Here is a 72,089-nt window from a genome sequence, read left to right as displayed (position 1 = left end):
ACACATTTTCTAAATTTTTTTGCCTCAACAAGATTAATCACCCTTAATGATAAAAACTAGTCCATTAAGAGAAATTAGTCAAATTCAAGGGTTTTTTAATGGTTTTAATAAATTTTTTGAAAGATTAAGCTACTCCTAATGCTTGCTAACACTCTAATCTAAATAATTTTAACAATAAACACACAATTAAACTAAAATTAATGATCTTAGTTCTATGTTTAACACTAAAGAGAGCGAACATTCACTAAAAATTGCATTGTTTGATGCAATGGATGCAAACTAAGCCTAATACAAACTATGTGCAAACCCTAAGAACATGAAAAACCACAATGACACAACAACAAAAACAATAAATTAAGCTAAACATTACGCAAAAGGCTTTCTTTTCAAAAATAAAAAAGAGAGCTATTTTACACCAAATCTCACACAAATCACCATCAAATCCACATTTTTTTCATGGGAAACCATTAATCAAGATAATGGGCAACGGGTTATGCATAGATTAGAGGAAAAACGATGAAAAAAGCCAAGCAATGGCTCCTCGGCAGCGGCACCAAAAATGTTAAGGCTCACCCTCCTAACCCTCCTTGAAACATATCCAAGAAGAGATTACTTGATGAACTGCAACTATCGTGAGTGAGGATCTTTCCAATGGCCGAGCTCATAACCATTGAGGTCTCCAAGATCTACAACTCCTTGAGAAGCAATTCCACCGCACCTCCCGCGAGCGTTGTTACACCGCCGCATTGCACTATGGGTACTCATCCCTCCTCTCACCTCACTTCACTTACACACACTCACTAGCATGCATTAGGGAGAGAGATTACCAAGAGGATTAGCAAGAGAAGGACTCAATTGCACAATGGGAGAGTATGTTGTATTATGAGAGAAATTCACTTATATACATGGCCATAAGTGTTCACACTCACTTAAACTGACCGACCGGGCACTTTAGGTGTATGAGTCCTAATGCTATTACAATGACTACTCTCATAATATATCCATGAAGTACATCACTCAGGACTTCATCCTATCTTGCTACCACACGCTCTTGAAGCAAGAATCACCATAAATACTCCTTCACACCATTATGGGTGCCCGTCCAAGTTATAACTTTGGACACTATTGCTTCATATCTTGAATGTATGACCCTTTGGTTATCTATCGTGCTTCTTGATGTAAGATAATGGCGATAGCTCTTGTTAACCCTATAATTGGGTTAACACCCTCTTACTTCTTCTGCATTAGTGCACTACCCCCCACTACTTTGCCTGAAGCATCTACATACACATGGAACATTTCATTCCAGTATGGGGTGGTTATTACTGGTGCAATTGACACCATGCTCTTTAGCCATTAGAATGCCTTTTGACACTTCGGACTCCATTCATTCTTTACATGTTTCTTGGTAAGTGCATACAATGGGTTAACCACATGTGCTAAATATTTTAAAAATCTAACATGCCACTTAACCTTACCAAGGAACCTCTCTAGTTGCTTAATATTCTAAGGACAAGACATCCTAGATATGGCCTCCGCTTTAGCAAGATCTATGGACAATCCTTGGGTTGACACAGTGTGTCCTAATAGTGTTCCTAATCTCACTGCTGCAAATGCACACTTGGCTGAATTTAGCTTAAGCCTTGTATCTCTGCATCTCCGTAGACACAACCTCAAATGATAGATGTGCTTTGCCTTATCTGCAGACACACTAAAGTCATCTACAAAAGCTTTCATGAATTATATCAGGTAATCATAGAAGATCTCTTGCACCATTCTTTGAAAAGTAGTAGGTGCATTTTTCAAGCCAAACATCATGATGACAGGCGCTAAGACACCCCATTTAGTGATGAATGCTATTTTCTCCCTGTCTTCTAGTGCCATTTTTACTTTGTTTTACCCACTAAATCCATCCAAAAATGAGTAAATTTCCTTTCCAGCTACCTCATCTAGAAAAGGGTCCATAAACATGAGTGGAAAGGAATCCGAGGTAGTTCCGACATTCAGCTTGCGCGGTAGTCCACAAAGATTTTGATCTTCATGCTCTTTTTGGGAACTACCACAATTGGAGATATCTAAGTAGCTTTCTCTACTGGCACAATGAAACCTACTCTTACTAGTCTATTGATTTCTTCTTTGACTTGTTTGGCATAGTTAGGGTTTATTCTGTACCTCTATTGTCTAACTACTATGGCTCCTTCTCTTAAATTGATGCTGTGTTGGAAGAATTCAGGGTCAATTCCCTCCATTTCCTCATATAACCAAGCGAAGACATCTTGGTATTCTTTTAGTAAGGACACCAACTCTTTCTTGAATTCTTCTTCCAGTTCTATACTAACCTTCACAGGCTTTTCTTCTTTTTCATCTCCTAGATTCATGTATTGTAGTCTGTCCGGGCTTACTTTTGCGACATTTTTCTTCTGGTTCTCTTTTTGCTTTTGCACCCAATCAACGGATCTCTTGAATCTCTTCCTCTTGCTCTAAATTTTGGGGCCCATTCAATATATTTTGAGGCTTTCTCTTGCATGGTTTTGCTTAGTTTTGTTCTCCTTGAGCCCTCTGGTTTTACAGAATTTGATTCTTTTTTCTTCATTTCTTTGGCTACTTCTTCCGTGTTTTCATCTTTTGCTTTTGCATAGTGCCCGATCACTTCATCCACATGTAACATGTATAAGAGCACCATATCAGGATGTTTACAAAGTATTCTATCTTCTTCATCATCATCAAAGCCTTCTGACATATTAAATGTCTCCGCATGAACTGGCCTTTGAGCAAGTGTTACTGATCACTTTACGTCGGAAAGATCAACATTTGTGAACTTTCCACTTCCCCTTTCTGATAGAGATTCTATTTCTGCTAAGTCCTGTATTACTTTGCCATGTCCTCAACCAGGGCCTTAATAATACTTGGAAAGGCCTTGTGTGGTTTTCAGTGGTTATGCCCACCAAGTTGACCTTGAAGTCTACTTGTTTGATTTTCATTTGGACATTCTTGATAATTCCTATAGGAACCACTATTCTATTATCTGCCATTCTTATGTTGAATGGAATGGGCTCCCATTTGAGACCCAATCCCACTACAGTTTCCTCTCAGTAATGACAGTTACTCTGGATCCACCATCTAGTACTGCATCATTGATGAGCACATTGTTCAGTTGGATAGTGACTTTGGCCACTTTATCATCTTTGGATGCTGGGAGTTCCTTAGCTTGCACTTTGCTGCATTCTGGGGTTTCTTCTTCTTATGATGAGTGCTTCAGTTCCTTGCTTAGTCCTTCAATGCCTGCCATCAAGATTTTAGCCTTGAATCTAGGACATAAGTCCAGCACTTGTCTCAGCAGAACGTGTCTATCCAATAGCATTGATACTACATTGGTTTATAACCAATCAACATCCTTCTTGCTTTCTTCTAAGCAGATTTCATTGTTATGCTCTGCACGCACCTTGTGTAGATTTCTGTCTGCTTTCGGGTGATATACAATGACTTTGCATGAGCCACCCTTCTTCTGCTTACCTTGCCTTCTTTCTATTTCCTTAGTGGTTTGGATCCTCACCTTCTCTTACTGTTCCCAGCCCATAGCTACCTTCTTGTGTGGGCTTTGGGTGAGTCCTGATTATCTAGCATAGTGATTATTACACCAAATTCATTTGCTTTTGCCCTTGTGATTGCCAAGATGTCTTGAACCTCCATCTTTATGTCATCCTCTTGCATCATGTTGGAACTTAGCAGATTTTCTTTGAGTTCCATTAATTTTGCATATCTTTCTTCATCATGTTTTTTCTTCATGGCACATTCTGCCTTTGGTGTGCCCAGGGTATTGATGACAATAGTAGCATGTGAAGGTTGCAGGAACCAGCAGCATGTCCTTGGCTTCTTTTTCTTTCTGAGTAATTTCTATGGCCTCTTCTCCCATACCTTCCCATCCATGGGGGTCTTCTTTCCGCTCCTTCCATATTGTCCACCATGGAATATCTATTTTTCAAGTTGTACGTGTAGTTCCATGAACTATGATTGTACATGTTATAAATGGTACACGTTGATAGCACTGTGCATTTCTCCTTGAGGTGGCCTTCTTATTTGCATTGAGAAAAGAACACATTTTCGCGGAATTATGAGCTTTTGCTCTTTTCTTTGAAGGTGTTCATGAAAGCATCTATGTGGATTTGACTCAGCTTTGGTTCTTCTACATCCCAAGGTCTGGCCACTTTTCAGTATTTCTCAAACCTCCTTACATGCAGATCTACATCTTTCCCTTTCTCTCTTGAGAACACCGAATTTTTTTTGGCTAATGATGCCATGCCTCTCTTGAACCTTTTTCGGGGGTTTTCTTGTTATGGTTGTTCTTCCTAGTTTTGTCACTCCACCGTTCTTGGTCTTTCTAGACCTCGACTATGCACAGCTTATAGCTCTCTCGGCACTCCTTTTCTTGGTCCAAATTATGTTTGAAATCTGACGCTCCCTCTTGCTCGTGTGGGGTTGTAGAAGTTTTTGCACTATCTTCTTGATTGGAACAGTGTGAGACACTCCCAATAACTGCAAACTTCCTAGAGGGTTTCTTGGAAGGCATTACTTTTCTCCATCCTCAAGTTCACAATCTTGTGGAAGGCATGCTTGAGTCCATTTTGTTGGTTGGGTTGTGTGGTGGAAGGTTCTCCATAAATGACTTGCCGAGAAAAGGCCCTCCATGCTATGGCTTCTCTGCAAACTTGCTTTAGGGATCTAATTCTAGCAAGATTAGTTTGAGCAAAACTAGAACTTTCTCTTTTAGATTCTCCTTTGCTTGAAGGTGCACAATGCTACTCACACTGGGAGACTTTTCTACTCTGCCGCAATATCCCAAAAAGGAAAGATTTTTGGCCTAGTTGTTGCGGTATACGTTTCCCTCAGTAGCAACAGCAGGAAGTTTTCCACAACAGAGTTACGGTAGAGTTTCCTAGCAGGATCGCCAGGTGTTTCGCTGATTTTCCTCTTGGTGGAATGGCAAGACAATGGTCTAAAGTAACAGACCAGTCAGGTAATGCCATGGGAAGCAAGTTGCCACCCACCACTAGAGCTTCTGGATTCAAACACCATCTAGAGTGGTCATGGGGACACTCAAAACACTGCTCCACTTTAGAACTCCACACACTCTCACTCTGTTCTCACTCTGCTACTACATAAACCTCTCACTCTCTCTCTCTCTCTCTCTCTCTCTCTCTCAATGCACAACATTTTTATTAAAACAGAGATATAACACTCTTATTCAACACATTCCACAGAGTAGCACAGAGACATAATGAATGGCAACATTGCTCTTTGTTTACTCGATTGCTTTCAGAATCATAATAGGATCATTATAGAGCAACTGCTCAACACATAGACTACTACTCCCTAAGGACTATGACCATGTTTTACTTCTCACTACTGGCTATCATCTATTAGTTGTGAGCTATTAGCAACATGAAACCTCCTTGCAGTAGTGATCAGCCACCCTTGTAAGCTTTATCTTCTTGATCTTGGAAACGGCTATTTCGGTGGTTATAGCCTGCCACCTTCACACATGCAGTATGGAGGTGGTGCTCTCATGACATGGGAAGTGATCTGATTGTGCACTCTGTTCACCACTGAGCCGCTAGGCACAATAGTCACTTATATGCAAACAACTAGCATATAGAGTGGGATGCTCGACAAGACTAAAAGGTGAAGAGTTTTACCAACTATCGGGCACACCATTTGTTGTTGCACAACACCTTACTGAAGGGCTACAAGGGATGTGAATCCCAATGCCTAATACAAGATTACCTATTTTGTTTCCTATCTTTAAAATCCACAAATAAATTTAGATGGATCTCTAGCCCTAAATAACTAGTCATCGGGACCTAAATTTAATCCGTCTTTACTCATCACTCTGATGAGGAAATAGGCCCATACTTGTGGGGCCTGCTGCCTCATTTTGAGTATGGTGCTTGGGTTGGGGTGGTTGCGTGCGCATGCACACACACACACACACACACTTACTCCATTTGTGCTCAAATGACACATGTAGTGGCATAAATGGAATAATAGCCTGCTTTGCTAGGGTTCTTTACTTCTGCAAACTCTTTCACATTGGACCTATTGGATGTTGCGACTCTGCCCCGCACCTCTGTGTTATTACAAGGGGTGGTGGGGGTGGGCAGTTACGTTTTTGTGGCACCGGCTGCATATAGGTTGTTGCACCTCTGTATACAATTGTCTATCATGATCTCGCAAAGGATGGTGGTGGGCTGTTACATTCTTGCAGCACTTGTTGCTATGATGAAGATGGAAGATTCCTCTCCTCTGCCTCAGTAGTAGCGACCCATATATTAGAATGGAGGTGGGTTCTTTTACTCACTTAGCCTCTTTATTTTTTTATTGAACATAAGACGATGTCTCTCACTCTTGCCTCTGCAGGGGGTCCTTCTGCCCAGGTACACAAGTACTTAAGAACAACACTGTTTTTTTTCATACTTGAATAAGCTGGGATTTTGCAAGAAATTAAACTAATCTATGGAATTGTATTCATGGGCATCATTATGTGTTTTAGCTCTGAGTATTGCTAGATCAAGCCTTGTTTTAACTATTTTGCATGGTAAAAATGAAAGAATGTTACTTAGAACTATCAATACATGTGATTATGAACATGGGTTCATTTTGGCCATAATCATCACTCTGTTTAGACTACATCTTCTATAGATGGTTATGAGTTGCCCAGCCCAGCACACGATAGATTTACAACTATCCTCTGAATCTTTGCTGATACAGTCTGACATCTTACCCTCTTCAACTTGAGTCAGCTGATCCTCTAAAAGGTCTTCTTAGGTCATATATGACTCTAAGCAACCTTGATCTTCAACCCTATCCCCTCAGTTGACCTTCTCTGACAACTTGCTAACTTAAACTAACCCCAGCACCATAGCTGACCACTATTGTAATTTGATTTAACTAACTACTGCGTTGACCTCTGTCAGATTCTTGTCTCTAGACCCTCAGATTTTCCTCCAGAGCCAACAATCTTCAATCTCCAAATCTCTAGTTCTAGGACCCTACTGAATATGTCAGTTGTCCTCTACTGACTCTTATTTGACTCAGGTCTGATTAAATTGTTTCAGCTGATTGAGCCAATTTAGGTCTCCTTACCTCTGTGTCCTTTGAAACTCATAGACCTTCGAACATTTCAAATCCTACAAAGACTGACACTATAGTCTCTTACCTCACCTTCAGCTATCCTTTGAATCTCTGCTAAGATAGTCTGACAACTTACCCTCCTCAACTTGGATCAGCTGATCCTTTAAAATGACTTCTTAGGTCACATATGAATCTGAACAACCTTTATATTCAGCCCTATCTCCTCAGCTAACCTTGTCTGATAACTTGCTGACCTAAACTGACCCCAGATGACCCTCAGCTAACCATTACCTAATTAAAATCTGATTTAGCTAACTCCTAAATCTGCTGACCTCTGTCAGTTGTCCTCTATTGACTCTTTTTTGACTTAATTTTGAATAAATTAATTCAAATCCCCTCACCTCTATGTCCTTTAACATTTATAGACCTTCAAATACTTTGGATCCTACAAAGATTGAACACTACAATCTCTTACCTCACTTTAGCTGACCTTTAGCTATCCTCTAAATCTTTGTTGATACAGTCCGACACCTTACCCTCCTCAACTTGAATCAAATGATCCTCTAAAATGTCTTCTCAAGTCAAGTATGACTCTTTGATAACCTACTAACCTAAACTAATCCCAGTTGAGTCTCAATTAATCACTACCTAACTGTAATCTAATTCAGCTAGCTACTACTGATCTCTGTCAGATTCTTCTCCTCTGGACCCTCATATTTTCCTCCAGAACCAACAATCGTCAATCCTCAAATCTCTAGATCTAGGACCCCTACTGAATATGTTAGTTGTCCTCTAGACCCTCATATTTTCCTCCAGAACCAACAATCGTCAATCCTCAAATCTCTAGATCTAATATGTTAGTTGTCCTCTACTGACTCTTATTTGACTGAGGTCTAACTAAACTGATCCAGTTGATTCAGTTGGTTCAGATCTCCTTACCTCTATGTCCTTTGACACTCACAGACCTTCAAGCACTTCAGATTATACAAAGATTGAACATTACATTTTCTTACCTCACTTTAGTTGACCTTCAACTATGATGAATGTCTAAGTCCTATCTTGTTCAACTAATTGATCTGACTCAGATCTTTCCACTTATAATATAAGTTATGTACACATAATAATTAAATATGGTAACTAGCTAGAACTTGATCTGATGCTACTTGGACTATTGGTTGAAGTACTGGTTATGGTGTTGATTACTTGGGGGATTGGGTGAAATACTGAGTATTCTGCTACGTGTTGATTACATAATTTTCTTAGCAAAACTGTAATACTTTAGCAGATGGGGCTATCGACCTTGGATTAAAATCTGCTAATAGGTTAAATAAAATCTCTATGGACTTGTTTTCAACTCTGTATACTATTCTTAAAAAATTATGCTGACTGTTGGACTAAATGAGCAGGGTTTCCATATGATAGTTGGTCTTAAAATAACTAATGTTGAAAGCATTCTGATGCTACTCTCTGCAACCATGAACATAACCTCTGAAGAAATTTAGAGTGGGCTATTTTGGCTTCTAATCTACAGCTAAACATTGGGTAATTATGGGTAATTACTGTATAGGGATGCATTGGTTGTTTTTCCTCTACATAAACACTAGAAGCTATTTGTGCATGGCACTATAATGAGGGGTTTTGGCTTGGTGATTGGACTAGTCCCATTTGCTATGTTCAGTACTATGACTTGTTTTATATTTAGAGCACATACATCTTTATGAACTATACAAGGTGTACTGATAAATAACTCATCAAAAATTGATTGTAGCTAAGATGGCTGAATATCTTGGTCTACCCTGACTGAGAGGGGCCACTCTCCCCTTGTACTAATGGATCTGGATATATTCAAATCTACCTTATATAATGTCAGTTGTTAAACATGATACACATAAAGTATTCAAAAAGATTTTGATAAATGTTTGTTCTTTTGGGTAAGTACATAACAACTTAATCTATACCAGAGGTCATAGTTACCTAGACTTACATAATCATGGTTGATTAGGTTATTTATTTAACTATAAGGATAGGGTGACATCTATAACATGTGGATAGGTCCATTAACACCTGTAATATGCATTCAAGCTAATAAAATGTTTTGTCTGTTTATATGGATGCATGTAACATGACCTACCTTATCTTCTCTTGTGGTTAATTTCAAATAAGCTTGCCTTGCTATTTTAATTGTATTTCCACTAGATACAAGTTGTCATCATTGACCGTAAAATGTACATGACTCATAGTTGAACTTATTTCATGTATAATATTTCTTTAAATCAAGATGGTATGGCTTCATGAATAGTTTTTTCATTTCATCTATGGATATTGTAAATGTTTTAAGCTAGCAACACACACATTAGAATTAGAGCTTGTTTTAAAAATGGGGTTTTTTAAAATCCTAAAACGACTAATTAATGCAGGTGTGTTGGTTTCAACTATCAAAATTTTATCTCTATATATTTTTGTGTATTAACATGCCTTTTCTTATTTGAATCAATGAGTAGAGTAGGAATTGTGATTTTTGAAAGAAAAAGGACAATTATATCCCTTTGAAAACATTAAGGACATGTTAAAGGAAAGCTTGACTATGCCTCTTAGACTTTAGCTCAGTAGAGTAGCACCCCTGGAAGTGGAGGTTGTGGGTTTTAATCTAACCTAGTGGCATGTATTTTAGTATTTACTCTCACTTTTTTTAAAAAGGATAGCTTGACATTCTTTTTTACTAAGGGTCATTTCTCATGGGGTAATTTAATAAGCTTGGTGACTATGATAAATGTGCATAGCTACATTTTGTTTGGAAAAATTGACCTCATCAACGGGCATGCATAATGATGTGGGGAGAGAAACTTCCTCTGAGATTTATTTTTTTAAAGCCTATTAACTAAGCCAATAGAAAACCACTTAGAGTCCTTATGGATGAGTACAACTAGCTATTAGTGTTTAAATAATTTTCTCTTAGTACAAAAAAAACATTATTGTCAAATACCAAATATTAAGAACTTTGAAACTTTCAAACATAATGAAAGCTAAATGTTTATTTGAGGGAAATTTCACCTCTCAAACGTAAACAATGTTAAATTTTTCTTTAAGGAAATTTGTTCACGCATTTGTTTTTGAATTATAATAAAGGGCATAGGATGCACTTTAACCAAAAATGAAAAAAAGTGAAATGTTTCTTTAAAGGAATCTTTTCACACATTTGTTTTGAATTTTAATAAAGGCCATAGGATGCACTTTAACCCATGAATATACATGTCTTTTGTTGCAACTTTCTTGAACAACTTCTTGCGTGCTCATTGATTTGGGGTACATTTTAACCCACAAAGGTACATATCTTTCATTGTAACCCATAAAGGTACATATCTTTCATTGTAACTTTCTTGAACCAGCTCTCAAAGCACTCATTAACTTGAACATTAGTGATTAAGTAGCCAAAAAAGGGTAATCATACAACCAAAACTTGGCTTGAACATTGATTGAGCAAAGAAAGAAAGGGTAATTATTTGACCAAAACTTGATTGGTAGCTTCTAAGTGTAGGATGAGACAAAGTCCCTTACAAACATGCTATCCCAAGCTAATTTGAAAAAAATATCATGTTGATTCATATATCTCAAATTAAAAAATCATTTTGTTTATTTATAAAGCTAAAAGGCAAGCAAAATCTCTCTCTCTCTCTCTCTCTCTCTCTCTCTCTCTCTCTCTCTCTCTCTCTATGTGTGTGTGTGTGTGTGTTTTATTTATTCCAATAACATATCCACAGTCGAACAAAAATTCGAGAACCCAAACAGTCTTGATAAATGAAGTGTTAAACATGATTACATAATAAAGGTATTGGATACAATAATCATGTCATCATTCATGGGAGATTGTGTCTCAAATAGTAAACCATGTATCTTAAAGCTTAAATTGCAGACATTTGAGAGGGTAGAACCTGTTACCTGCATCCATCCAACACATACAAACAAATAGTTAGCCCGCATGTGTATTATAGGTGTCATAGGACCTACCACATGCTATAAATGTCACTCAAAGACCCCAATGTTTAAGCTAAGGTTGGGTCAATTAGTCCCTTTGTAGTCAACAAGAGTCAATTCCCAAAATTCAGATAGATAACCTGTAAACCTATCTTGTAATCATCCACAAGAAATGTAATGCATAGTAATCCACACAGTGGATAGACAAACGGGCCTCATATGTCCATGTCCATACTACTCAAACTAGTCATCTATTCTATTGCTAGGTATTCACATGTCAACATATCAACATATCAAGCCAACATATCCAGCCAACTACCATCAACCATAGAAGTAAGAGATAAGTGAGTTATAGTATGCGGCCTTAGAATGCAAAGCCCGAATACTCAGTCAGAAAAAAGAAAAAGGGAAATGAACCATAAGCATCCAAATACCTAACAAGTATCCAAGCTCTAACGGTAGATACAAATGCACCACTAAGTAGACCCAAATGATGGTGCATCCAAACAGATAATTACAGAAAGCAAGATGATGTATATCCCACCAATAATGAATGTATGCTAAAAATAAAGAATAATTCAGAGTGCTTGGTCAGAAGTTTGCCTTGTTGTTGCCCTAAGCAACATCACCCTTATGTGTTTAATTGACAATACAATTTATGATTTATAAGTGATTTAGTCTATCAATCCAAGAGCAAGTTATCTCGTGTGTGTGTGTGAATCAAATGTATCCCATGCATTTTCATATGACCCACATCACACAACATCAAATGGATATATGTAGTGAACCATCATCTCACACCATCCATTGAATATACTCTCTTCCTTATAAAAAGGCATTGAGACAAATTTGCTTTTGCAATATACCTCGCAAACTGGGGGTAATTTCGCAAGATACACGAATATGAGACTGAGAGAAAATTTTTTAATTAAGATTAACCACCAAGAAAAGTCTCAAAGAGAGCAAGACTCAGAACAAGATTTCAACTTTATTCATTCTTGGAACATATACAGTAAGATAGAAGAACTTTTTACACTTCCATAAGCCCGTCCATCATATGGTCACAAAAGCAGCACTCACAAGCTGCGCACGTATAAGGTAACTCATCTATGGGAATAATTCGGCCGGTTATTGCAGCACCTATCTCACTGGTATGAGGTGACCTATTAAAAGGACCTCTGAGAGGCAAGCCAAAAATGGGATAAAGGCATATCTTCTAATGAGGAAGAAAACACGCCAATAAGAAGACCTGCTCAGAAAATCCACCATGCCTTGATCTCATTACGCAGTAGTATCGGGGACCCAAACCCAAAGCTTCAATAACCATAGCCAAGCGAACATTGTTACGGAAGTGCTGTCGCCCCACGGTGTTACCCTAGTTATATCTCGACAGGTCCGCCGAAAAAGTGAGCGCTCATACAGTTCTATAAAATCCTTCTTCACAGACTCACTTGTGTCTTGAAGGTGAGAAATCATCGTGGATAAAACCAATTCCTACTGCCAAGCCATGAAGGAGATTAAGAAAGAAAGGAGATCGATGGAAGTAAGATTACTGCGAGCGGTAAAGTTACGACTTATATAAAGAAAGGAGCTAGCGTAACTTAGAAGCCAACGGTATCTTGTCACTAAAGTTTTATCGTCTTTCCATGATTTGGGTTTGGCACAATTTCTATAGAAGGTTCACATGAAATACATTATGAACTTTGAGATGATGAGGTAGAAAAAGCTCGTAGGCTAAGTCACCTACTTTCATTGAAATCCGATATGGCCCACAATATCTGGGGGATAACTACTTATACTCCCCTAGAGATAAAGAAATTCTTTTGGTCCGTATTCAAATAAAGACCATAACTGCTTCTTTGAACTCTCTGACTGCCCTCTTTTTTTCTGCATACTGCTTCTGTCGATCCTGGGCAGCCTTTTAATTGATGACCAAAACCTTGGCATCCAAAACACCGGTTCTCACTTCTGAACTCATCGTTCATAATCCTTAAAACAGGTGGGACTTTTGAGAAGTATTCTAGGGAAGGGGTCTTCCTTTTTTAAACAGAATCTTTCTTTTATTTAGAGAGGGAATAATTATAAGATCAAAAAGGGAGGTTCTTACTCCTGCAACCTCGAAGGCTGGGGAGGAATCTTAGATTCTACCCCACTTAAAAAGTGCGAGGTGTCCTCATCTCGCAAGTAGAGGACAACTCTTTTGCTTAAGATCCAATTTTATTCTGGGGTTCCTTATATTCTGGTCAACCCAACAGAATATTGGGATAAATATCCCTTATATAAAACTCATCATTAAATAATAATTCATTTAGATCATATCATTCATACGATAATGGTCCATTAGACCGAAAAATTTCCTTCTGAACATTCCTCCACGGGAATTTCAGTTAAGTAAGTTATCAATTTGTCATCCCTTAACTTGATCTACCGTGACAAGTGTTAACAGTAGCAGTTTGACAGCACAATCCACTAATCTCATAGTGATTTGCTGAATTCATTATCATCATTCTAGTTATGAGTATCATCACAAGGACTCGTCCCATTCATCCTCATTGTGGTTTCGCTTAGGTTATTATATTTCAACTAAATTTCAAAAATCATCATTTTTCAATCAGAATCTAAATCAATTCATCAATTCTCAAACAGAATTAAAAATCATATCAACCACATTCGAAATCATCATCTGGATAGCATTAACGCTTATAATTTTAAGTCTTAGATTTACTCGTATATACTGTCAGTAAAGAGCTGCAATTATACTCTCGGTATATACGGGTAGTCATGATACTTGGAACTATAAGATAGATACCATCATGTCTAGGCCTCAAGCAAGTCAGGGTTCCATACAATTGCGGTACTTCCATCTGAAAACCCAATTACTAAATTATGAATTTTTCAGTTTGAATATCAATTTGTATGAATTATATCACACAATTACAACCTTTTTGTGATTCTAGATAGATTTTTGATATATTTGGCTTCTCGGTTGATCCTCATTAACCAAATGCTCTGATACCAACTGTGAGATCCCTGTCCCCACCATGCGATGGATTCGGGGTACTAGCAGCGGAAGTAGCACTTAATGCACCGGGCAGGGACCCACACTCAGAGCCTCGTCCCCACGGATATCCGGACAAGAGACTATCCGTCGGTTTTTCCAAAACCGAACCCCGAAAAACTTCCCTTACCCGGAAAGCACGGGCGATTCCACCAGGATAACTTTTTACTCTAACGTAGTCAAGATCATTACTGATCACGCTGATCCGACTACACCTATAAAGATACTCGGTCGGATCAAGGAAGAAACTTGCACTTGGACCATTGGGATCAACGCTTTTTTCCCCATCAAGAGGCACAGCCGTTGATTCCTATCCATAGAACAATTACTATCCAGGATTTACTTTATCTATCGTAATAACCGAAATTGAGTCTCGATTTACGGATCCATCAGTCTAGCCTAACCCCATCCAGTCCCATGGGTTAGCCAACCACCCAACCACTGTAGTGATGGGATCCAATTAAGAATTTGGTTAGGTTTTGTCCCAGGTACCAAGGAAAAGAGTTCCAAGGCCCCATAGCTGGAAGTTCATGCAAACATAAAACTAGTCACACCACTTACACACCCAATATGAAATTGCCTTTTTCTTAGCATCAACTAACTTTAAAACAATCCTTTAATGAAACCATTATCTCACTGATGACAATCCTCAAATTCTCTGGTTGAATCCTTATTTCCAGTCATTCATTCATCAGTATACTTATGGCATCATTAGCAACCAAAACGCTCACCACCTGTTCACTCAGGGGCCTTTTCCATAGTTCCTAGCTCATATAGTAATCGGCAATATATTCATATAATAGAATGGAATCTCCGTGGAAGATCAGTAAGATCAACCCACAGATCCATATAAAAGAGCCATGGACTCATCCGTTTTTGAGGACCAGCAAGGTCAATCAACCAGATCCCTGCCCGGTTTCAAAAAACAACTCTTAGTCCTTGTTCCAATATCTTCCATGACGCACGTGTGGGTATCTTTGGCGACCCAGAGCCCGAGCACCGTATGGTCAGCACCCTCTAGTCTCTTATCCGGACATTCATGGGTGAGGCCCCGAGTGTGGGAAGCTTTGCCCTACGTGCAAGGTTGCTACTTCCGCTATTGTGAGATTCCTCCCTCCAGCTTTTAAGGTGTGCAGGTGTAAGAACCTCCCCTTCTGATCTTATAATTATTCCCCTCTCTAAAATAAAAGAAAGATCCTATTTTACCCTGTTTTGGCCTGGAGAGAGAAAATGTCTAGAGGGAGGTAATTCAAAATTGAGATATTTTTGGATATAAAAATCCTCCTAGTGTCTATAATGGTTTCCCCTAAAACAGAAATTCAAAAAGAACTTTCCAATGTGCAATTGGAATTAATTGAAAATAGGTATTAAAAAGGACCTTAGCCTAAGGGTCCAGATTTTCAGAAATTTTTGGATTATGGTCCAATTAAGGTTCCTATGGGCCAATAAGATCAATCCAAGTGTAGGGAGGAGATAAATTGAAGAATAAAGAAAAAACCCCCCAAAAATGAGTAAATGCTCACATAAGATGAAGAGTGGACTAAGGACCAAAGAAAAGAATTAAAAAACTGAATTTTGACACCTTAGTGTGGGGATCTTCCCTTATGAAGTAGGCGCCTTTTTCTCATCATTACCCTCAATTTTTAATCAATAAAATGAGATATTTTCATCTCTCCTCTCTCATGTTTCAAAACTAGATGAACTGACCCAAAAATGGTCAAAAATTGACCAAACTGATTTGGAAAATTGACCAAACTGATCTAGAAAATTCTAGAATCAGTTTGCTTGGTTAGAGGCTCACTTTTTCCTATAAATAGAAGCCTCCCCCTTTGTAAAAGCTTAATGGTGTTTATGCACTTTTACTCTACTCCTATCCTGAGCCATCTACATTGAATTTTTTAATAATTTAATTATTTTTGGCCTAATCCTCTCCAAAGTGAATTTGTGGCCACTCTTGCTTCAAACAAGAGTAGAACCCTCAATCCCTCAAGCTAAAGGAGAGCTTACAAGCTCTATGTAAGATAATTTTCTTACTTTGTTTATACGAATTTTTAATAAAAAATCTATGGTTTTCTTTATTTTTATGTTTTACAAATGTTTGAATTAAATTCAAATGCTATGCCTTTGATAAAAAGGCCACCCCCTTCTCTTCTTTACATTCAACCCTTTCTCAATCCTAGAAAGATTAACTATGTGATTAATTAAACTCTTCTTATTGTTTACTCTCTTGAATTTATGACATCCAGAATCAATTCCAATGTAACCACCTGTCGCTTCATATGTTCCGTCGTCTCTCAGACCTTGGGTCTCCATATTTTTTGTCAAGCATGGTGAGATCTGTTTTACACTTCCCCTCAGATCATGTGATGTATAATTCTAAATTGGGTTAATTAAGTTAAATAAATAAAGATAAAAATGAGAAATGGTCAGCCATACAAAGAAGGTTATGGCAAAATTTTCCAAAATTTTGTGAAAAAGAAAGTTTGTTTTTATGTTATTCCAAAAGAGTAATTCCCACCATTTTTTCATCTAAAAGAAATATTCTAATTACTCCATGTACATATTCACCTATGAATATGCATGGATATCACTGATATAATTATTAAAATTTATTTCTATCCATAGAAAGATGCATAAAGGAATTTTTTATTACAAAAGTGTTATTCTTATTAAAATTGGTTTTTATGCATAGAAAGATGCATAAGGGAATATTTTTTTATTACAAAAGTATTATTCTTATTAAAAAGTGATTTTTATGCATAGAAAGATGCATAAAGGAATTTTTTTTTATTACAAGAGTGTTATTCTTATTAAAATTGATTTCTATGCATAGAAAGATGCATAAAGGAAAAAAAATTTATTACAAAAGTGTTATTCTTATTAAATTTGATTCTATGCATAGAAAGATGCATAAAGGAAATTTTTTTATTATAAAAGTGTTATTCCTATTAAATTTGATTTTATGCATGAATAGATGCATAAAAGGATTTCTTTTATATAAAAGTGTTATTCCCATTGAAGTTGATTTTTATGCATAAATAGATGCATAAAGAATTTTTATATCAAAATTAGAATTCTCTTAAATTAGAATTCTCTTAAATTCTATGTTTAAATTCTATGAGTATTTGATAAATGAATAATTAAATACTCTAACAAAGAAATTTCTATCATTTTATATTCACACGGATTGTAAAAAGAAAATTTAAAAAATCTATCGAGATCAAAATATTCAGACAAATGATTAATTTATTCCTCATTGAAATTTATAACTAATTTAGAAATCAGTTAAGTGAATATTCAAAGAAAGAAATTCAGTAAAATAGTAACTGAATTATCAAACCTTTTCGAGAAAGATAGTTCAGGAAAAATCTTATTCGACTCAAACCTTGAATCAGACTATGACCAAGACCAAAATTTTTCGTCAGTTTTGATGAGGAAAGAAGGTGTGACCAGTTTAGAAAAATACACTCAAAACTTCGCCAAATCTGAAACTAAGTTTGAGACCCTTCAAATTGATCTGTGGATCAAGGTTATAGAATTTGAGGAATTCTGGTATGAAATTCAAAATTTTGATGAAGAAGTTTTGGGGATACTGGTTCAAGAAATACTCCTTGTATTCAAAAGAAAATCAAACTGAAAACTTGCATAGAAACCCTATTTTCTTCAAGGACTATCTTACGCTAGAATGAATGGATGTGGATATGTATGTGAAAGAATGGATGTGAATGTGTATGTGAAGAATGGATGTGGATGTATGTGAAAGAATGGATGTGGATGTGTATGTGATGAAAATGGATGTGAATGTGTATGTGAAGAATGGATGTGGATGTGTATAAAGAATGGATGTGAATGTGTATGTGAAGAATGGATGTGAATGTGTATGTGAAGAATGGATGTGGATGTGTATATAAAGAATGGATGTGGATGTGTATATGTGGATGTGTATGTGAAGAATGGATGTGGATGTGTATGTAAAGAATGGATGTGGATGTGTATGTGAAGAATGGATGTGAATGTGTATGTGAAAGAATGGATGTGGATATGTATGTGAAAGAATGAATGTGGATGTGTATGTGAAGAATGGATGTGGATATGTATGTGAAAGAATGGATGTGAATGTGTATGTGAAGAATGGATGTGAATGTGTATGTGAAGAATGGATGTGGATATGTGAAGAATGGATGTGGATGTATGTGAAAGAATGGATGTGGATGTGTATGTGAAAGAATGGATGTGGATGTATGTGAAAGAATGGATGTGGATGTGGATGTGGATGTGAAAGAATGTGATGTGATGTAAAGAGATGTGATGTGACATGAATATATGTGGATGTGAAGTGATAGATATGAATGTATGAATAGATGTGGATAGTCGTACACGTGAACGATTGGATGGATGTGGATGAATGAGATAAGATGTGTATGAATGAGATATAATGTGGATAGATGTGATGCGATGTGGATGAATGAGATAAGATGTGTATGAATGAGATATAATGTGGATAGATGTGATGCGATGTTATAGAATGTATGTGATGGGATGGTGATGTGAATGAATGAGATGTGATGTCATGTGAATCGGGATGTGAATGAATGATATGGGATGTGAATGGATGAGATGTGATGTGATGTGAATCGGGATGTGAATGGATGAGATGTGATGTGAAATGGATGTGATGTAAATTGGGATAGATGTGAATGGATGATATGTGATGTGAATGAATGTGATGTGATGTGATGTGAAACGGGATAGATGTGAATGAATGAGATGTGATGTGAATGGATGAGATGTGAATGAATGTGATGTGATGAGATGTGGATATGGGTAGATGCAAGTGGATGAGATCTGATGAGGATAAATGAGAAAAGATGTGATGAGATGAAAATGATATGATTGAATGAGAATGGGAATACATATGAAATGGATGTGGATTAAATAATGTGGATTGGTGTGGAACAATGTGGAAAGACGAGAGTTCGTTATAGAAATTGTATTTATGACCTGTTTTTAAATGACTATTTTATGTCAAGAATGCTGGGGAAGCATTTTGACCGTCTTGTGAATGAGGTCGTGGTGGAGACCTAACTGATAAAGTTGCAACAACTGACGGAGAGTCAATGGAGGACGTCTCGCATAGCAAGGTCGGCCGAGGTCTTGACCAGCCTTGGTTTGATTTAAATGGTGAGCTTCCTGTACGGTGGATGAGGGACTAAGGAAGCGGCCTATGAGTGAAGCGCTAGATGACCTGCGAAGGATCCTAGAGGGTGCTGACCATATGGTGCTCAGGCTCTGGGTCACCGAAGATAACCACACGTGCGTTGGGGAAGATATTTGGATCAAGGAGTAAGAGTTGTTTTTTGAATTCGGGCATGGATCTGGTTGATTGACCTTGCTGGTCCTCAACAAATGAGTCCATGGCTCTTTTATACGGATTTGTTGGTTGATCTTGCTGATCTTCAATGGAGATTCCATTTTGATTTTTATAACTGAAAATATTGCCGGGTACTATGAGCTAGGAACTATCGAAAAGGCCCCTGGTGGATATGTGATGAGCGTTCTGGTTGCCAATGATGCCATAGGTACACGGATGAAGGAAAATTTGGAAATTAGGATTCAGCTGGATATTTTGGAGGATTATGATCAGTGATACTATAGTTTCATTATAAGATTGTTTTAAAGACATTTGAATCTGTGAAAAAGGCAATTTCATATTGGGTGTGTAAGTGGTGTGACTAGCTTTAAGTTTGCATGAATATCTGGCTAGGGGGCCTGGGAACTCTTTTCACTGGTACCCGGGAAAAAACCTAACCAAATTCTTAATTGGATCCCATCACTACAGTGGTTGGGTTGGCTAACCCTTGGGACTGGATGGGGTTAGGCTAGACTGATGGATCCCTAAAATGAGACTCAATTCTGTTTTTATGGTACGATAGATGAAGTAAATCCTAGATAAAAATTATTCTATGGAAAAGAATCAACGGTTGTGCCTCTCAATGAGGAAAAAAGCGTTGGTCTCTATGATCCAAGTGCAAGTCTTTTCCTTGATCTGACTATTGGGACTTACGGGCTCGGTTAGATCAATTCAGTTAGTTAAGGCTCTTGACAACGTTAGAGTAAAAATATCCTAGAGGAATCGCCCGTGCTTTTTAGGCGAGGGAAGTTTTTTCGGGTTCGGAAAAACCGAGGGATTAGTCTCTTGTCCGCAAGGCCCCGAGTGAGGGACCTTGCCCCACGCAAGAAGTGCTACTTCCACTGCTAGCACCCTAGAATTCGTTGTGCTGAGGGGATAGGGATCTTTGTGCTAAGGGGATAGGGATCTTTCAGCTGCCAGCACCCCAGAGTTTGATGTGCAGAGGGGGCAGGGATCTTTCAGCTAGTATTAGAGCAAATTGGCTAAAGTTGATAAACTAAGAAGCAAGAAATGTCAAAAATCTATGAGTTACCAGAAAAAGATTGTAATTGTGTGTTGAAATTCATACGAATTGACATTCAGAATTGGGATTCATAAATTGGGACTTGGGTTTTTAGATGGAAGTACCGTAATTGTGTGGAATCCCTTACTGCTTGAGGCCTAGATATGATGGCATTTACCTTATAACACCAAGGACCGTGACCACCTGTATATCCGTGAGTATAAGTGCAGCTCTGTATATACTGACAATATATACGAGTGAATCTAAGACCTTGAAGTTATAAGCAAAAAAGCTTTCCTAGATGATGATTTCAGATGCTAGTTGATATGATTTTAGAATTCTGGTTGAGAATTGATGAATTGATTTGGATTCTGATTGAAAGATGATGATTTCTGAATTTTGGTTGAAAGTAGATAAGTTGAATAAAGTCATGAGGAGGATGAATGGAGAGAATCCCATTGATGATGTTAGTAACCTGGAAGACAATTAAGACTTTTAGCAGATCACTATGAGATTAGTGGATTGGCTGACAGATTGTTCGCAGAGTTGACCTTTGTCCTAGTGGACCCTATTGAGGAATGACAAATTGAGAACCTGTATAACTGAAATTTCTGTGGGAAATGTTCAGTTATACAGGTTGAGGAATGACAAATTGAGAACCTGTATAATTGAAATTTCTATGGGAAATGTTCGCAAAGTTGACCTTTGTCCTAGTGGACCCTATTGAGGAATGACAAATTGAGAACCTGTATAACTGAAATTTCTGTGGGAAATGTTCAGATGGAATTACTAGTCTGATGAACCATTATTGTGTTAAGGATATGAATGAACTATTTTTTGATAATGAATTTTGTATGTTCTTCTTGTAGAAGGGATCTTTATCCCATGATTCTATGAGGATTGACTAAACTTTAAGGAACCCTAGAATCAGTTAGATCTAAAGTTGGAGTCAAATTATAAAGTGATCTTTTCACCAGAGTATCTTGGTTAAGCTGGAAAAAGGGACTTAATAAGAATTTTCGTATTGATAGGATCATGGATCAAGGTCGTTCGTGGTAGGAATATTAACCCCCAACTCGATGATGAAGAGCTCGACCCAAATGTTCGCAAAGCTCTTCATAGATCTCAGCTTGGACCTTTCAAAGGTGAAGGGGAACACTTGGGAGAAACAGTAGAGAAGTGGATCGAAGCGATGGAGGCGTACTTCGATGTCACAAGGTACAAAAAAAAGAGTAAGGTGGCTCTTGCTAGGCTGAAGATCGTAGAAACAGCCAGAGTAGCATGGAGAAACCATTATGAGACAAACCGTTTGGATCAAAACACCCAAACATGGAATGATCTCAAAGCTTACCTAAGGAAGAGATTCTGTCCTCCCGGCTTCTTGGAAACCAAGATGAATGAATTCCTGGAGCTAACCCAGGGAAGCCAAACCATGGAGGAATACCACCAGGCTTTTGCTCTCCTCCTCAAATACTTTGCCACCAGTGGATAAAGAACAGCTTCATTCGAGGAATGAACGAACCTATGGATACCCTGGTAAAGAATGCCAAGCAAGTTTCCATGGCTGAAGCAGGCGGATGGCGAAGGATTTCGCCAAGGCCTTTGTTGTCAAGGTCCCGCCGAAGCCAACACCATCATCTTTCAAAAGATTCCTAGCTCCGAAAGGTGATTCCAAATTTTCACCTCCTAAAGAGACAACAAGGGAAAACTCAGGATATATGAGAGGTTCCAGAATGAAAGAAAGGTCTTTTTTTTGGAACACAATCCCTTGGAATTCAACTTCAGCAATTCCACCTTTGAACAAAGAAGTTAAATGCTTTAATTGCTCCGGATACGGTCATCGTAATATGGATTTCACAACTTCTTTTGGATCAAGGTTTTCAGGACAAGGAAATCAGGGACCAAGATTCCAGCTCCTTCCTTCTCCAGAGTAATCAAGGTCCTTTCCGTCAAAATCAAGGAAACCCCAAAGGTAGACCCCCTAACCAACCCTTAGCTTCAATGCAAAGTAATGCAAGACCTCAGTCTAAGAATTGGGGAAATCAAAGAGAGAAGTTCCCAAACCAGCCGTCCACTTCCAAGGCAATAACGCTGGAAGTAATAGAAGAAAGAGATGAAACAGATTATCCTCTAGTTGGCAAGATGAGGACATCTCGTGTTTTTTAAGTGGGGTAGGATGTAAGACTCCTCCCTCCATCTTTGGAGATGTAAAGGTGTAAGAACCTCCCCTTCAGTCTCTGTAATCATCCCCAGAGAGAAAATATTCTAGAGAGAGGTAATACAAAATTGAGATATTTTGGAAACAAAGTTTCTCCTAATATCTAAGCCTGAAACAAAACCTCAAAAAGAATTTTCCAATGTGCATTAGAAATAAATTGAATATGTGTATAAGAGACCTTAGCCTAAGGATCCACATTTTCAAAAAAAATTTATTAAGGTCCAAATAAGGTTCCAAAGGGCCAATAGGATTAATCCAAGTGTTGGGATGATAAAAATACAAAGAATAAAATAAAATACTCAAAAATGAGTAAATGCTCACATAAGATGAAGAGTTCACCAAGTGCTGGGTTTATTAGTTAAAAATTAAGGTTTATTAGTTAAAAAACCAAATTTTGACACCTCAGTAAGGAGGAAAAGGGATTATGGAGGAGGCACCTTTTTTACATCATTGCCTTGCATTTTTAATTCAAAAAAATAAGATATTTTTATCTCTCCTCTCTCCTCCTGCAAACTGGATCAAAAAGGGAGCCAAACTGGTCCAAAACTTGTCCAAATTGAGTCAAACTGAAGCTAGAAGCCTCTAGAACCCAGTTGGACTTGGTTAGTGGCCTCCCTCACCTATAAATAGAACCTCATTCCTTTGTATTTTCATCTTTGAGTAATTACATGCCAGTATTATCTTCATTTTAGTGTAATTCTATTATCCCTCTATTTTGCCTCTACTTTTGGAAGCTTTGGAGCTTCACAATTCTCCATGCTCTCTTGGAGATTACCCTCCCCAACTTGGTGGCCAAATCTTGCTTTGTGGGCTTCACTTCTTTCTTTACAGAATCAAGCCAAAAATCAAAGGTAAGCCTTAATCCAATGGTTTTTCTATCTTTCTCAATGGTTATCTTCTTCCCAACCCCTCTAATGCTTGGGAAGCTTTCAATTAAATGGTTTTTTCTTGAAATCAAGCTTTCTAATGATTCATAATGTTTAAATGGTTTAATACTAATCTTTATGCTTTATTATAGTATTTTTATTAGTAAATCTCTCTTTTTTGAAAGCTTGATCATCTTTATGGTTAGATCCTTGTTAGAAGGATGGTTCTTAATGATAAACTCATTATCTTAAACAAAACTCTAGGCTTGACAAGCTAGAGAAAAAGATTAGGTATTTTTATGATTTTAATCTAGATAAAAATGATGATTAATTTCTTTAAGCTTGTTTATGATTAAGAAAAATCATATTAATTTATTTTAAGTTGAAAGAGGGTTATGCTAACATTTTTGGAAATGAGGAATGGATATTTAAGAATAGTCAAGAGCTTTAATCGTATGCTTATAATTATGATTATAATTATGTTATGTATGCATAAATAAATTTTAGTTTAAAAGAGGAGTTCTTATCATATTTCAATTATGAATATTTATTTAAAGTTAAAAAATTAAACATTCTTAGAAGTTGCAGCAAAGCTATGGCAAAATTTTTCAGAAAAAAGATAAATCTTATTTTTATGCATAAATTTAATAAAGCAAAAAGAGGAATTCTCATCATATTCTAGGCATAAACATTTTTACGCTAAAAGAATTATTTTTGTTATATTTATGAAAAATAATTTTATAGTATTTATGCATAATTGTTTAAATAGAGAAAAGAGAAATTTTTGTTATATTTATTTTTACATGCATAAAAATTTAGATGAAAAAAGAGGAATTTCCATGATATTCTAGGTACAAACATTTTGAATATTAAAAGAGAAATTTTTGGCATATTTCAAAATATGGGTATTTTTATTTATTTAAAAGTGGAATTTTAAGTATTATCATTTCTTAGAAAATATAGGGAAGCTATGGAAAAATTTATATCATTAGAGAATGAATTTATGCATAATAAATTTTATGCTAAAAGTGAAGTCTTGAGCATTATTCAATAGTCAGAAAAATAAAGAAGGTTATGCACAAATATTATAGAATCATTAAATTTATGAGAATTATGAAAACAATTCATTTAGATAAATGGATGCGAATGAATGTGAATGGATGTGAATGGATGTAGGAATGATGTGAATGGATGTGAGTGGATGTAAGAATGATGTTAATAAAAATTAGTGGATGTAGGAATGATGCGAATGAATGTGAGTGGATGTAGGAATGATGCGAATGAATGTGAATGGATGTAGGAATGATGTGAATAGATGTAGGAATGATGTGAATAGATATGAATGGATGTGAGTGGATGTAGGAATGATGTGAATGGATGAGAATGGATATAGGAATGATGTGAATGGATGTAGGAATTGTTAACAATCCAAAAATGGAATTGATCATGGTAAAGGACATAGATTAAGCAACATAATTAAGGTGGATTAAACCACACTAAGAACTCCATGAGAGAGAGAGAGAGAGAGAGAGAGAGAGAGAGGAGAGAGAGATTGCACACTCAACAGTTGATCTCTATTGCATATCACAAATGAAATGAACCATACAATGATATAGGCTTTCTAGCCTTATCCCACTTTACATGTCATCATCCATGTGGCAACTCCTTTTCCACTCTTTTGGTCAACACTCACACACCATTCAATATTACATGTGGCAGTCCTATCTTGCCACAATATCTTGCACCTCTAGGGTGCTTTCCCACATACACACATTACCGCGATTACATCTCTCAACACCCCCTCTTAATCGAGGTGTTCCACAACTCACCCATCACCCATATCAATGTAGCATTGCACAACCACAATCGCTACCTCTCAACACTCCCCTTCAATGATACATTGGAGTGTCCATCAAACAAACATGTGTGCGTGTGTCTACCATCTTAGACACCAAGTCCATTTTGAGCCAACTCGCTCACAGCGGAACCACACTGAGTCCGATTTGAACATAGAAGTTCGGGTAGGAACCAACCCATGCACATGCACCTCACACGTGCATCGCTCATGTACACATCACACAACAACCATTTCGAGCTTCTATGTGAGCTCGGGCAAGGCGACCCTCATACCAATGTGGGTGATTACAAAATATTCATGTTTTGAGCACGCATGCTCGGTATGGTTACCCATCATCAATTGTGTGAGAACAAAAAAATACATATCCATTTTATGCACCAAGGAAAGGGCAGGGAACCCACTTATGTGTGTGTGAAAAAACTCAAAATTCTTTTCAAAATTTGTCACAATGCTTTAAAAACATGTGAATGTGGGGCATAACAAAAAGACAATTGATTTGGTAGTGTGAATGTACCCTTATATGAATTAAGGGTCTTTAACCTTAAAAAATTTTTGAATTTTCTTGATTCAATTTTGCCCTTGGTATTTTCTGAACATGCCATTCTGCAAGTGGCGTTGAATGCCTTCTTTACTACACCTTGACAGATCTAGGACCTATGGGTTATGGGCCCACATGCTCTGTAACTCTTATTGACTTTAACTACAACTTCATCTTCTTCATCATGTGCTTGTTTTACTTTTTTTTGTGAACACTGTTGCTACACTGCAGCTCCCGTGGTGATGTCTAAAATGGGACTTTTGTACTGCTTTCATTGAAGGTTTCATTGCAACCTTCTTTGCTACCATTGTACTTCTCTCGTTGTACCACAAATTTTCTTTCTAGGCTTCAACGCAACTCTGTGGTGCTCATGCTTTCTCTCACAAAAGCTTCTCTGCTTCTCTACTTCTCTGTCGTCTATTATCTGTCTGCTGCACTCGAAGTTGTCCAGCTATGCTAACCCTGATGTCCGCACTCGTGCTGGACTATGCCCGTGCTTCTTTGCATGGAATCCATCTGCACAGTCTACCTGCACTGCTTCCACCTTGTTGTGCTTATGCATTTTTGATTTTTTGTTCACTGCTTTTCTCTCCAGCTAGCAAGTGATCGATGGTGGGTCGCCTAAGCTTCCTGCATGCTGGCAAACTTACCAGTGTTGGGCGTGGCTATTACATTGGCCTTAGCTGCAAACTGGCTAGACATGTGCTCACTTCTCAGGCTTTGGTGATTGTTGTGCTTCCTTAGTCTGTCTCTCTCTCTACTACGAGGTGCTGTCGGCTCTTCTATTGTTGTGAACATTGGATGCTTCTTTTGCAACCGCGCCTTGCTGTTGTTAGCTTTCTTAATGCTTTTCTAAGCAATGGTGGTGGCTTGCCACCTCTTTTGTTTGCTTTCTACTCTTTCCAAGGTTTATTTGCTTGTTCCCTTCACAAGCGGCTCACTGCTTGTAGCATCAACCGCCATATCTCTTCCTCAGAGACTTTAATCACTGCTACGCTCTGGTCTACCACGTGCTAGATGCCTACTAAGCTATTACATCACTTTTTTGCCAATGCCTGCTTCTACTTCCTCTACAGGTTTCTCAGCTACTATTCATCGAGCTTTAACTGCTCTCAAGGAAGTTTTGTGCTTCCCATGGCTACATCCTCTTAACCATATCTGTTGCCCTCAACTTGCATCTCGCCATGCTTCCCTGCAAACACTGCAGGCATTGCTGTCCCTCGTGATCCACGATCTACTGCTATTTGACGGTTTGCTTAGTTCTCTTTGAAGTTGCTCTAGTTTAGCAACTATTGCTAAAGCTCCTTCTCTTGCATGCCTTACTTGTTCCCTTTCAGCTAGGACCTCTTCTTCTATTATGAGCTTCTCCCCACCACAAACTGCAAAATGCATGCTACCTTGTAGGTAGCCTTTGCTTCCAAGTTTCTTGAAATTGCCGATGTGACCATTATGAGCTCTACACTGCATGTGGCCACATTTTCTCACCATTGAGCTCCAATATTTGCATGCCTTCCATTCTCACATGCAATATGTTTTCAAGGGTGCTTCTATATGCAAGATTTCTCACAAGAAATCTCTAGGTGCCAAACATGTGAAAGCTATTTAGTGCTTCCACCATTGTTGCCCATCTTCCATGAACAACTCTGTGAGCCATGCCCTTTCAACATGCTCCAACATGAGCTGCAAATCAGCCCAGTATAGCTTGCCACCAAGTTGACAAGCTTGCACCTCTTACACTCTTTGCCCAAATGCAAAGAACCATGGGATCTTCTCATCCCACAAATCAACAACCCTTCTCAAATAAGAGCATTCTTCCATGCTCAAATACCAAATTAGAGGCAAAATCACCAAAAATACCTTCACAAATCTCCTTGGCAGCTTCCTTGATGACACCGAAGACTCCATAATCTTCATACTTGCTGAAATCTCCATTTTCAGCTTCTTTGATGATGAGCAAGCTCTCCATGTTGCAAAACTCCCATTTGCAACTCTCTTGGGCAACTTCTATGCAACCTCCTTGTTGCAAATATCCTCTTAAACTTGAGAATGGCAGCTCCAAATTTCTCTCAAATCCTCACAAATGCAAATCCAAATGATAATATGAGTGTGCATATTTTTCTTTTTCATATAACTGAAAATAATGCTTAATCAAAGAACTCATAACCAAGAAAAACTATACATAAATAATCACCATGACCAAGAGCCCACCCAAGCTCTGCCACCCAAGCTCTGATACCATGTTAACAATCCAAAAATGGGATTGATCATTGTGAAGGACATAGATTAAGCAACATAATTAAAGTGGATTAAACCACACTAAGAACTCCATGAGAGAGAGAGAGAGAGAGAGAGAGAGAGAGAGAGAGAGAGAGAGAGATTGCACACTCAACATTTGATCTCTATTGCATATCACAAATGAACCATACAATGATATAGGCTTTCTAGCCTTATCCCACTTTACATGTCATCATCCATGTGGCAACTCCTTTTCCACTCTTTTGGTCAACACTCACACACCATTCAATATTACATGTGGCAAATCCTTTTCCACTCTTTTGGTCAGCACTCACACACCATTCAATATTACATGTGGCATTCCTATCTTGCCACAATATCTTGCACCTCTAGGAGGGTGCTTTCCCACATACACACATCACCGCGATTACATCTCTCAACAGGAATGATGTGAATGGATATAGGATGATGTGAATGGATGTAGGATGATGAGAATGGATGTAGGATGATGAGAATGGATGCAAATGGATGTGGAATGATGTAAATGAATGTGAATGGATATAGGATGATGTAAATGGATGTGGAATGATGCGATGTGAATTGATGTAGAAGAATGTGGAATGATGAGAAATGACATGGAATGATGTGGAAAGATGGGAGTTTGTTGGAAACTGTAATTGAGACCTGTTTTTAAAGATTGTTTTACTAGCCAGATATTCATGCAAACTTAAAACTAGTCACACCACTTACACACCCAATATGAAATTGCCTTTTTCTCAGCATCATCTATCTTTAAAAATAATCATTTAGTGAAACCATTGTCGCACTGATCATCATAATCCTCAAATCCGGTTGAATCCTTATTTCCAATCATTCCTTCATCGTGTATCTATGGTATCATTGGCAACCAGAACCTTTCGATAGTTCCTAGCTCATAGTAACTGGCAATATTTTCACATATCAAAAGGGAAACTCCATTGAAGATCAGTAAGATCAACCAACGGACCCATAGAAAAGGGCCATGGACTCATCCGTTGAGGACCAGCAAGGTTAATCAACCAGATCCATGCCCGAATTCAGAAAACAACTCTTACTCCTTGTTCCAATATCTTTCACGACGCACGTGTGGGTATCGTCGACGAGCATCGTATGGTCAGCACCCTCTAGGATTCTTCGCAGGTGACCTAGCACTTCACTCATAGGCCGCTTCCTTGGTCCCTCATCCACCATACCGGAAGCTCACCATTTTAATTAAACCGGGGCTGGTCAAGACCTCGACCGACCTTGCTACGCGAGACATCCTCCATTGACTCTCCGTCAGCTGTTGCAACTTTATTAGCTAGGTCTCCACGACCTTAATCACAAGACGGTCAAAACGCTTTCCCAGCATTCTTTACATAAAACAATCATTTAAAAACAGGCCATAAATACAGTTTCTATAACGAACTCTCGTCTTTCCACAATAATCAACATTACTTAATCCACATTCATTTCATATAAATTCCCATTCTCATTCAATCGCATCATTTTCCATCTCATCACTTCTTTCCTCAAATATCCTCATCAAATCTCATCCACTCGCATTTACCCATATCCACATCTCAAATATCCTCATCAAATCTCATCCACTCGCATTTACCCATATCCACATCTCATCACATCATATTCATTCACATTTCATTCATTCATATTTACCTGATTCGCATCACATCACATCACATTCATCACATCTCGATTCACATGACATCACATCCATTCTCATCCCATATCATTCATTCACATCCCATATCATTCATTCACATCCCGATTCACATGACATCTCATCCATTCACATCCCATATCATTCATTCACATCGCAATTTACATAACATCACATCCATTCATATCATTCATTCACATCCTGATTCACATGACATCACATCCATTCACATCTATCCATTTTACATCACATCACCTCCATCCATTCACATCCATCACATCACATTCAATTCATATCCATCACATTCATATCCATATATATTCTTTCACATACACATCTATATCCGTTCTTTCACATCCACATCCATTCTTTCACATTCTCATTCACATTCATTCTTCTCATACACATCCTTATCCATTCTTTCACATACTCATTCACATCCATTCTTCTCATACACATTCACATCCATTATCATCACATGCATTCACTCATATCCCATATCATTCATTTACATTCTGATTCACATCCATTATCATCACATGCATTCACTCATATCCCATATCATTCATTTACATTTTGATTCACATGACATTACATCTCATCCATTCATTCACATTTATCTGATTCACATTGCATCTCATCACATCTATCCACACCACATTCTCATCACTTTTATTCATATCACATCCATCCATCCATTCATTCACATCTATCTGATTCTCATCATATCTCATTAAACATAGAATTTAAGAGAATTTTTAATTTTTGATATAAAGATTCTTTACGCATCTATTTATGCATAAAATCAACTTTAGTGGGAATAACACTTTTAACAAAATCCTTTTATGCATCTATTTATGCATAAATTCAATTTTAAGAAAAATAACACTTAAAATAAAAATAAATCCTTTATGCATCTTTCTACGCATAAAATCAATTTTAATAAAATTAACACTTTTGGAATAAAAATAAATTTCCTTATGCATCTTTCTATGCATAAAATCAAAATTAATGAGAATAACTCTTTTGAAATAAAAATAAATTCCCTTATGCATCTTTCTATGCATAAAGTCAAAATTAATGAGAATAACTCTTTTGAAATAAAAATAAATTCCCTTATGCATCTTTCTATGCATAAAGTCAAAATTAATGAGAATAACTCTTTTGAAAAAAAATTTCTTTATGCATCTTTCTATTCATAAAGTCAAAATTAATGAGAATAACTCTTTTGAAATAAAAATAAATTCCTTTATGCATCTTTCTATGCATAAAATCAAAATGAATGAGAATAACTCTTTTGAAATAAAAATAAATTCTTTTATGCATCTTTCTATGCATAAATTCAATTTTAATGGGAATGACACTTTTGAAATAAAAACAAATCTTTTAGAATGCACAAACGGAAGAAATTACTCTTTTAGAATAACCTAATGATAAACTTTAGTTCCACAAAATTTAAGAAAATTTTGCCAGGGTTCTACTCTTGTTTGCAACAAGAGTGGCCACCAGTTCTTTTGGAGAGGATTTAGTGAAAAACAATTGAATTATCAATTGAATTCAATGTTTTTGACTCTGGGGGAGGAGTAGAGTAACAGTGCATAAACACTATTAACCTTTTACAAAGGGGGAGGCTTTTATTTATAGGAAAAAATGAGCCTCTAACCAAGCAAACTGATTCTAGAATTTTCTAGATCAGTTTGGTCAATTTTTGAGAACGTGATGGCTAAAACAAAAAAGTGAGGATGAGGATAAACCATACTTGCTTTCAGTAGTACGAGACCATTTCAAAACATACACAATTGACGAACGAAAAGTGGTTCGATTGATGGCAAAAAGAGTTAAGGAAGATGGGTTATCCACATCATACGATGGCCGAGCTAAAGTTAAGGAAATTGATATTGCAGAACTAGGGGAGGAAACCAAACTTGTTTATATTGCTAAGGACTTGACTCCGGTTGGAGAAAAATATCTTGTTGCTCTCCTTAAGGAGTTTAAGGATTGTTTTGCCTGGAACTACAAAGAGATAAAGGGTGTACCACCTGAAGTGGTGCAACACACGATCCCATTCATGGATGGATCAAGACCAACCAAGAAAAAATCATACCAGATGAATCCTAAATATGTAGCAATTATAAAGGAGGAAATTGATAAAGTCATTGTTGCAGACTTTATCTACAAGATAGAACATATGGATTGGTTGTCACTAATCGTAATAGTGCCAAAGAAGAATGGGAAACTTAGGGTCTATATTGATCTCAAAAAGGTCAATGCAGCTACTAGTAGGAAGGACCATTACCCATTGCCTTATACGGAACACGTTTTGGAGAGAGTAGCTGGTGAAGAAGCTTACAGCTTAGATGGATTTTCAGGTTGTCTATAGCACCTGAAGACCAGCATAAGACACCTTTCAATACAATGTGGGAAACATTTGCTTACAACGTCATGCCTTTCGGTCTCATCAATGCCCCAGCAAAACATTCCAATGATTAATGTGCACAACCTTTCAGTCTCACCAATGTCGGTATATCCACTGACAAAAGTCAGATTGATCTTGGAATTGTCCCCAGCCACCACTAATTGCAAAGGTGTGCAAAGATTTATGGGCCACGTTGCGTATTATCGCCGCTTCAAAATATTTTATGCTGAAATTGCCATACCATTATATAAGCTACTCATTGTCTTTGAATGGACTGAAGAATGCCAAGAAGCATATGATAGATTGAAGCAAGCACTGGCTAGTGCACCAATTCTGAGACCACCTAACTGGGACCTTATATTTCATGTGCACATCGATGCCTAGAACTTTGATATTGGATGCATATTGGCACAGCCTGGTGAGTTCAAACTGGACTACCCAGTCTACTACTTCACTAGTTTGCCAATTGAATGATGTAGAGGTGAATTATACCACCACAAAACGAGAGAGGTTGGCCATGGTTTATGCTGTCAAGAAGTATTAACATTACCTATTGGCCAACAAATTTGTGTTCTTTGTGGACCATCACGCTTTATTATACTTGGTGAACAAGCCTTGCACCATGGGAAGAATCACATGCTGGTTGTTACTACTATTGGAATTTGACTTCATGATCATGATAAGAAAGGAAACTTATGTGTTGGCCGATCATATGTCAAGAATTCCAAATGGGAAACTAGCAATTGGTGTCAACGATGACCTCCCAGACACTTGTTTGTTCAAACTAGACATGGTTCCCGAATGGAGAAAAGAAATATCAATTATCTATCTTATGGTTTTCCACAAGAACGACCCTTGAACAAAGATAAAATATGTCGGCTTGTTAAGCTTGCTGCACCTTATCAATTAATTGATGGAGAACTATACAAGCTAGGTAAGGACAATGTCTTAAGGAGATGTGTGTGGGAAGACGAATTTGTCACAATATTAGATGAAGCACACTGAGGACATCTCACTAGGGAAATTACAGCTCCAAAGTGCTTCAAGCAAGACTATGATGGCCTACGTTATTTGCGGATGCCATGTAGTTTGTTAAAAGGTGCGAAGAGTCAGCGATTTGTTATTCCGCACCAAAGGGACATGATGCCACTTACCACTATTATTGTATGACAACCTTTTGAGAAATGGGGAATTGATTTTGTTAGACCTATTAGTCTTGCTGTGTATCCATCACAAGCCCGATATGATCATTTCAAGATTCGGCTACCCATTAGAATTAGTCATTGATCAAGGTTCACACCTTATTAATAATGAGGTGATTGATCACTTACTTACTGGATTCCTTGTAGTCCACCGGAAGCCATCCCCTTATTATCCACAAGGGCTAATGGTCAAGCGAAGAGTACAAACAAGATTTTATGTACTATCTTGACAAAAACATTAGAAGAAAGTTGAACAGATTGGGAACATAAGCTAACAGAAGCTTAATGGGCATATCGAACATCGTATAAGGTAGCGACAGGATATACTCCCTTTTGTCTAGCTTATGGTGTTGAAGCAGTAATGCCTATGGAGTACCTAGTTCCAAGCTTGATAATTGCAGTGCAAGAACGATTAACTGAGAATGCATTAGCCGAAAGGCTAATTGACTTAAAGAAACTTGATGAAACCCGACTAATTGCATCACATGGTCTTATGGTCAAAAAATTACGAAGAAAACATTGGTTTAACAATAACTAGAAACAAAAGGAACTAGAAACAAAAGGAACTAGAAACGGGGGACCTTGTCCTCATGTATGGTGTAGGAAGCACTAGAAAAAAGACACTCAAGTACAAAGGATTACTGAAAGATCCCTGCCCCCTCCGCGCAACGGCGAATTCGGGGGGTGCTAGCAGTGGAAGTAGCAGTCCTTACGCGAGGCAAGATCCTTCACTCGGGACCTCGCCCACGGATATCCAGACAAGAGACTAATCCCTTGGTTCTTCAAAAACCGAACCCGGAAAAACTTTCCTCGCTCAGAAAGTACAAGCGATTCCTCCAGGATATTTGTACTCTAACGTAGTCAGGGTCATTACTGACCAAACTGATCCGACCAAACCTATGAGTCACTTGGTCAGATCATAGAAACCAACGCTTTTTTCCCCATCGAGAGACACAACCGTTGATTCTTTTTCCATAGAACAATTACTATCCAGGATTTACTTCATCTATCGTATTATAACAGAATTGAGTCTTATTTTACGGATCCATCAGTCCAACCTACCCCATCCAGTCCCATGGGTTAGCCAACCGCCCAACCACTGTAGTGATGGAATCCAATTAGGAATTTGGTTAGGTTTGTCTCGGGTTCCAGGGAAAAGAGTTCCCAGGCCCCCTACCCGAATATTCATTTAATGCCAGTCACACCACTTACACACCCAATATGAAATTGTCTTTTTGACAGATTCAGCTATCTTTAAAAAACAATCATTTAATGAAACCATAGTGTCACTGATCATAATCCTCAAAATCTCCAGTTGAATTCTTATTTCCAATCATTCCTTCATCAGTGTATATATGGCATCATTGGCAACCAGAACGCTCACCACCTATCCCTCAAGGGCCTTTTCGATAGTTCCTAGCTCATAGTACCCGTCGATAATATATTCACTTATAAAAATCAAGATGAAATCTCCATTGAAGATCAGCAAGATCAACCAACAGATCCATATAAAAGAGCCATGGACTCATCCGTTGAGGACCAGCAAGTCCAATCAACCAGATCCATGCCCGCCGATTTTAGAAAACAACTCTTACTCCTTGTTCCAATATCTTCCACGATGCACGTGTGGGTATCTTCGATGACCCAGAGCCCGAGCACCGTATGGTCAGCACCCTCTAGGATCCTTCGCAGGTGACCTAGCGCTTCACTCATAGGCCGCTTCCTTGGTCCCTCATCCACCGTACCGGAAGTCGCCATTTAAATCGGCTGGTCAAGACCTCGGCCGACCTTGCTATGCGAGACGTCCTCCGTTGACTCTCCGTCAGCTATTGTAACTTTATCAGTTAGGTCACCACGACCTCATTCACAAGACAGTCAAAATGCTTCCCCAACATTTTTGACATAAAACAGTCATTTAAAAATAGATCATAAATACAGTTCCTATAATGAACTCTCGTCTTTCACATTGTTTCACATCCGTCCTTATTACTTAATCCATATCCAATTCATATGTATACCCATTCTCATCCAATCTGTAAGATTCTTTCCCCAGCCTTCAAGGTATGCAGAGTAAGAACCTCCCTCTCTGATCTTATAATTATTTCCTCTCTAAAATAAAAGAAATATTTTGTTTAAAAAAGGAAGACCCTTTTCCCAGAATACTTCTCAGGATCCCACCTGTTTTAAGGATTCAGAACGATGAGTTCAGAAGTGAGAACCGGTATTTTGGATGCCAAGGTTTTGGTCATCAGTTAAAAGACTGCCTGACTCCTACCATGACAAGGGCACAGGAAAGTCAAGAACCCAAATTCAGAGACCAATTCCTTTATACGAATCTAATTAGGGTCCGTCTCGGACAAGACTGCTTAACTCCATTAACTAGGTCCGAACCATTGATTAGGGTCGAGATGACCAGTCAAATGCTTGATGACATAGAGCAACAGATGCAAACAATTCATAAAGATATAAAAGTTACCCAGGATTGACAAAAGCAGTAGGAAGATAAGAAGAGGACAGTCAGAGAATGCAAAGAAGCAGATATGGTCTTCATTCGAGTACGGCCAAAAGAAGTTTTTTATCTCTGGGAAGTATAAGAAGTTATCCCCCAGATATAGTGGGCCATATGTGCTTTCAAAGAAAGTAGGTGACTTAGCCATACGAGCTTCTTCTACCTACTCATCTCAAAGTTCATGTAAGCCTTCTAAAGAAAAATGTACCAAACCCAAATCATGGAAAGACGGTAAAACTTCAGTGATAACAAGATATCCCGTTGGCTTCTAGGTTATGCTAGTTCCTTCTTTAGTATAGATGTATGGATGTGAATGAGAATGTGGTGTATACTTGGAGATGTAGATGTATGCATGTAGCTGTAGATGTATGGATGTGAATGAGAATGTGAATGTGGATGTATACTTGGAGATGTGGATGTATGCATGTAGATGTAGATGTATGGATGCGAAAGAGAATGTGGATGTGGATGTATACATGGAGGTGTGGATGTATGCATGTAGATGTAGATGTATGGATGTGAATGTGAATGTGGATGTGGATGTATGCATGGAGATGTGGATGTATGCATATGTGTGAATGTGGATGTGGATGTATGTATGTGGATGTGGGATTGGAGGTATGATGTGGATGTACGAACATGGAGGTGAATGTTGAATAATGAACGTGAATGCGTATGGAAAATAATGTGTCGTCGATATGAGTAAATGGATGAAAATGAATACACATTGAATGGAATGTGGATTAAGTAATGTGAATTGAGGAGGCATAATGTGGAAAGACGAGAGTTCGATATAGAAACTGTATTTTGTAACTGTTTGTAAATGACTATTTTATGTCAAGAATGCTGGGGAAGCATTTTGACTGTCTTGTGGATTAAGGTCATGGAGACCTAACTGATAAGTTGCAACTGCTGCTGACGGAGAGTCAATGGAGCACGTCTGGCGTAGCAAGGTCGACCGAGGTCTTGACCATCCTCGGTTCGATTTAAATGGTGAGCTTCCGGTACGGTGGATGAGGGACCAAGGAAGCGGCCTACGAGTGAAGCGCTAGGTCACCTGCAAAGGATCCTAGAGGGTGCTAACCATACGGTGCTCGGGCTCTGGGTCATCGAAGATACCCACACGTGCGTCGTGGAAGATATTGGAACAAGGAATAAAAGTTGTTTTCTGAAACCGGGCATGGATCTGGTTGATTGACCTTGCTGGTCCTCAACGGATGAGTCCATGGCTCTTTTATATAGATCTATGGGTTGATCTTGCTGATCTTCCCTGGAGATTCCATTTTGTTATGTGAATATATTTCCGGTTACTATGAGCTAGGAACTATGGAAAAGGCCCCTGAGTGAACAGGTGGTGAGCGTTCTGGTTGCCAATGATGCCATAAGTATACCAATGAATGAATGACTGGAAATAAGGATTCAACCAAAGACTTTGAGGATTGTCATCAGTGACATAATGGTTTCATTAAAGGATTGTTTTAAAGTTAGCTGATGCTGAGAAACATTAGGGGAAGGTTGAGGTCTATGGGGGCCTTTAAGCTGCCATATTATGTTTTTAAGTACTTTTGCTTAAGGACTCTAAGTATACTTTGACTAGGCCTGACAAGGGGATCTTTATGCAATCATTATTTGAATTTCTATTTTTTCAAATATATATTTGCTTGAGCTAAAATGGGGGTAACTTTTTGGTTTCCCCAAATTCAAAATGGGGCTGAAAAGCCTTCCCTCCTCTCTTCCCTCCACTTTTAGGTCCCCCCCACTTTCTCTCTCTACATTCTCTCTCTAAGACACCCTCGTCTCTCTACCACTCTCTTTCTCTTCCCCTTTCTCACATTTGGGTGTGCCATGGCTCTGCATCTCTGATTAGTAAGCTTCCATAACCTTTGCACTTCCAAATGCAGATATCTCACACTCTCTCATCCTCCATGCCTCATCTTTTTATCATTTTCTGCTCTCTCTCTCTCTCTCTCTCTCTCTCTCTCTCTCTCTCTCTCTCTCTCTCTCTCTCTCTCTCTCTCTCATGTCTTTCCCCCATTGAAGTGCAGCAAATCCCTCTGTCAACCTCCATAGCTTCAGAGCTTACCATTTTCCATTCTTGCATTGTTTACCATACATATCCCCTACTTCCGTCTGCAATCTACATCTCTCTCTCTCTCTCTCTATTGTATTATGCTGCAAAACCTCAATCTACCATTTTCTATGCCTCTTGCCATCTTCCTTGTCCTTTCTCCTATTACCTAATCAGAAGATCTATGATCTTCTAATATTTTTTACAGCAAAACTTCATTGCACTCTCCTCAGAATACCCTATCCTCACTCTTGCATTGTGTTCTACAAGAAGCTCTTTTCAGCATTGCCTAACCCTAAAGAAAATGCCACTTGAAGATATATCTAACAGAGCACCAAAGTTCAGGTTACATGTAGATTTGGCTGCTGAGTATGCTACCATCCGCAGCACAAAATCAAGTGGTGTGACCGATGTGCCATTGGGTACTCTTCGATCACAAGGGCAAAAATGTATTGACCTCTCGATGAATGGATTCATATACCCTATTGACCCGCTCACCAATGCTCCACCTCATTTTGTTAATATCACTACATTTCTTAGTTATGTAGGTGATGGAGCTAATGGTCTATTTGGCTATTGTAGGAGGCTTTCTTTTGTTGCAGCTTAGGAATCGCATTCAAGACTGCATTTTCGAGGCTTATGGCTTGAGTTGCAGCAGCAACACAAGAAGGACATTGATAGGCTTGAAGAAGTGGTGAACAACTTGAAAACTCAGAATCAGGAGCTCCAGAAGAACAACTTGTTGCTTAAGCAGGCCTTTGATATTGAACGGGACAAGGTGAATGCAGCCAAACAGGATGCATGAAACAAGCAACGACACCTTGCAAGCCTGAAGAAGCTTCCAGTAGGCTTTCGACAACGGAAAAGAAAGCGTCAGTCCCTAGAAACCTTGGCAACCCTAAGTGGAGCAAGAAAACGACGTGTACGAGCAACAAGGTAACTTCTATTCTTGCCATTGTTTTGCAGGCCTTTCTGTTTTGTGAAACATATTGATGTTATTTTGTATTTATGTTCCATGTAGAGATATTGCTGGGGATATGATGGGATATGAAGGTGGTGCTGAGGAATGTAGAGCAGGCATATTGAAACATGTTGTTAAGTTATCAGACATATATAAGCTGCTAGAAGATCCCACATGCAAAATATCTAAGCAAATCCGAAACAAAATTTCTGGAGAGCTGCAAAATATGGTAAGCCCCATACAGATTATGGATGCATGTGATAGTGCTGGTGTCAGTAGTAGGAAGGGATATGAAGCCATTTACAGGGTGTTTACACTAGGTCATCGTGCTAAAGGATTTCTTCGACCCATGCTACCAACTCCATATAGTGTAACCATGGCAAGAAAAAGTGCAAACTCAGAAATTGCGACCATGTTAGGTGGCTACCGTCATGTGGAGGATGCTCTGCCTGTATGTACTACAAAGGTATTTGAATACAACAAGTACAACAATGTCTTTATTGATTTAAGGACCCTTCAAAGAGCTATGATTTCTTATTATGGTCTAAGCATTGAGGAGTGCCAAGGTCAGGCTGTGTTTGTGTTAAAGCTTGATGAGTGTCAAATTGTAAAAGGACGAAAATTAGAAAGAGTCAGCCTAACACTTATGAACAGGGCTATCAAAGGAAATCTGGAACAGGATGATAATCTTCTTGACTGTAGTGCACAAGCCTCAAATTCCAACAAGGGAAGTCAATCTCAGGGAAAAGATTACTATGGAGTGCAATCAGAAAAGAATATATGGTGGTTGTCAGCATTTGAGCTTCCACAAGAGACGAATGATACATTGCGATGGTACCTTACCCGAACAGGCATCCCAAATGTCATATCATTGCAATCAAAAGAAGAAACTTTGCATGTGGAAGATGTAGGAACATTTACAGTTGAGTGGCAGATGGCAGGTGATTTAAAGACATTGAAGTGTATGCTGGGATGCAAGCTAGGAGCAAATACTTTTTTTCCATGTATTTATTGCTGCCATTCAAAATCAAAGTATATTGATCGCGGCAAAGCTTCAGGCAAGGTTGCAGCCACCAAGACGACCAAATCTCATGCAAAGGGCAAGAAAAATGTACAACCAACTTCAATGAGTACAATGCAAAACAAAGATCCAAAGAAACCTATGCAGTGGCATCATGAATTGTAATACCAATTGTCCGCCTAATCGTGATCAAGAAGATATCTCATGGAGCCCTATATTAGAGATTTCACTTTCCCGTGTTCATATTTGCACGCTTCATGCTAGGTTACGCATAATGGACAAATTACTGAAGTTACATATCAATTATGCATGAAATATGGAGCCTGAACATCTTCGCAACGAATGCATTAGTAAGCTGGAAGATGTCCTTTCAAGCATGGGGCTTCATGGTGGTGCTGTAAAGTTAACTAAGGATACTAAAAAGTAAGGACCGGGTCAGGATAATCCAAACAAAATATGCATGGGTGGGTCCAAAGCAAGACACCTTCTCTCAAATTACGAGGGGTACAATAGTCACACAAAATATGAATTATGGAAGGCCATTTGTGAATGCACCACTTATCGTGGGAACAATGCAGAGCTTGGTCTCAAGCGGGCAAGGCTGTGGGAGTCACTTGACAAAATGATTCAATTGCTAGAAAAGGCTCCACTTGTTGCTGAGGAGATTGCAAACTTAAAGACTACAATACATACATTTACTCAGCAAATGGTTGATGCATGGGGAGAAACACATATCACCCACTATATGGTATTTACCTTTCTACCTATTTACTAATATTAATCGCCAAATAGTAAAATTCTGATATGATCTTTGTTGCAACACATTATATTTGCCCACGCACAGTTTTTTCTCGACGAATATGGTCCAATGGCAATTTGGAGCACCCAAGGAATGGAGCGCTCTCATTATCAAGCTAAAGCAGTATACTTTAAGAACACGCGACATGGTGGAGGTGGTAAGAAAAAAAGTAATACCTTGCATGAGATGTTTAATTGGTTTTATCGCAGTTTGGGAGGTCGACGCCGACAGAAACCAAAAGGGCAGGTGTCATTACTACGAAGGGTTGTAAAAAATGTCAATCTACAACGAGCAATTGCATGGCGAGCATCAAGTGCCATGCACATGGGATGCGTGAGTGGTTCGCTGCACGGAGACGTATGGGTCGAAAATGGGTTCCATATTAAAAAATTATAGCCTTTTTTAAGTTAAAGCTTTTTTATTAATTTCTAGAGATTTTTTTTATTAATAAGTTTTTTTTCAAAAACTATATAAACCTGTAAAAGTGAGTTTTAAAATTACATTTTCACGTTCATTCACTCGTTTAAGTCAATGGATGGCTAGAACTAAGCACACTGCACGCAAAACTGAGAACCCAAACGTACCATCTGGTGCACACAATTTGATACAGGCAGTCGCCGCGGCACAGGCATTTCAACAAGTGCAAAAACGTATCAAAAAGAAGCATACAAGCATGGACAGAGAGGTAGAGACCCGACAGGAAGATGTACAGCCAGATGTGTTTTCAGGACTGGACAATATTGAGGATGTCTCCAAGTAGCTTGGAGACACCGGCTCATTTAGAGCCACGCGTACACCATTCCCCCGACCTCTCTCAGAGGCTGAGCAACAGGAGCATGTGCTTGAAGAGCAACAACGCCAGATTGATGAGGAGGTGCATAGAAGAAGAGAGCAATAGCAAGCCCTATTCCCTCAGCAACTAGAAGAGGAGCTAAGGGTCGCATTTGAGGAAGACCAGGAAGCACTTCTGTGTATTGAGCAAGAGCAGTATCAACAGGCTGCTGACTTCTATGAAGCAGAGGAAATAAGCCATCGTGAAGAGCAGGATAGGCTCTTAGCACAAACACTACATGAGGAACTTGAGAGGCGTCAGCCCCCGTCTCCACCTAAAAAACAAAGAATAAAGATTCGTGTCAAGAGAAAGAAGGAACATGCAAACAGGCAGCAAGAGGTGGAGATGGAAGAGGAGGATCAACGACAAGTAGAGGAGCAAAGGGAGAGGGAAAGACTGGAGCAGGAGGAGCAAAGGGAGAGGGAAAGACTGGAGCAGGAGGATCAACGACAAGTAGAAGAGGATCAACGACAAGTAGAGGAGCAAAGGGAGAGGGAAAGACTGGAGAAGGAGGAGCAAAGGGAGAGGGAAAGACTGGAGCAGGAGGTGCAAAGGGAGAGGGAAAGAAGGGAACAAAGAATTCAAGAAGCACGCAGATTAAAACAAGAACAAGAAAAGAAGAAGGCAGAAGCAAGTAAAAGAAGACTAAATCTAGATCCAGTCGAGCAAGAAAGGCGAAAAAAATTTAGAAATGATAGACAACCATGGGAAGAGAGGTCGCATCCACCACCACCCCCTGTAGCCAACAAGAAGAGAAGATGGAAACCAGGGACCGTGGTTCTGCGAGAAATCAGAAAGGACCAAAAGAGCACAGACCCCATCATGGCGAAGGCCCCTTTTGCAAGAGTTGTAAAAGAAGTCATTGACAAGTACAGTGACAAGGTCACTCGGGTACAGAGTACGGCACTGGAGGCCCTCCAAGAGGCGTCAGAAACAATTTTGGTCTCTCTGTTTCAAGACTCAGTGCTGTGCCATGCTCACGCCAAAAGGGTGACCCTAAAGCCTGTTGGACATGGCACTTGCACTACGTTTATGTCAGGATAAAGCGCTCCATAAGGAAGGATTTATAGGATAGGATTAAGCTTTTAGGCGGCGGCCTTTGTGCCTTTTGTAATCTCGACATTGTAATACATTTTTTTGAATCTATAAGATATTGTCAATGACTCGTTAACCAACGTATTCATTTGTTTCAACTGTGTTATAAAAGCAGACATTTCATTTCTTGTACTGTTGTTTGAATGGGTAAAACTGTTGATCATGTATTCAGAGCCTTAGTTAAACAGGAACAAAATTTATATTATTGATAAGGTGATTGTGAAACATTATCTTGTTATACGTGGTATTGTTGTTGGCATTGAACAAAGGATCCTTACATAATGCAGAAACAAAATTAAATTGAATTTATTTTAGGTCCAAAAAAAAAGGCTTAAAGCTCAATAAGGCCTTAGAAAAGCTCAGGGACAAAAAAAAAGTTATTTGGGCCTCAAAATCACCTGGTGAAGTCTAGTATTAGATAGAACATTTTTAAAAAAAGCAACAGTTTTTCTTTTTTTTTTTATGTTTCTAGGCAGAGTAATAATCAAAAAAAGTGCACACAATGCATTAATGTGTGAAAAAATGATCAAAACAAGGCTGTGCGCTACGGCGCGAATTTAAGCCTGTCCTGCACTTTGAAAGGCATAAATTCGCGCCGTAGCGCACAGCCTTGTTTTTTTCTTTTTTGTACTCTTTCCAGCATTATGTGCACTTTTTTGATGAAAAATATGCTTACAAACATCAAAAAACATAAAAAATTTTGATTTTTTAAAAATTGTTCAGATTTTGTACTGCCAGATTTCAGCTGGATGTTAAGTGATATTCAAAGAACAAATATTTGATCATTATCAATGAAATTTTCTACACATTCACATGCCTGCCAAAAGTTTATAGGGCACAGTGCTGACACAACAAATAAACAGGAGAAATGGTTCAGAATTCTTAGAAACATTACAATTAAAAAAGTATACATTTTGTATTGATTTCGTAGAAAGAAAATTACAAGTTCCTGAGAAGATTTCTGAGAGCTTCTTTAGCTTCGTCACTCTGCGTGGCTTTCTCACCTAGGCTATTAGCTATAATAATAGGATTGGTTACACCTTTGGAGATTGATGTAGCACAATGGCTTAGCACATGGCCGGTGTAGTTGCCTGCAAATGTATACATAGCTGCCTCCCTGCTAATAAGTATACATTTGTTTGCATTATTTGCTAGCCCATCTTCAGTGAGAACCCCACACAGAGCTTTACACTTGATGAGCTCTGCTTGTGCCTCCTCAGAGTACTCTAAATGGATTACTCGAATAAATGATGGAGAGAGGCTAGGAAGGTAATGAATCAGGGAGGTGTCTCGTCCATCGGATTGCACACGAACTCCACCTCCACGTGCAGCAAACTTGTCAAAAATATAAGCTTTCTACAAGAGAAAAAGATCAGGTGTTAGTAATAACTCACTTATAAATATGAAGGCACAACTTTGATTTAACCCCACCTCAATGTCATCATCACATTGGCTAATGCGTGGGTTGCATATGTCTATACTGCTTCCACGCTGCTCAACTGATGTATCTACATGCAAGCGCTTATGTGGTTGAAATGCTTCTTGAGGGACACTTTCATACTTTGCTGCTACATTTTCTATAGCAACAAGGGCATTGGAAACAGTTTCCTCAATTGTACGTTCTGTATCATAACCTTGGAATGCTAGCGCTTTGGTAAGATCATGGTCATCAAAATCGATCTGTACACCTGCAGTCTGTTGCTCAAGTGTGTCTTCTTTGCAGAAACCAGACCCAATTGCTAATATGCTTAGGGCCTCATCCTCCCTTAACCCCAAGGATTTACAAATGTCATCAAGGAAAAGAAATTCCTTGTTATCCATGATGATGGGATTCAAAGTGGTTACATCCAACTCACAGATCTCTTCCACAATTTCATCCCCTTCGAGGTCACGATGAGGCTCTTCATCCTCAGTTGACCCTTGTTGGAGAAGCACCAAGGACATATTGTGCCACTACATCATTCATGTACTGGACCTGCTCTTGAAAAGCCTCTGCGTGAAGGTCTATAGTTTTCTGCATATCAATCATCCCCTCAAAAATGGCGATGTTCTCACCTGCACACCTGCTGAGAGCCCAATTTTCTCAAGCTTTGCACGTAGCGAGTTAGAGCTTGAAGCCGTGGCGGGATATTGAAGGGAAATAGAAACTGCAAGATCTTAAGAATGAAATGAGCTTTATAGCGCAAAACCTATTCTTATAAAGCATTCCACTGTAACATTTAATAAATTTATAGAACATACTTAAAATTTTTAAAATTAACAAAATTAAAATCCAAATTGCAGTGAAATACAGAGGACATTGGGACTATGGTGCAATCAATAATTTTGTATTCAAAAGGACACCGCTACAAATTATCGCCCAAAATCACTCGTCGTTACCTAAGTCTGCAACTTAATAGTCTTTCAAGCTAAGGACCCTAGGGGGCTCCAATGACACACAGAGTGTATGTTTCTCTGACCTGTGACGCATGGGTCGATTAGAAACAACAAACTTGAATTGGTTCCTTATAAAGGACATGACAATGCGATCTCTCAACTGAGCGAAATTCCAATCATCATTAACTACCACTGTATGCTCCTCTCCTGGGTGAACTTCAATATGAAGTTCTACCTCCTCCCTAGCATAGAGATCAGAGTCCAAAGCTTCCCATTCACCATGCGAGCATTTCCACCTTCTAATAGGGTACACCATAGTTAGATTTTGCTTGCCTATCTGATACCTGCATCTTACCATTGACATTACTGCTGAGCACTTTATTACATCACCCTGATGTTCTGCCACCTTGGTGGTCCAATCGCCTTTTAGAAATGTATCTAGAGCTTCAAAGGCCCCATCTTTGCTTATCCACATTGTTGGGATGCGATGGAACTTGCCTGCTTTGAAAATAGCAATAAACACATGTAAAGGCATGAAAAGAGATACACTTATCCTATGGGATCCATATGCAGCCTTTAGGCTTGACTGAATGTCATGGAAAATCCCACGCTGAAAGCTCTCCATTGTGGTGGGGTCTGGAATGGGCCATTCCGGGCTATTTAGTGCAGGAGGAGAAATTGGCTCAAGTGCTCCAAACCTTCCCCTCTGTGGCACAACATATGTTGCAGCAATGAAAAATACTCCTCTATTTGCAAGTTCGAAACTTGTTTCCCCAGCATACATAAGCCTACCTAGATCAACATGACATGCTTCAAAGGTCCCTGTAAAACATTCTAGAGGCTGCCATTCCACACATGTTGAAGGGAAAACATCTGTATACAATAGAATACATTGGAGTTCTTGATATTCACATAGTCTTCATGCAAGCATTTCTCTAAAGCAGAAGACATAAAACATAAGAACCATTAAAGCCATAAAAATAATAAAATAAGTGAAAATAAGAATCACCAACTGACTTTGAAAGCTTTCCTTTGGCTTGATGGTTTGAGGGTTCCACTCTTGTTTGGACAAGAGTGGCCAACCAATCTTTGGAATAGGGAAGTGTCAAAAACTAATGAATTATTAATAAATTCATAGTTCTTGGCTTGGGTGAAATAGAGTAACAATGCCTTAAACACTATATATTTTCAACAAGGGGGAGGCTTCTATTTATAGGAAAAATTGAGCTCCTAACCAAACAAACTGATTCTAGAATTTTCTAAGTCAGTTTGGTCAATTTTTGACCATTTTTAGGCCAGTTAAGCTAACTTTTTGGAACTAGACTTGAATGAGGAGAGAGGAGAGATGAAATATCTCAATTTTTGATGATAAAAAACTCAATTTGCCCATGTGAAGTAGGCGCCTCATTGAAGGCCCTCCCCTTCCTTACATATGTGTCAAAAATGGAATCATTATACTCAAAATATCTCATATTTTTAATATTGCTCATAGTTTCTTACTAAATAAACCTTGTACATATTCAACTCTTCATCTTATGTGAGAATTGAAGGGACTCCCCTTCCTTACATATGTGTCAAAATGGAATCATTATACCCAAAATCATATTATTAAAATTACTCATAGTTTCTTATTAATAAACCTTGTACATATTCAACTCTTCACCTTATGTGAGTATTTACTCATTTTTGGGTATCTTCTTTTACAAAATTGGATTTATCTCCTCCCCACACATGGATTGATCTTATTGGTCTGAAAATCTAGACCCTTAGGCTAAGGTCCTTTATACCCATTTCTAATTAATTCCAATTGTACATTGAGTTCTTTCTAAATTTCTGTTTCAGGGTAATTTATTTTAATAATATGAGAAATTTTTCTATCTAAAAATATTCAAAATCTGAATATTCTCTCTCTAGAATATTTTCTCTCTCTATGCCAAAACAGGCAGAGACAAGATCTCTTATATTTCTGAAGAGAGAATTGATTACAGGTGAATATGCTGGACATTTTGAGAGGCTGGGGAGGAATCTTACATTCTCTCCCACTTGAAAAACGCGAGATGCCCTCATCTCGCAAACTGGGGGTAATTTCGTAAGATGCACAAATATGAGACTAAGAGAAAATTTAATTAAGATTAACCACCAATAAAAGTCTTAAAGAGAGCAAGACGCAAGACAAGAACAAAGATTTCAACTTTATTCATTCTTGGAACATATACTGTAAAGATAGAAGAACTCTTTACAATTCCATAAGCCCGTCCATCATATGGTCACAAAAGTAGTACTCACAAGCAGCACACGTATAAGGTAACTCATCTCTGGGAATAATTCGATCGGTTACTGCAGTACCTATCTCATTGGTATGAGGTGATCTAATAAAAGGACCTCTAAGAGGCAAGCCGAAATTGGGATAAAGGCATATCTTCGGGTGAGGAAGAAAACACGCAAGTAAGAAGACCCGCTCAGAAAATCCACCATGCCTTGAACTCATCACGCAATAGTATCGAGGACCCAAACCCAAAGCTTCAATAACCATAGCCAAGTGGATATTGTTACGAAAGTGCTGCTGACCCCATGGTGTTACCCTAGTTATGTCTTGATAGGTCCGCCATTTGGTCTGAGCTACAGAAGTTCCCAAGTGAGGGAAAAGTGAGTACAGTTCTATAAATTCCTTCTTCACAGACTCGCTTGCGTCTTGAAGGTAAGAAATCATCATGGATAAAACTAAGTCTTGTTGCCACGCCATGAAAGAGATTAAGAAAGAAAGGAGATCGATGGAAGTAAGATTACTGCGAGCGACAAGTAAGAGTTACGACTTATATAAAAGAAGGAACTAGCGTAACCTAGAGCCAACGGGATATCTTGTCACTGAAGTTTTATCGTCTTTCCATGATTTGGGTTTGGCACATTTTTCTTTAGAAGGCTTACATGAACTTTGAGATGAGTAGGTAGAAGAAGCTCGTATGGCTAAGTCACCTACTTTCTTTGAAATCACGTATGGCCCACTATATCTGGGGGATAACTTCTTATACTTCCTAGAGATAAAAAACTTCTTTTGGCCGTACTCGAATGAAGACCATATCTGCTTCTTTGCATTCTCTGACTGTCCTCTTCTTATCTGCCTACTGCTTTTGTCAATCCTATGCAACTTTTATAGCTTTATGAATTGTTTGCATCTGCTGCTCTATGTCATCAAGCATTTGACTGGTCATCTCGACCCTAATCAATGGGTCGGACCTAGTTAATGGAGTTAAGCAGTCTTGTCCGAGAGACGGACCCTGATTAGATTCGTATGAAGAAATTGGTCTTTGAATTTGGGTTCTTGACTTCCCTGTGCCCTTGTCATGGCAGGAGTCGGGCAGTCTTTTAACTGATGACAATACCGGTTCTCACTTCTAAACTCATCGTTCTCAATCCTTAAAACAAGTGGGCTCCTGAGAAGTATTCTGGGAAAAGGGTCTTCCTTTTCTAAACAGAATCTTTCTTTTATTTTAGAGAGGAAATAATTATAAGATCAGAAAGGGAGGTTCGTACTCTGCATACCTTGAAGGCTGGGAGAAGAATCTTACATTCTACCCCACTTAAAAAAATGCGAGATGTCCTTATCTCGCAAGTAGAGAACAACTCTTTTTCTTATGATCCAATTTATTCTGGGTTCCTTATATTCAGGTCAACCCAATAGAATACTGGGATAAATATCCCTTATATAGAACTCATCATTGAATAATAATTCATTCAGATCATAACATTTATATCTTTAACACGATAATGGTCCATTAGACCGAAAAATTTCTTTCTGAACATTCCTCCACGGAAATTTCAGTCAAGCAAGTTCTCAAATTGTCATCCCTTAACTTGATCTAACGAGCCAAGTGTTAACAGCAGCAATTTGACAACACAATCCACTAATCTCATAGTGATTTGCTGAAATCATTATCATCATTCCAGTTATGAATATCATCATAGGGACTCGTCCCATTCATCCTCATTGAGATTTCGTTCAGCTTATTACATTTCAACCAATTTTCAGGGATCATCATTTTTCAATCAGAATCCAAATCAATTCATCAGTTCTCAAACAGAATTGAAAATCATATCAACCACATTCGAATTCATCAATTGGATAGTATTAATGCTTATAATTCCAAGTCTTAGATTTACTCATATATACTGCCGGTAAAGAGCTGCACAGTTATACCCTCGGTATATACGGGTAGTCATGATACTTGGAACTATAAGGTAAATACCATCATGTCTAGGCCTCAAGCAAGTCAGAGTTCCATACAATTGCGGTACTTCCATCTGAAGACCCAATTACTAATTTACGAATTTTTACTTTGAATATCAAATTGTATGAATTATATCACACAATTACAACCTTTTTGTGCTTCTTGATAAATTTTTTACATATTTGGCTTCTCAGTTGATCTTTATTAACAAAATTCGCTCTGATACCAACTGTGAGATCCCTGTCCCCACCGCGCAATGGATTCGGGGTAGTAGCAGTGGAAGTAGCACTTCTTGCACGGGGCAGGGTCCCACACTCGGGGCCTCGTCCACCACGGATATTCGGACAATAGACTAATCCGTCGGTTTTTCCAAAACCGAACCCAGAAAAACTTTCCTTACCCGGAAAGCACGGGCGATTCCACCAGGATAACTTTTTACTCTAACGTAGTCAAGATCATTACTGATCACGCTGATCCAACTGCACCTATAAAGATACTCGGTCGGATCAAGGAAGAAACTTGCACTTGGATCATTGGGATCAACGCTTTTTTCCCCATCAAGAGGCACATCCTTTGATTCCTATCCATAGAACAATTACTATCCGGGATTTACTTTATCTATCGTAATATTATAAATTGAGTCTCGATTTATGGATCCATCAGTCCAGCCTAACCCCATCCAGTCCCATGGGTTAGCCAACCACCCGACCACTGTAGTGATGTGATCCAACTAGGAATTTGGTTAGGTTTTGTCTCGGGTACCAAGGAAAAGAGTTCCAAGGTCCCCTAGTCGGAAGTTCATGCAAATATAAAACTAGTCACACCACTTACACACCCAATATGAAATTGCCTTTTTCTCAGCATCAGCTAACTTTAAAACAATCCTTTAATGAAACCATTATGTCACTGATGACAATCCTCAAAGTCTCTGGTTGAATCCTTATTTCCAGTCATTCATTCATCGGTATACTTATGGCATCATTGGCAACCAGAACGCTCACCACCTGTTCACTCAGGGGCCTTTTCCATAGTTCCTAGCTCATAGTAACCGGCAATATATTCACATAATAGAATGGAATCTCCGTGGAAGATCAGCAAGATCAACCCACAGATCCATATAAAAGAGCCATGGACTCATCCGTTAAGGACCAGCAAGGTCAATCAACCAGATCCATGCCCGGTTTGAGAAAACAACTTTTATTCCTTGTTCCAATATCTTCCACGATGCACGTGTGGGTATCTTCGGCGACCCAGAGCCCGAGCACCGTATGGTCAGCACGTGTGGGTATCTTTGGCGACCCAGAGCCCGAGCACCGTATGGTCAGCACCCTCTAGGATCCTTTGCAGGTGACCTAGCGCTTCACTCATAGGCCGCTTCCTTGGTCCCTCATCCACCATACCAGAAGCTCACCATTTAAATCGAACCGAGGCTGGTCAAGACCTCGGTCGACCTTGCTACGCCAGACGTCCTCCATTGACTCTTCGTCAGTAGTTGCAACTTATCAGTTAGGTCTCCATGACCTTAATCCACAAGACGATCAAAATGCTTCCCCAGCATTCTTGACATAAAACAGTCATTTACAAACAGTCCCTCACAAAATACAGTTTCTATATCGAACTCTCATCTTTCCACATTATGCCTCCTCAATCCACATTACTTAATCCACATTCCATTCAATGTATATTCATTTTCATCCATTTACTCATATCGACGACACATTATTTTCCATACGCATTCACATTCATTATTCAACATTCACCTCTATGTTCGTACATCCACATCATACCTCCAATCCCACATCCACATACATACATCCACATCCGCATTCACACATATGCATACATCCACATCTCCATGCATACATCCACATCCACATTCACATTCACATCCATACATCTACATCTACATGCATACATCCACACCTCCATGTATACATCCACATCCACATTCTCTTTCACATCCATACGTCTACATCTACATGCATACATCCACATCTCCAAGTATACATCCACATCCACATTCTCATTCACATCCATACATCTACAGCTACATGCATACATCTACATCTCCAAGTATACATCCACATCCACATTCTCATTCACATCCATACATCTACATCTACATGCATACATCCACATCTCCATGTATACATCCACATCCACATTCTCATTCACATCCATACTTCTACATCTACATGTATACATCCGCATCTCCATGTATACATCCACATTCTCATTCACATCCATACTTCTACATCTACATGTATACATCTGCATCCACATTCTCATTCACACCCATACATCTACCTCTACATCCACATTCACATTTATACATTCATTTTCACATTCCCATTCATATAATCACATACGCCTTCACATCTATTCTTTTACATCACATCCATTCTCGCCCTATCACACAGCCCATATACATCTTATCTCATCATACACTTCTTATCTCATCCCATACACATCTTATCACATCTTAACTCATCTCATATGCATCTTATCACATCTCATATACCTCTTATCACATCCTAACTCATCTTATCACATCCTAACTCATCCCATAAGTATCTTATCACATCTCATCACATCTCTTATCACATCCTATCCCTTCCCATATCTATTTATAGAATACAAGGGAATTCTTATATTGATATAAGATTTCTTTACGCATCTAATTATGCATAAATTCCATTTAAGGAGACTAACACTTTCGAAATAAAAATCAATCTTTTATGCATCTTCCTATGCATAAATTCATTTTAAATGAGAATGACACTTTGAATTAAAATTCAATCTTTTATGCATCTTCCTATGCATAAATTCACTTTAGATGAGAATGACACTTTAGAATTAAAATCAATCTTTTATGCATCTTCTTATGCATAGATTCAATTTAGATGAGAATGACACTTTTGAATTAAAATCAATCTTTTATGCATCCTCTTATGCATAAAATTCAAATGTGATAAAAGTAACACTTTTACAATAAAATAATCTTTTTTTTTCTTGTAACATTTTTACAATAAAATAATTATTTATTTATTTTTTTCACCTCTATGCACGAAATTCAATATGATAAAAGTAACATTTTTATAATAAAATAATCATTTTTTTTCTTTACAATTTTATAATAAAATAATCATTTTATTTTTTTCATACCTCTATGAAATTCAATTATGCTAAAAGTAACACTTTTATAATAAAATATTCATCTTTTATGCATACCTCTATGCATGAAATTCAATTATGCTAAAAGTAACACTTTTATAATAAAATATTCATCTTTTATGCATACCTCTATGCATGAAATTCAATTATGCTAAAAGTAACACTTTTATAATAAAATATTCATTATAAAGAACTTGACATTAATCAATTAACCATTCACCTAGGATAGAGAATGGTTGGTTTTGTGAGAAAAGAGAAGGAAATACCTTTTTGTAATGAGGTATAACATTTTTAGAGAAGACATAAAACATAAGAACCATTAAAGCCATAAAAATAATAAAATAAGTGAAAAGAAGAATCACCAACTTACTAATGACTTTGAAAGCTTTCCTTTGGCTTGATGGTTTGAGGGTTCAACTCTTGTTTGGACAAGAGTGGCCAACCAATCTTTGGAAGAGGGAAATGTCAAAAACTAATGAATTATTAATAAATTCATAGTTCTTGGCTTGGGTGAAATAGAGTAACAATGCCTTAAACACTATATATTTTCAACAAGGGGGAGGCTTCTATTTATAGGAAAAATTGAGCTCCTAACCAAACAAACTGATTCTAGAATTTTCCAAGTCAGTTTGGTCAATTTTTGACCATTTTTAGGTCAGTTAAGCTAACTTTAGATTTGAATGAGGAGAGAGGAGAGATGAAATATCTCAATTTTTGATGATAAAAAACTCAATTTGCCCATGTGAAGTAGGCACCTCATTGAAGGCCCTCCCCTTCCTTACATATGTGTCAAAAATGGAATCATTATACTCAAAATATCTCATATTTTTAATATTGTTTATGGTTTCTTACTAATAAACCTTGTACATATTCAACTCTTCATCTTATGTGAGAATTGAAGGGACTCACCTTCCTTACATATGTGTCAAAATGGAATCATTATACCCAAAATATCTCATATTATTAAAATTACTCAGTTTCTTATTAATAAACCTTGTACATATTCAACTCTTCACCTTATGTGAGCATTTACTCATTTTTGGGTATCTTCTTTTACAAATATGAATTTATCTCATCCCCACACATGGATTGATCTTATTGGTCCATAAGAACCTTAATTGGACCATAATCCAAGATTTCTGAAAATCTAGACCCTTAGGCTAAGGTCCTTTATACCCATTTCTAATTAATTCCAATTGCACATTGGAAAATTCTTTCTGAATTTTTGTTTCAGGGGAATTTATTTTAATAATATGAGAAATTTTTCTTTCTAAAAATATTCAAAATCTGAATATTCTCTCTCTAGAATATTTTCTCTCTCTATGCCAAAACAGGCAGAGACAAGATCTCTTATATTTCTGAAGAGGGAATTGATTACAGGTGAATATGCTGGACATTCTGAGAGGCTGGGGAGGAATCTTACATTCTCTCCCACTTGAAAAACGCGAGATGCCCTCATCTCGCAAACTGGGGGTAATTTCGTAAGATGCACGAATATGAGACTGAGAGAAAGCTTAATTAAGATTAACCACCAATAAAAGTCTCAAAGAGAGCAAGACTCAAGACAAGAACAAAGATTTCAACTTTATTCATTCTTGGAACATATACAATAAAGATAGAAGAACTCTTTACAATTCTATAAGCCCGTCCATCATATGGTCACAAAAGTAGTACTCACAAGCAGCACATGTATAAGGTAACTCATCTCTGGGAATAATTCGGTCGGTTATTGCAGTACCTATCTCATTGGTATGAGGTGATCTAATAAAAGGACCTCTAAGAGACAAGCCGAAATTGGGATAAAGGCATATCTTCTGGTGAGGAAGAAAACACGCAAGTAAGAAGACCCGCTCAGAAAATCCACCATGCCTTGAACTCATCACGCAATAGTATCGGGGACACAAACCCAAAGCTTCAATAACCATAGCCAAGCGGATATTGTTACGAAAGTGCTGCTGACCCCACGGTGTTACCCTAGTTATATCTTGATAGGTCCGCCATTTGGTCTGAGCTACAAAAGTTCCCAAGTGAGGGAAAAGTGAGTGCTCATACAGTTCTATAAATTCCTTCTTCACAGACTCGCTTGCGTCTTGAAGGTAAGAAATCATCATGGATAAAACCAAGTCTTGTTGCCACGCCATGAAAGAGATTAAGAAAGAAAGGAGATCGATGGAAGTAAGATTACTGCAAGCGACAAGAGTTACGACTTATATAAAAGAAGGAACTAGCGTAACCTAGAAGCCAACGGGATATCTTGTCACTGAAGTTTTATCATCTTTCCATGATTTGGGTTTGGCACATTTTTCTTTAGAAGGCTTACATGAACTTTGAGATGAGTAGGTAGAAGAAGCTCGTATGGCTAAGTCACCTACTTTCTTTGAAATCACATATGGCCCACTATATCTGGGGGATAACTTCTTATACTTCCCAGAGATAAAAAACTTCTTCTGGCCGTACTCGAATGAAGACCATATCTGCTTCTTTGCATTCTCTGACTGTCCTCTTCTTATCTGCCTACTGCTTTTGTCAATCCTAGGCAACTTTTATAGCTTTATGAATTGTTTGCATTTGCTGCTCTATGTCATCAAGCATTTGACTGGTCATCTCGACCCTAATCAATGGGTCGAACCTAGTTAATGGAGTTAAGCAGTCTTGTCCGAGAGACGGACCCTGATTAGATTCGTATGAAGAAATTGGTCTTTGAATTTGGGTTCTTGACTTCCCTGTGCCCTTGTCATGGCAGGAGTCGGGCAGTCTTTTAACTGATGACAATACCGGTTCTCACTTCTAAACTCATCGTTCTCAATCCTTAAAACAAGTGGGCTCCTGAGAAGTATTCTGGGAAAAGGGTCTTCCTTTTCTAAACAGAATCTTTCTTTTATTTTAGAGAGGAAATAATTATAAGATCAGAAAGGGAGGTTCTTACTCTGCATACCTTGAAGGCTGGGGGAAGAATCTTACATTCTACCCCACTTAAAAAAATGCGAGATGTCCTTATCTCGCAAGTAGAGAACAACTCTTTTTCTTATGATCCAATTTATTCTGGGTTCCTTATATTCAGGTCAACCCAATAGAATACTGGGATAAATATCCCTTATATAGAACTCATCATTGAATAATAATTCATTCAGATCATAACATTCATATCTTTAACACGATAATGGTCCATTAGACCGAAAAATTTCTTTTGGAACATTCCTCCACGGAAATTTCAGTCAAGCAAGTTCTCAAATTGTCATCCCTTAACTTGATCTAACGAGCCAAGTGTTAACAGCAGCAATTTGACAACACAATCCACTAATCTCATAGTGATTTGCTGAAATCATTATCATCATTCCAGTTATGAATATCATCACAGGGACTCGTCCCATTCATCCTCATTGAGGTTTCGTTCAGCTTATTACATTTCAACCAATTTTCAGGGATCATCATTTTTCAATCAGAATCCAAATCAATTCATCAGTTCTCAAACAGAATTAAAAATCATATCAACCACATTCGAATTCATCAACTGGATAGTATTAATGCTTATAATTCCAAGTCTTAGATTTACTCGTATATAGTGCCGGTAAAGAGCTGCACAGTTATACCCTCGGTATATACGGGTAGTCATGATACTTGGAACTATAAGGTAAATACCATCATGTCTAGGCCTCAAGCAAGTCAGAGTTCCATACAATTGCAGTACTTCCATCTGAAGACCCAATTACTAATTTACGAATTTTTAGTGTGAATATCAAATTGTATGAATTATATCACACAATTACAACCTTTTTGTGCTTCTTGATAAATTTTTGACATATTTGGATTCTCAGTTGATCTTTATTAACCAAATTCGCTCTGATACCAACTTTGAGATCCCTGTCCCCACCGCGCAATGGATTCGGGGTACTAGCAGCGGAAGTAGCACTTCTTGCACGGGGCAGGGTCCCACACTCGGGGCCTCGTCCACGGATATCCGGACAATAGACTTATCCGTCGGTTTTTTCAAAACCGAACCCGAAAAAACTTACCTTACCCGGAAAGCACGGGCGATTCCACCAGGATAACTTTTTACTCTAACGTAGTCAAGATCATTACTGATCACGCTGATCCGACTGCACCTATAAAGATACTCGGTCGGATCAAGGAAGAAACTTGCACTTGGATCTTTGGGATCAACGCTTTTTTTCCCATCAAGAGGCACAGCCGTTGATTCCTATCCATAGAACAATTACTATCCGGGATTTACTTTATCTATCGTAATAACAGAAATTGAGTCTCGATTTACGGATCCATCAGTCCAACCTAACCACATCCAGTCCCATGGGTTAGCCAACCGCCCAACCACTGTAGTGATGTGATCCAACTAGGAATTTGGTTAGGTTTTGTCCCGGGTACCAAGGAAAAGAGTTCCAAGGTCCCCTAGCCGGAAGTTCATGCAAATATAAAACTAGTCACACCACTTACACACCCAATATGAAATTGCCTTTTTCTTAGCATCAGCTAACTTTAAAACAATCCTTTAATGAAACCATTATGTCACTTATGACAATCCTCAAAGTCTCTGGTTGAATCCTTATTTTCAGTCATTCATTCATCGGTATACTTATGGCATCATTAGCAACCAGAACGCTCACCACCTGTTCACTGAGGGGCCTTTTCCATAGTTCCTAGCTCATAGTAACCGGCAATATATTCACATAACATAATGGAATCTCCGGGGAAGATCAGCAAGATCAACCCATAGATCCATATAAAAGAGCCATGGACTCATCCGTTGAGGACCAGCAAGGTCAATCAACCAGATCCATGCCCGGTTTCAGAAAACAACTTTTATTCCTTGTTCCAATATCTTCCACGATGCGCGTGTGGGTATCTTCGGCGACCCAGAGCCCGAGCACTGTATGGTCAGCACCCTCTAGGATCCTTTGCAGGTGACCTAGCGCTTCACTCATAGGCCGCTTCCTTAGTCCCTCATCCACCGTACCGGAAGCTCACGATTTGAACCGAGGCTGGTCAAGACCTCAGTTGACCTTGCTACGCGAGACGTCCTCCATTGACTCTCCGTCAGCAGTTGCAACTTATCAGTTAGGTCTCCATGACCTTAATCCACAAGACGGTCAAAATGCTTCCCCAGCATTCTTGACATAAAACAGTCATTTACAAACAGTCACAAAATACAGTTTCTATATCGAACTCTCGTCTTTCCACATTCTGCCTCCTCAATCCACATTACTTAATCCACATTCCATTTAATGTGTATTCATTTTCATCCATTTACTCATATCAACGACACATTATTTTCCATACGCATTCACGTTCATTATTCAACATTCACCTCCATGTTCGTACATCCACATCATACCTCCAATCCCACATCCACATACATACATCCACATCCGCATTCACACATATGCATACATCCACATCTCCATGCATACATCCACATCCACATTCACATTCACATCCATACATCTACATCTACATGCATACATCCACACCTCCATGTATACATCCACATCCACATTCTCTTTCACATCCATACATCTACATCTACATGCATACATCCACATCTCCAAGTATACATCCACATCCACATTCTCATTCATATCCATACATCTACAGCTACATGCATACATCTACATCTCCAAGTATACATCCACATCCACATTCTCATTCACATCCATACATCTACATCTACATGCATACATCCACATCTCCATGTATACATCCACATCCACATTCTCATTCACATCCATACTTCTATATCTACATGTATACATCCGCATCTCCATGTATACATCCACATCCACATTCTCATTCACATCCATACTTCTACATCTACATGTATACATCCGCATCTCCATGTATACATCCACATCCACATTCTCATTCACATCCATACTTCTACATCTACATGTATACATCCGCATCCACATTCTCATTCACACCCATACATCTACCTCTACATCCACATTCACATTTATACATTCATTTTCACATTCCCATTCATATAATCACATACGCCTTCATATCTATTCTTTTACATCACATCCATTCTCGCCCTATCACAGCCCATATACATCTTATCTCATCACATACACTTCTTATCTCATCCCATACACATCTTATCACATCTTAACTCATCTTATCACATCCTAACTCATCTCATATACATCTTATCACATCTCATACACCTCTTATCACATCTCATACACCTCTTATCATATCCTAACTCATCTTATCACATCCTAACTCATCTCATAAGTATCTCATCACATCTCTTATCACATCCTATCCCTTCCCATATCTATTTATAGAATACAGGGAAATTCTTATATTGATATAAGATTTCTTTACGCATCTAATTATGCATAAATTCCATTTAAGGATACTAACACATTCGAAATAAAAATCAATCTTTTATGCATCTTCCTATGCATAAATTCATTTTAAAATGAGAATGACACTTTGAATTAAAATTCAATTTTTATGCATCTTCCTATGCATAAATTCACTTTAGATGAGAATGACACTTTTGAATTAAAATCAATCTTTTATGCATCTTCTTATGCATAGATTCAATTTAGATGAGAATGACACTTTTGAATTAAAATTAATCTTTTATGCATCCTCTTATGCATAAAATTCAAATGTGATAAAAGTAACACTTTTACAATAAAATAATCTTTTTTTTCTTGTAATATTTTTATAATAAAATAATAATATATTTATTTTTTTCACCTCTATGCACGAAATTCAATATGATAAAAGTAACATTTTTATAATAAAATAATTATTTTTTTTCCTTTATAATTTTATAATAAAATAATCATTCTTTTTTCCATACCTCTATGAAATTCAATTATGCTAAAAGTAACACTTTTATAATAAAATAATCATTTTATTTTTTTTCATACCTCTATGAAATTCATTTATGCTAAAAGTAACACTTTTATAATAAAATATTCATCTTTTATGCATACCTCTATGCATGAAATTCAATTATGCTAAAAGTAACACTTTTATAATATAATATTCATTAAAAAAAACTTGACATTAATCAATTAACCATTCACCTAGGATAGAGAATGGTTGGTTTTGTTAGAAAAGAGAGGGAAATACCTTTTTGTAATGAGGTATAACATTTTTAGAGAAGACATAAAACATAAGAACCATTAAAGCCATAAAAATAATAAAATAAGTGAAAAGAAGAATCACCAACTTACTAATGACTTTGAAAGCTTTTCTTTGGCTTAATGGTTTGAGGGTTCAACTCTTGTTTGGACAAGAGTGGCCAACCAATCTTTGGAAGAGGGAAATGTCAAAAACTAATGAATTATTAATAAATTCATAGTTCTTGGCTTGGGTGAAATAGAGTAACAATGCCTTAAACACTATATATTTTCAACAAGGGGGAGGCTTCTATTTATAGGAAAAATTGAGCTCCTAACCAAACAAATTGATTCTAGAATTTTCCAAGTCAGTTTGGTCAATTTTTGACCATTTTTAGGTCAGTTAAGCTAACTTTTTGGAACTAGACTTGAATGAGGAGAGAGGAGAGATGAAATATCTCAATTTTTGATGATAAAAAAACTCAATTTGCCCATGTGAAGTAGGCACCTCATTGAAGGCCCTCCCCTTCCTTACATATGTGTCAAAAATGGAATCATTATACTTAAAATATCTCATATTTTTAATATTGCTCATAGTTTCTTACTAATAAACCTTATACATATTCAACTCTTCATCTTATGTGAGAATTGAAGGGACTCCCCTTCCTTACATATGTGTCAAAATGGAATCATTATATCCAAAATATCTCATATTATTAAAATTACTCATAGTTTCTTATTAATAAACCTTGTACATATTCAACTCTTCACCTTATGTGAGCATTTACTCATTTTTGGGTACCTTCTTTTACAAAATTGGATTTATCTCCTCCCCACACATGGATTGATCTTATTGGTCCATGAAAACCTTAATTGGACCATAATCCAAGATTTCTGAAAATCTAGACCCTTAGGCTAAGGTCCTTTATACCCATTTCTAATTAATTCCAATTGCACATTGGAAAGTTCTTTCTGAATTTCTGTTTCAGGGGAATTTATTTTAATAATATGAGAAATTTTTCTATTTAAAAATATTCAAAATCTGAATATTCTCTCTCTAGAATATTTTCTCTCTCTATGCCAAAACAGGCAGAGACAAGATCTCTTATATTTCTGAAGAGGGAATTGATTACAGGTGAATATGCTGGACATTTTGAGAGGCTGGGGAGGAATCTTACACAATCACATCATTTTCCATCTCATCACATCTTTCCTCATTTATTCTCATCACATCTCATCCACTCGCATCAACCCATATTCACATCCCATCACAGCTCATTCATTTCACATCTATCTCAATTTACATCACATCTCATCTCATTCATTTCACATCTCATATCATTCATTCACATCCTGATTCACATGACATCTTATCTCATCCTTTCACATCACATATCATTCATTCATACTTGTCCGACTCACATCACATCTCATTCATTCCTTCACATTGACATCACATCCTTTCACATACACATACACATCCACATCCATTCTTCCACAATTCATTCTCATTACATCACATCTTATCACATCCTATTTTCATCTTATCACATCCCATACACATCTTATCGTATCCTATTTTCACCTTATCTCATCTATTCACATGCTATTCCCATTTAATAGCTTTTTCTAGGTTGATCCCGATAATGGGACTTTTTCTAAATTTTTACCAATTCCTTGGCCTAATTAAAGGTTCTTTTTTCTCGACGACTATTTTCATATTCATTCTCAATTTCTCAATTGAATTATATTCAATATTCCTCTTTTGAATAAAAGAATTCATGGGATTTACAGAAATCAATTCTACCCATATTTTCACTTTTGATAAATAATCATAAATTGAATTATACAAAAATTTTCTCTTCTTCCCATATATTTCTTGGATCTCAATTACTATGGGAATTCCTCTTTTTGCATTTAATTAATTGCATTCCAATGTCATGGGTATTCCTCTTTTATCATCAAATATTTCTCATAAAGTAATTTCATCTAAAATAAAATACCCATAAATTCAATATGCTAGGAATTTCTCTTTTTTTATCTAAATGATGGAAGTCCAAATGTCATAGGAATTCCTCTTTTAACATTTAAATATTTCTCATAGATAAAAAAAATTATCTAAAATTCATCTTTGAATTTAAATACAATACTCATTAATTCCAATATGCTAGGAATTTCTCTTTTTCCATCTAAATGGTGGAATTTCAAATGTCATAGGAATTTCTCTTTTAACATTTAAATATTTCTCATAGATAAAATAAATTTATCTAAAATTCATCTTTGAATTTAAATACAATACTCATTAATTTTAATATGCTAGGAATTTCTCTTTTTCCATCTAAATGATGGAATTCCAAATGTCATCGGAATTCCTCTTTTAACATTTAAATATTTCTCATAGATAAAATAAATTTATCTAAATTTCATCTTTGAATTTAAATACAATACATAAAAATTAAATTTTTCATGAGTATAATGAGAATCATTCAAATTAATCTAGGATGATTAATCCTAGAATATGGTAGGAAGTCCTCTTTTCATAATATAAATGAAAAGATTTTTATATTTATTTTTTTAGAAATTTTACCATAGCTTCGCTGCTATTACTGATAATTCTCAATAAATTTGAAAGAATAAAGTTTAGTATTATTCATGTGACTAGAATAACCACTAATTGGATCATTATCCAATTATGGATTGATTCTTAATTTTACCACAAATTTAATAGTATAAAAGTATTAAAAAGCCATTATTTTGGCCTCCAATTAGACAAGCATAGAAATTACGTTTAGATTAGAGAAATGCTTCATGAAGCTTCATTCGAATTGAGAATAGGTCATAGGAATGACCATTCTTTGGGGGAGAGAGAGAAATGCTTAAAAACCATTATAAATTAAGCATAAATAAAAATTTATGTATTTCTTCATTACAATACATTAAAGAACTTCAATAGTATTCAAAAGCCATTCAATTTAATGCTTCTCAAGCTCGAGAGGGGTTGAGAAAAGAAACATTTGGAGATTTAAGAAAAAGAAGACAATAATCCACACTTTATCTCCTAAATTACTGGATTCTTTGATCACAGTAGAGGCCCCCAACCAATCAATTGGTTTGGTATGTTAATGAAGTCTCCAAGGAAGATTGAAGAGAGAGAGAAGCTCCATCTCTTCAATTTGTAGAGGATTTTTAGAGGATAATAGAAAATATCATTATTTGAGTATAATACTGGCATGGTATAGTTCTCATATTTTTTTACAAAGGACTAAGGATCTATTTATAGGTGAGGGAGGCCTCTAACCAAGTCCAACTAGTTTCTAGAATTTTCCAAGTTCAGTTTGGCTGAATTTGGACAAGATTTGGACCTAGTTTGGCTCCCTTTTGATTTGGTTTGATCTAGGAGAGAGGAGAGACAAAAATATCACAATATTTTTGAGTTTAAAACTCCACCACACATGTGAAATAGGTGCCTCCTTGAAGAGCTCCCTTCTCCTTACCAAGGTGTCAAAATTGAATCATTATACCCAAAATATCTCATTTTTTTAGTAATACTCATAGTTTTTTACTAATAAACCTTGTCCTTAGTCAACTCTTCATCTTATGTGAGCATTTACTCATTTTTGGGGGTTTTTCTTTTATAAATTAGATTTATCTCCTCCCCACACTTGGATTGATCCTATGGGTCCATAGGAATCTTAATTGGACCATAATCCAAAAATTTTTAAAAATCTAGACCCTTAGGCTAAGGTCCTTTATACTTCTTTTCAATTAATTCCAAATGCACATTGGAAAGTTCATTTTAGACACTAGGAGGATTTTTATATCCAAAAATATCTCAATTTTGGACTATCTCCATTTAGACATTTTCTCTCTCTAGGTCAAAATAGGGTAAAACAGAATCTTTCTTTTATTTCAAAGAGAGAAATAATTACAAGATCATAAGGGGAGGTTCTTACACCTGTACGCCTCAAAAGCTGGAGGGAGGAATCTTACAATCAGGACCTTTTCGAGTGTTCGAAATCACACCTCAAGGGTCAGTTAGAATTGAAACAATTGAGGGCGTACAAATGGAGGGTTTCGTCAATGGAAGCAAGCTTTAAAAATATTTTAGACCATTGACCCAAGAGATGCTCGTGCAAGATCATCTTTTAAAATAACGGAAGGAGCTCGCAAAAGAAAAAATTAAGCAAGCTCAGGAAGAAGCTCAGGCAAGAGATGCCAATGCCAAATAGATACTCTAGAAGAGGGTACTGTATGTGAACATGGCTTCACTAACCCTCCTTGATGAGGATCAACTCGACCCTGAGCCAGCACGACTCAGGGTGAAAGTCTCTACGACTAAAAGTCATACGACAAGCATTGCATTAATAGATACGGGATCAAATCATAATCTGATCTCATATGAGACGTGGGTAGCGCTAGACAAACAACACCTTGAGGCCACCAATGCATAAGTACAAAGTGTGCACTTGTCAACTACGAAAGCTTAGGGATTTCTAAGTGTTAATGTTTTCATAAAAAATAATCCCTTGGTTGGGAAGGTTTTTGTTATGCCTGCAGGATCTATGGAGGAAGAAATGATCCTAGGAGACGATCTTGGATTTGCACCAGTAATTGTAATATCCAATGGGAAAAGAGAACGACACAACTGAACGAGGGAAATAATGTCATTTATGTGCCCATATGGAGCCCAATAAACAAAGGGAAGCAAGCTATGATTGAGGATATGGAAACACCAAGGACGGTAACAGCAGCTCACGTATCAGAGAAGACATCAACCCCACAATCCATACGCAAAAAAAAAAAGCCAAAGTCACTAGGTACTCAGCAATCAGTGCCTAAGGGTCAACTCAAAAACCAGCTATACAATGATGCAAAGGGAGTGATCAAGGAATTAGGGAAAAAAGTTCAAAGTACATACAAGGGACAGAGATTGCCTTCAAATGTTAGCCAGAAATATTCCAAATGAAACCCCACTCCACAAGGTACTCATAAGAAATGCACAAGGCTATTACCATGGCAATACAACAATATGGATGCCCAAATCCCACCCAAAGCCCAAATCCCACCCAAAGCCCATTGTTGCAAATACCTTCAGAAACAAAGAAAGGGACAGCAATAAGAGCAACCAAAACCAAATCTCGGCTAAAACAAATGCTAGGAATACACAAACATTGGTGTGGAGAAAGAAGCCAAGTCAATAGGATGAACTAAAGAAAACAAACCCACCACTTGTATCCACCACAATAGAGGAGCTAGGCAATGTTATTGAGAAGAAAAAAGAAAAGGTGCAAAAAATGGACACAGATACAAATCCCAATCAACAAGATTCAGTAGAAGCACTCTTCAGTTAGATGGAGGGAAAGATCAAGCACTCTCACACCGAGTTAAAATGATTGCAACAACAAATGCCCAGAAGTGCCAAAGTACCACCTTGGTTCCCATGGCAATAAACAAAAGGAAGTACAAAGGTATCCATTACTCAAACGTGGATACAAGGTAAAAACTGGTTAAAATGAAAAAATGATCATTCACTTCATTCAAACAACTTTTGATTGCATAATTGAGTGTTTGAGCATGAAAGGAATGTAGGGTATCAACCTTGCACGCACTTTTTACAAAATAGTTCACGTCGTGAACTGGTACAAAATAGTTCACGTTGTGAACTGGTTCCAAATGGTTCACGTCGTGTAGTCCAAACAATTCACGTCGTGAACCAGTTCTCAATGGTTCACGTTGTGAAACGATCACTTTTTCTTCAACCAATCATGGGAAGCCACATGGCATACTTCATTAAGGAAGTCGCCCACCACTCCTACGACCGCGTCATAAAATCAAATTTCTTTTCCTTTTCGTGCATTATGCGTTTGTCATTCTGCATCATGTGCGACCCCCAAGCTTGCATCTCCACGCCTTTGATTTCCGACTGATCATCTGCCTGTGCAATCGACATATCCAAGTTAAGGTGGGAGCTTGTGCCTTGCCTTCGCGTTTTCTTTCTGTTTTTTTGGTTCTTTTCTTCTTGAACATAATTGAAATTGCATGATAGGAAATTCATACAAGGAGTTTATTTAATTACATAAGTGTGTTTGATTGCTTTCCTTGTCTGCATAAACCTACATTCTCATCGTTTCACAAAACCCCACAATCACGTTTGTAACTCACACCCTGCACTCTCACGGTACTACATTTTCGCAAAATCTGATTGCTGTATACAAGTATTTTGTTCCTTTGACCTAAACATGACATAAAACTACACTCACCAATTAACTCTCAAAACAGGGTATATGCACAAATAGTTTCACAAGATTACACCTTGCAATTTCACGAAAAACAGTTTCACGGGATTACACCCTGCACTTTCACGCTTTTAGACTATTTCAAGGTTTTAGACTGTTTCACAAAAAATAGTCTCACGGGTTTCACACCCTACACTTTCACAGTTTTAGCCCATCTCACGACTTTAACCTATCTCCCGAAAAGACTGTTTCATGGGTTAAACCATCTCACGGTTTTAGCCCATCTCATGGAGTTAACATCTCACGGAAATATTGTTTCACGACTTTAACCTATTTCATGAAAAACAGTCTCATGAGTTTCATACCATCGGTACATAAACATGCACTCTCACAATGTGCACCTTCTCGCCTATAAATTTATACCTCCTTAATTGCTCACACCACTAACACACTTCTCATAAAATATAACCTTACACATACTTCAAAAAAGAAGAAGAAGAAGAAGAAGAAGAGAAAACAACGAGGCATGTCACATGCTCTCACCAGTCATCAGACTGACCTTCTTCTCATTCTTACATATGTCGACCTCAGCTACCTGTGACCTAGAAGCCAAGGAAACTTCGGCACAGTAACACAAGATAGTGCAACTGGATCATGAGTTAGCAGAAAGAAGAAAAGACCCACAAGAGGCCCAAAATTAAGTTATTTAGGTCAGTATGCATAGGCGTTCTATGGTTCCATCATTAGCAAAAGGAAGTCCGAACTACTTATGGAAAGATAGCTCTGCAGTACCATAACCTTAGTGCTGCAGATCTTAGAGGATGCAGAGGTCAAAGACAAACTAGAGAAAGTTGGTGGCCTAGAGCGAATGGCTGAATGTCTCCCCCGAACCATCGATACAGAATTGTGTGCGGAGTACCTCAAGTCCTGAGATAAGGCCACTAAGAGGGGAAAGGTGACTAAAGTAGATGGAACCACAAAATAGGTATTACTCTCAGAATATTTGATACGGGAGGCTCTCCAATCACCACCACCTCTTAAAATACACTCTCACAAAATTACGAGAAGATGCTCCTAGACGTCATGCTAAAGAAAAGTTCTTACAACTCCAACAAGGCTGAGTATGACAACATCAGAGATGAGGTGACAGAAAAAGCATGCAGAGCCATGTCCCTCATAATGCAAGGAAAGCGTGGACAGATACAATAGGGTTCCCCTTAACAGAGTAGCCAAAGTACATGAAGAAAAAGAGGATTACTGGGCATGGTATATCCATCAAGAAATGGAGAATTATCTGAAGGCACACCAATCAAAGGTATGCAATCCGTACTTGATTGCAAAGATGCTGAATCATATAGCACAACGGCCTCTTCCACATCCAGAACAAGAAGAACAAATGCAGCAGGCAACACAGATAATACCACCATCACTTACCTCTGAAGAGCTGTAAAAAGGACAAGCCTTATTGATGGACACAAAGGAAATCATGAAGGAGCTCAAGAAATGCAGAAGGAAGAAAACTAAAGGAAAGATGAGGGGAATGATGCCTGATGTTGTAGAGGAAACACAAAGACTAGAGGCCGAGCTAGCCCAAGAGATAGAATCTTACTAGGAAGTACTAGGGTAGCGAGAAGCAACAACTTTCAGCTTATCAGCACCTCCAAAGGGGACGGCAACAAAGACACATCAACAAACCCCACCTCCAAGTCCGACAAAATTGATTTTCAAAAACCTTTCCCCTCTTTGGAATTCAACCACATCAGATACACCTGCTTCCGCTGAGCTGCATAAAGAGACTCAACAGGAAAAATTGCCAGAAGAAGAGCACCAAAGCCAAGAAGAAGCCACATCATTACAAGGAGGACTCCCCGAAGAACGATTGGATACAAGAAAGCGAAAAAGAATTGAGGAGACACCAAGCCCCAGCAAAAGACAACATTTGGATGATGCAGAGGGGATTCCAGAGACGTTTTTCCTTCATAACCTAGATTACAAGAAATTCCTTCATGAGACTATGGAAGGCTTGGACGGTCTCTTATAGTTGCCGCACTCTGGATTGGAAGGAGAAGCGGGAACAAGTGCTTCTCTTTGGGAACAAGAATAGAGGGTGTGGTGAAGCCATCTCCTGACCACTCATATGCTTCATGACAGAAATACAACACTATGGAAGCAATTCCAGGATGCAACCAATCAAGTTCAAACACTCCAAACGCATTTAACAATAGCAGAAGCAACACACAGAGATGTAATTTTAAAAAGCTTAAAGGCTGTCGAGGAGCAGGAGGTAAGATATCAAACACTTGAAAGTAATAATCTTGTTCTCAGCCAAACTTTGGTATAAAGAATTAAGGACAATACAGACTTGAAAGCACAACTGGAGCAGGCAAAAGAACATATTCAAAGAGAAGTGCACACAACAAGGAACAAGCAAGCATCCGGGCGGCTCAACAACTACATGAGTTCTAGAATACATTCCAAGCTAAGGAAGAAGAACTACAAGGAAGCTTGAAATCAAGCTAAGGAAGAAGAACTACAAGGAAGAAGAACTACAAGGAAGCTTGAAATCAATATCTGTAGCCCGTAAGGATGCTGATCAAAGAGTGCTCCAACTTCAACAAGAAAGAGAACAAATAAATAAAGAAAATGTAGAAAAAGTACGAGCACTAAATGAGACCATCAATACCCAAAACTTGGAGATGCTGAAGTTGATAGACACACACAAAGAGGAAATGCTACAAATTACTCAGCAACTCCAAGCTAGTCAAGCCTTGGCCCCATTGAAAGGCTTCAAAAGATTTTAGAGGCTCAAGAAATGGAAGCTGCGGCCAGACAGACGAGCACAGGAGGCGGCCACAAGACTTCAACAAGAAAGAGAACAAATAAATAAAGAAAATGTAGAAAAAGTACGAGCACTAAATGAGACCATCAATACCCAAAACTTGGAGATGCAGAAGTTGATGGACACACACAAAGAGGAAATGCTACAAATTACTCAGCAACTCCAAGCTAGTCAAGCCTTGGCCCCATGAAAGGCTTCAAAAGATTTTAGAGGTCAAGAAATGGAAGCTGTGGCCAGACGAGCACAGGAGGCGGCCACAAGACGTTTTGAAGAATTGAATGCCGCAAGAAAGGTGCAAGAATCTCAGATCTTCTCACCACCACCAAGGATTCTTGGATACAAGAATTGGAGCGTCAACTGGCAATCCGGGAATGTAGTGAAAGACCAAAGCCTACCGACGAGTTGCGACTACTTCTTGAGCGAGCCTCAGAGATAGGTTCATTTCTAGTAACTCCTCGAGCCCCTCCTCAAACTTTGACTCTCTTTTTGTCTACACTAACACTCTCTTTACTACAATATAATATCAATCCATCTGATGATTTGAACCTAGGAGAATTAACACTTATTAAACAAAATACAAACGTGGTGTTGACCCTACTATAATCATGGGGATTTTTCGAGGGGACCTAGTGTGCTGACTGATCCAAAAGATATTTTCTTCTATCAATCCATCTGATGATTTGAGCCTAGGAGAATTAACACTTATTAAACAAAATACAGAGCGTGGTGTTGACCCTACTATAATCATGGGAATTTTTCGAGGGGACCTAGTGCTTACTGATCCAAAAGATATTTTGTTCTATCCATTACACCCCATTATGCTCAACCTTCATAGTTGGTGTCGGGTGTTACAAAACTCAGACATCCTAGAAAACAGTGTCGACAAATTAGACCTGTTTGTTCCAGATGATGATATTCCTGATAGACTGGCCAATTACGAGGTTGTAGCTCGCAGTTACTAGTGGATCATAAGTCATGGGTGGTTAGAAGTATATAATATTCACCAACATTTAAATCTCTGTGAGTCAACACACTATATCATGCTTTTGGCATTCTTAAACTATATCAGAATATCCACAAACATCTAGAAGCCATGCTGACTATCGTACTTTATAATTTTGATAAAATACATATTGAATATCCTACCATATCTTCGGAGGATATCATTGAGCTACAAGAATTTATGAAGCTCAACAAACCCAGCCACCCACCCCCTAGTTCCGGAGAGGGTCAAGAGGAAGCATTAAGTTCATCACCTAATCCAATTTACCCTCTGTATTTTCAAATGTCGGAAGTAAATTACTTAATCCATACCCAAGTGCTCCTCCTACTAACAAATCTTAGGCCGATTGTATATTTTCTAGACTTCTTGCCTCAACCTTTAGATTTTCTCACTAACACTCTCACCCCCAAGGAGTTGCCGGCACCCAACCCATCTCCACCACAGCCAACTCAAGAGGTTAGTCACACTCTATCACAAGATACTCTTGAGCCATTTACTGGTAATACTATTCTTGAGTCTTTGTCTACTCTACAGAATACGAGGGTTTAATCAGAGCAGGGAATGCTCTACTCAAGCCAAAGTTAATGTTCAAAGTGTTAATGCAAATAACACCTTTTGAACCTACTCGACGGATCCTGCCAGAGGCCTATTATGATGTTACTCCAACGAAGCAGCCATATATACTATACCCTCTCCAAGCACCAAAGCCGGAATTAGAAAATCAAAATTATTACATTCATGATCAGTTATTACTGCTTTCGCAGGTGGAGAAAGGCAAATCCAGTCCATACATGAGGGGGATATACAACCATTGTTATCACAGATGATGCCAACCCCAAACTGGAAGATTTTGGTATACAGCTAGCATGGAGGAAAGAGTATTTGACTATCCCAAGATACTCTTGAGCCATTTACTGATAATACTATTCTTGAGTCTTTGTCTACTCTGCAGAATACGAGGGTTTAATCAGAGCAGGGAATGCTCTACTCAAGCCAAAGTTAATGTTCAAAGTGTTAATGCAAATAGCACCTTTTGAACCTACTTGGCGGATCCTGCCAAAGGCCTATTCTGATGTTACTCCAACGAAGCAGCCATATATACCTCTCCAAGCACCAAAGCCGGAATTAGAAGAGTTATTGCCCTAGCTAGAGAACGCACATTATGGTCAAATGTGGCACGACATACAAAGCTGGCAAACCTGTACTTGGCATATCTACTTGAAATCAGAATTATTACATTCATGATCAGTTATTACTGCTTTCGCAGGTGGAGAAAGGCAAATCCAATCCATACATGAGGGGGATATATAGCCATTGTTGTCATAGATGATGCCAACCCGAAACTGGAAGATTTTGGTATACAGCTAGCATGGAGGAAGGAGTATTTGACTATCCCAAGATACTCTTGAGCCATTTGCTGATAATACTATTCTTGAGTCTTTGTCTCTACAGAATACGAGGGTTTAATCAGAGCAGGGAATGCTCTACTCAAGCCAAAGTTAATGTTCAAAGTGAATGCAAATAACACCTTTTGAACCTACTCGGCGGATCCTGCCAGAGGCCTATTCTGATGTTACTCCAACGAAGCAGCCATATATACTATACCCTCTCCAAGCACCAAAGCCAGAATTAGAAGAGTTATTGCCCTTGGCTGGAGAGCGCACATTATGGTCAAATGTGGCACGACATACAAAGCTGGAAAACCTGCACTTGGCATATCTACTTGAAATCAGAATTATTACATTCATGATCAGTTATTACTGCTTTCGCAGGTGGAGAAAGGCAAATCCAATCCATACATGAGGGGGATATACAGCCATTGTTGTCACAGATGATGCCAACCCCAAACTGGAAGATTTTGGTATACAGCCAGCATGGAGGAAGGAGTATTTAACTATTCCAAAATATAGTCATCAATATATGTGTGCGCCGCCAACACAGAGAGTGGACCCTTTGTATATGCCAGTAAAATGAAGGTGGACACCATTGGAATTCCAAGAGGCAAAGCAAAGGGTTTCACATGTCTACTACAACTTTCCGTTATTTTTGCCAGCAACATTTACAAATATAGCACAGCAAAGGAAGCAATTGCAGACTTGGATACATGCATGGCACACATCCCGGACCTTGCCATTGTCGCCAGTGTCTGATTTTTGAAATTGATTGTGGTCCTCGTAGATCAACCTAGAGAAATATATGATGGATATAATACTGATCAACTGCAATTCGACATGAATCAAGGCCCTGGTG

The 72,089-nt window shown here is 38.0% G+C and overlaps 1 protein-coding gene across 1 annotated transcript; it reads left to right on the top strand.

Moving 5' to 3' along the window:
* The first annotated feature begins 38,994 nt into the window (after positions 1-38,994).
* LOC147635821 (uncharacterized) lies at positions 38,995-69,798 on the top strand. The gene is made up of 3 exons (XM_086802027.1): positions 38,995-39,116; positions 39,202-39,975; positions 69,672-69,798. Exons 2-3 carry the CDS (start codon positions 39,218-39,220, stop codon positions 69,796-69,798), a joined length of 885 nt encoding a protein of 294 aa, XP_086658153.1. The 5' UTR covers positions 38,995-39,116; positions 39,202-39,217.
* The last annotated feature ends 2,291 nt before the right edge of the window (positions 69,799-72,089 follow it).

This window comes from Cibotium barometz, chromosome 8 (genome assembly GCF_041138505.1).
Source record: "Cibotium barometz isolate CiBa-2024 chromosome 8, ASM4113850v1, whole genome shotgun sequence".
NCBI classification, from domain to species: Eukaryota; Viridiplantae; Streptophyta; class Polypodiopsida; order Cyatheales; family Cibotiaceae; genus Cibotium; species Cibotium barometz.
Note: the sequence above shows the minus strand (reverse complement) of the source record. Positions and strands in the feature narration are given on the sequence as shown.

What these genes read in the sequence shown, in the direction of transcription:
- LOC147635821 (XM_086802027.1), top strand. Translation starts at nt 39,218, where the DNA reads ATGATGGGATATGAAGGTGGTGCTGAGGAATGTAGAGCAGGCATATTG. An exon ending in ACGAATGATACATTGCGATG is followed by an intron (nt 39,976 to 69,671) that starts GTACCTTACCCG and finishes CAACCTTCATAG; the next exon opens with TTGGTGTCGGGTGTTACAAA.